Source organism: Megalobrama amblycephala, linkage group LG24, assembly GCF_018812025.1.
Source record: "Megalobrama amblycephala isolate DHTTF-2021 linkage group LG24, ASM1881202v1, whole genome shotgun sequence".
NCBI lineage: Eukaryota > Metazoa > Chordata > Actinopteri > Cypriniformes > Xenocyprididae > Megalobrama > Megalobrama amblycephala.
Genome location: NC_063067.1, coordinates 10,859,788 through 10,911,503, shown reverse-complemented (window position 1 = coordinate 10,911,503; position 51,716 = coordinate 10,859,788). Strand labels below are relative to the sequence as shown.

Sequence of the window (51,716 nt, the reverse complement as noted above, 5' to 3'; positions counted from 1 at the left end):
GTTTAGGAGTTATGAGCCATTACTTTTGACCACTGTAGCGCCCCCATCAGGCTGATTGGGGTGAGCCTTGTAGGTCAGTGTGAGTACTACCAGCCCTCAAAGTTTCAAGTCTCTACAACTTACAGTTTTGTCACTTTTAGGGGAGAATGCCGATCCTTGGAAAATTTAACAATTATAATAGGGTTTCAGCGCTACATGCTTGACCCCTAAAAATGTATCCGTTACCACATAAATATTACGTAGCACAGCTTAACATAGATATATATATATTTCTTGAGCAGCAAATCAGCATATTAGAATGATTTATAAAGTATCTATAATCATTTACTCACCCTCATGTTGCTTCAAACCTGCCTGACTTTATTCTGTAGAGCTCAAAAGATGACGTTTTGAATAATGTTTCAACTGTTTTCATCCATACAATGAAAGTCAATGGGACAACACTTTGTCAAAAACTTTTTACTTTAATACATACAACTTTTCTTACTTTCACTTAAATGTTTTTGGCTTTATATTGTAACTTTTAATTGAATTAAGATTCCTTTATTACATCGCTGCAAGTGTAAAAAGCATTTTAATTTGCAGGTCATCATTGCCTTTGCACAAACACACAAACACCACAGATACTTTTTTTTTTTTTTAAGCTTCCTTCACATTTAATTTACAGCTGTTCAGACCAATTATTCATGTTACGTCTCTGACAGTATATTCATGCTACAACAATTTCAGCTGATTTGATGCGCAAAACAACTCAGTCATTCTGTACAATGGTCATATTGGCCATTACACCTACTGAACTATGTAATTCATTAAAAACATAGGAAAATAATAAATAAAATATTGTTTCTCATCACCATGTTTACACTATTTCCTTAATTTATAACATGATTCTGTTTAGGTGTTGCACTCAGACACAAGGCTCCATTCGTTCTCATATTCTTAGACTGGAAGCAACAGGATCAATGTCGGATCAATGATTTTTCATTTGTGATCATGAACAAATACAACAAATAATTGGAAAGGAAAACTGGGATAATTGACATCAGTAGCTGTGTTACAGTGGAGCTTGTGTTGAGAAATAATATTTTGCAAATAAAAAGTGTTACACATTGTGAACAGTTCAGTTTTAGAAATGTTAAGAAACATGATCACTAATAATCTGCCTATGATTCAGACATAAATTAAATACAAAAAACATAAAACTATGAGATACATCTAAACACCTATGAAATATCCACAATGTGAACCTAAAAACAAATAAAACATACACATTTGGGGTAAATTACACAAAGTTTTCTGCTCATCCTCTTTCAAGTACATGTAAATGAATGTATGCAGACACATTCAAAAACACATGCCCAAACAGTGACAGATATACAGCTTAAAGAAATGACATATTTGAACACAGTACATAGATGGTGGTACAGTGATTAAATTCAGAGCTCGGTTTCCAACAGAACACACACACACACACACACACACACACACACACACACACACATAGACATAGTGTCTAAAACAGAAATGAGGTTTTCCTACTTTAAGGTCTATATGCTATAGAAGCTTGTTTTCAACACTGAATAAAAAATAAAAAAGTTAATTGCCACTTTTTATCTCACAATTCTGACTTTTTTTATGGCAACTGCGAGATTTTAGATATAAACTCACATTTGTGAGAAAATGTCAGAACTGTCAGCTGAGTTAATCTCACAATACTGAGAAAAAAGCAATATATAAACTCACAATTGAGAGAAAAAAAGTCGATAAAAATGTGCGATATGAACTCACAATTCCATGACGCAAAAAAAAAAAAACAAGCTTCCATAGTATGCTTACGTTCACTCCTATCAAAAATAAAATGCATGCATTCAGGGAGATAAAAGAAAAGGGAAGAAAAAAGGAGGTTGCAAGTGTCAGGGTTCCCAAAACATCATGACCATGACTACTGATTTTTCCATGACCTTTCCATTCACCCAAGAATACTAGATAAGGATTTGTAAAATCCTTCTTACGATTGTAGCTCATGAGCAATTTCTAGCCAAAAAAATATTTTAGCCATATAAAATATTTAGAGAATGGACTTTTTGTTAATTTCCAAGTCATAAATTTAAACTTCCCTGATATTTCCAGGTTTTCCATGAACGTGGGAACCCTGAATCGTGTAAGAATGACAATCAAAACCAGCGAGCATGAACTATTATAGCCTGAAGAATACAGATCATATATATATATATATATATATATATATATATATATATATATATATATATATATAGGCATAATAACAGTAATTATACTGTTAATGTGTATCAACTTGTAAATCATTATGTTGACCTGATTACATTAAACCAGGCACTAGGGAACAAGATCAAATTATGGGTACAATTACAGCCAAAATGTATGCAGATGATTTATGCAGATGAATCCCTTTACCCACAATCCTCCTGTGCTTGAATTGAATGTCTGTCTTCTGAAACCACAAACCTGAGAAAAGCAAACACTAATGCTAGTGCAACCCTTTAACCTAAAGCTTTAAAAGGGATAGCTCACCCAAAAATAAACATTTTTCAAATAATAATACAAATATTTATTTATTTATTTTTCATACTATGGAAGTCAGTGGGGACTAGAAACTATTTGCTTGCCCACATTCTTCAAAATATCTTCTTTTATGTTTAACAGAAGAAAGAAACTTGTGCAGGTTCAGAACAACTTGCTTGTGGATGAGTAAATTTTTATTTTTATTTTTGGGTGAACTATCCCTTTAAGAACACACAGAGGGAAATAACCTGTACAATAAATAACCTGGTAGATTCTCAGTATGTATCTGACAATCCCAATCTCTTGTTCCTGTGACCGAGCAAACACACACACACACACACACACAAAGACGTGGCTGAAATCGAGCAGAGCTAAGCACTGCATGATTATACTTGACAGTACATGCCCACCAGATGCCATTAACATGAGAGACGTCTCACATAAACATACACAGCATGACACAGCAATGTTTCCTCAACTGTGTCCTCAGTGACTACACTACACTGCTTTCCTGTTTAAAAAATATAAATGTATGTGTACTACTACTGCTACTACTGTGAAACTACTGGAAAACCATTTCCTGTTGATGTAATGAAACACTTGAACTTTTAATCTGAAGGATTATAATTTATATATAGTGACTTTTGCTTAAAAATTGCACAGGTCTGTTCATTACTAGTCTATAACATGAGCAGAACATTTCTGTCAAAGACATAAACACTGTTCAGAATGTGGAAATATATGAAAACAACCAAGGACAACATTTATGGTGCGATCGTGAGGTTTGTGCTAATCACATGCATGGAAAGGTCAATAACTTTTGAAAAGTTTGGGGTCAGTAAGATTTTTTTTAATGTTTTTAAAAGATGCCTCTTCCGCTCACCAAGGCTGCATTTCTTTGATTAAAAATGCTGAAAAAAGTGAAATATTATTATAAAGTAAAAGAACTGTTTTCTGTTTTAATATATTTTTTAAATGTAATTTATTCCTGTGATGCAAAGCTGAATTTTCAGCATCATTAGTGTCCTTCAGAAATCATTCTAATATGCTGATTTGCTGCTCAAGAAACATTTTTTATTATTATCAATGTTGAAAACAGCTGTGTTGCTTTTTCCAGGATTCTTTGATTAATAAAAAAGTTCAAAAGAACAGCATTTACCTGAAATAGAAATCTTTGTAACATTATAAATGTCACTTTTGATCAATTTAATTCATACTTGCTGAATTATTAATTCCTTAAAAAAAAAAAATCTTACTGATCCTAAGCTTTTGAATGGTAATGCTGAATGGTTTGACAACCTCAACCATTATCAAGATGTTTCCAGTCAGTTAGTGTAACACCAGCTTCACTGGCCATAATGAAAGCTGAAAGCATTAAAGCATACAAACATATTTCCTTGTGTCCTGTTGTTACAAATCAATTCTCAATTAAGACTGATCAAAATGATATTCACTGATCATGTAGACAAACGCAGCGTGTAAGATGAAGCATGGATCATAGCAGGAAGACTGTATGGACACTGTAAGAAAGTCCTTGTGAGTGTGTGTGTGTGTTGAATATAGCACAGCAGTAGGTTTGGGGATGATAGAGGGTAAAGGCAAATAAAAATAATAACTTGCTTCTTGCCCTGTACAGTGGAGCATTTCAGGTTTTTCAACAGAAGATCTGTAACTAACTAACCCCTCATCCTCTTTCCTCTGGATCACTCATTCCACACCGTGACCTCTTCCGGGATGGTGGTCCCATGTGTGAGAGAGAGGGAGGTTTTAATAGCTGGCATCTGTCCGGTAGCTGGTGTGGTAAGAGTCTGCGGTCAGCTGAGTGGTCTCTGTAGCAGAGGACGGCTGCATCACGATGGGACTGCTGCCATCTGTGGAAACAGACACCAGTGTCACGCTGCTTTATAATATGACCAGCTAACAGCCCAAACTGTACCCTGTTGCTAAGCATTTCAGGCATGATTTTAAGTGCCAGGAAGCCACTTCAAATGCTGAACAGACCTAAGTAAACAATCTGAAGGCATTTAACTGCAATTCTAAGTGAAACAGGCAATAATGTTGGGCAGGACTTGATTTTATCCATTAGGATTTGATTGAAACCAATGATACTATTGACCTACCTGCGCGGCCTTGGTTATGCCAGCAGAAAAGAAAAGTTTAATTTCAGAAGCAGATAAAATTGTGCTGAAAGATTATGAAACCAAACTATATTCCTTTACAATAACATGCAATGAATTGTGTACAATAGTGCCAGGGACATTTATTAAAACCCCATGAAATAGTTTGATGAATGCAGTTTTATTTCCAGATGTATTTCCTTTTGAAATGGGAAGTAGGGGAGAGGGCATATTGAAGGTCTTTTTTAAAAAATTCTTAATAGCATTTAGTTTAAGACCACAAAACTTGAGATGAAGCAATATTAAAAATCTGGATGATACCAATAAAGGATAATTATTAATGTTATAGCGAGTAACCAATAAATGGCTTATATTAAAATCAATCCGTTTCAAATGCAATGAATTTAGGCATGACAACATGAAAATAATATTGATTTTGATATTTGCTGAAGATTCCATTTAACAGTGTTATTAAATTATTAGTGTTGATAAATTAACTGCATTGTCGTTATATGTAATGTTAATTATTTTAAATCATCTTATTATAATTTTACATATACTGACATTTTATTAAAATAAAAATTTGAATTTAGGTTACATATTTTGCATATCCTGCAGAACTGCAATCCTTGTTATTATTATTTTTTATTATTTGTATGACTAAATATTGAAATAATAAACAGTAAATAATACATATAATAAACCTAAAGTCACCCTGAAATCAAAATTTAAAGGTCCCGTTTTTCGTGGTTTTTTGAAGCTTTGATTGTGTTTATAGTGTGCAATATAACATGTGTTCATGTTTCGCGTGTAAAAAAAAAAAACAGTATTTTTCACATAATTTACTTATCTGTATACCGCTGTTTCCACTGTCATAAAAACGGGCTGATGACTTCCTTGTTCTATGAAGTCCCTCCTTCAGAAATACGTAACGAGTTCTGATTGTGCCAGCGGTTCCTGTGTTGTGATTCGACAGCAGTTTAGCGCATCTTGCCCGGAAAGGTCACGCCTCTTACCATAACGTGGAGATGCACGCGCTCAGTGTTATTGTAAACATGTCTTTCATTTTACCCTATCAATTTGAGCCGGAATCAGACCCGGTGATTGGACTGCGGGATGAAAATAACAGCGTTTCGACGACATGGCGACAAACACACTCTACAAACGCAACTCTTGTGTATTCCTGTGGGCGGAGGTTAGTCAAAAAACTGTTTTAGTGACGTCATTAAAGAAGGAAGTAGAGGGATGTAGTCCAAACTGGCCGTTCGATGTAGGCGACTTCTGTTAAATAAAATATCTCACTTGGCATTGAACTTTGAGCTTTAAAATTTTTACAGATTTTATTTATACTCTAACAACAACATTACACACTAACTAAAGTTTGAAACATGGGATCACAAAGAACGGGACCTTTAAGTTTTTTAGCTTTTAGTATGAATATGTTAGCCTTAAAGGGTTAGTTCACCCAAAAATGAAAATTCTGTCATCATTACTCACTCTCATGCCGTTCCACACCCGTAAGACCTTCGTTAATCTTCAGAACACAAATTAAGATATTTTAGTTGAAATCCGATGGCTCCGTGAGGCCTCCATAGGGAGCAATGACACTTCCTCTATCAAGATCCATAAAGGTACTAAAAACATATTTAAATCAGTTCATGTGAGTACAGTGGTTCAATATTAATATTATAAAGCGACGAGAATATTTTTGGAGCACCAAAAAAACTAAATAACGACTTATTTAGTGATGGCCGATTTCAAAACAATGCTTCAGGAAGCATCGGAGCACAGATGAATCGGTGTGTCGAATCTGCTGTTCGGGGCACCAAAGTCACGTGATTTCAGCTGTTGACAGTTTGACACGCGATCTGAATCATGATTCGATACACTGATTCATCTGTGCTCCGATGCTTCATGAAGCAGTGTTTTGAAATCGGCCATCACTAAATAAGTCGCTATTTTGTTTTTTAGGGGCACCAAAAATATTCACATCACTTTATAATATTAATATTGAACCACTGTACTCACATCAACCGATTTAAATATGTTTTTAGTACCTTTATGTATCTTGAGAGAGGAAGTGTCAATTGCTCCCTATGGAAGCCTCACGGAGCCATCGGATTTCAACTAAAATATCTTAATTTGTGTTCTGAAGATTAACGAAGGTCTTATGGGTGTGGAACGGCATGAGAGTGAGTAATAAATGACGGAATTTTCATTTTTGGGTGAACTAACCCTTTAAGGTTATGAATAAGCTGGTGTGTTCCAAAACAATGACAAAATTCGCATTTAGGAGATATAAGCATTCAAAACTTAGTCTCTCACTTCTGCTAAAACAGATCACAGATTTTCATGACATCACATCGCACTTCAGCTTCTCATCAAATCTTCTGTCCAATCAATTGCTCTCTATAATCTGAAGTCCCGCCCCCTCCTACACTATCAACAGACACTGAAGCTGCAGCTGAAATCGGTCATTTGTTCACACATTTACTAGTTTCTACATGGTGAAGTGCACTATATAGAGAATAGGGAACGATTTAGACAGTGTAAATATGCTTTCCATTGACGCGAATGAAGTCCTTTTTCACGTTAGTATAACGTGATCCGGCGCAGCTCTGCTCTGGCCCAGGAACATGAGAGCACAGAGCGGATCATATCCGCGATTAGGCTCAGACCACGAAAGGTATCGGACCCATTTGAATTCTGCACAGAATGCTGTATTTTAAAGTGATATACAGGAGATTAGGAGGAGAAATGGTTAGAGATTAGAAGGAAACAGAGGTTTTACTGAGTTTAACGGCTCTGGCCGAGCTGTGATATAAATGAAACGCTACTGGCTATTTTTAAAAAAGGGCGGGGCTGTTCCATATATCACCCTGTCTTCCTGTTTCAGTTGAAATTACGTCAACGCATTTAATAATGCTTCGCGTTCCAAGACACTTCAGTGCGCCTTTAAGTCATCAAACCATGATATGCTTGCTATTGGTTGTCAGTGTCCGGTGGAATGATACATTCTAGAGAACTTTTATTAGACTTTTAGAAATACACCAGCTAATGTATGGTCTCAAAAATACACACATGGACTAACAACCACAAAACTTCCATTTTGATTTCTTGAAACCATGTATATTTTACTATTGTGAATGAATGAGCGAGTCAGTGTGTCTCACCTCTCTCATCAGACTGCATCTGAGCTTCTAAGTCTTCAGGAGACACATAGAAATCCGGCTCGTCTGCGCGCGGAGGATGAGGTTTACACTTCCCACAGCAGCAGTTACAGCAGCAGCACAGACAACAGCAGAAATAACAGCCTGTAGCCACACCGCAGAATATAAACAATGCCTGTCAAGAGGGGAAAAAGGAGAAATTCAACAGCATGTACATAATTTAACTTACTGACCCCAAACCTTTGAATGGCAGTGTATGTATATATCTTATACGTCTGCTTGTGAGTATGACTAACCTTGGCCCACCAGCTGGACAATACAAAGTATGTGTTAACATTCTCCTCTCCAAACTGTTCTGCCACGTAAAGGCCCAGAGATCCATATTTGTCATATATGTTGCGTTTGGTGGGGTCTGATAAAATGGCATGAGCGTTGTTGATCTCTTTGAATTTCTCAACCGCTTCTGGATTGTCAGGATTCTTGTCTGGATGAAACTTCAGAGCCAATTTTCTGCAAAGCAAAAGACCAGAAATGAGAATGAAACTTTTAATGCAACTATGAACTTTTCTGGAATCAATGCCAATCTGCTTTTAGATGTGTTAACATGAAACTATTGCTATGCTCAGAATGGTATACTAACTGGCAACTCTTATTTAAAAACAACAAACAAAAACAGTATGTGAAATGCTAAGCATTATTTTAAAATAAATGTTGGTAAATGTAGTCAGTCATCTGTGTATTCATGCACAAAGAAAGTTTACATGTGTGCACAGTATACATACTATATACAACAACAGTAGTGAGACTAGAATGGTAGAATGTTATCCTGAACATCCAGAGGAAGTGAGGAAAATGTTCTGTCGCCCTCTAGTGGATTCAAATGTGCTTAACACAAGAAAATTTGTTTTTACCTACGCAATCTCTCTTGGGTTGGGTAAAGTAAAATAAGACCAAATAAAATAATGCAAAATAAAATAGAATAAAATGGGTTCAGAGCATTTTCTCCACTATTTTCATTTGTAATCTTTCTATGTCCATCCAGAGTGTCTCACCTGTAGGATTTCTTTATGTCTTCTGGTGCTGTGTTCTTATCGACTCCCAGGACCAGGTATAAGGATTCTCCCGACGTGGAGAGTGAACGCTGTCTCTGCTGCTCCGCCATTACTCACACACACACTCACACAACCTCTCCTTTAACCTCACACAACCACCTCCTCAATCTGAAAGAAACGGAAGAGAGATGTGATTGTTATACGTGTTGTACGCGCCTATATGTCTGTCATTCTCCGTTTATACTTCCACTGCTTTTTGGTTTCTTCCTTTTCACAAAGCAGCAGAAGATGTAAGTGTGCACATGCTGCCATCCCAGAAATGTGGCAATAACTCTTTTCAGTTTCCAAATTTTTTAACATTCTTATATACACATTACCCTTTAACTCAGCAAAACACTGAGTTCCACCATTAGTCATAGACTCATCATTGCCCCAAATGTCTCTGTTCTGAGAGCACTGAGTCACTGCATTAACATTGTGTACACTCACTGCACTATAAAGTCATGTGACTTTGGCATGCAGGGAGGAGTTTGAGAGGAAGGGAGAGATGCTGATTCCCTTTAGGTGTGGCTTTCTTTGCTGTGACTAACCCTTATATTCGCATACTATCTGTCCTAGCAAGTTTAGCAATTAGAATTCGTAGATACGTCCCCAATCATAGCATGTTAAAATAGTATGCCAAAGGTGAGAGGGGTATACTTCAGCACTTTTTTAAAGCTGTGATGAAACACAAGTACAAGACAAAAAAAAAACTGTAGGGCTGATTTGATTCTATGCATCTGTTGTTGATTGAATTTTGCAATGTGGGTGCTGCACTGAAAAGTGCAGGCAGATGAACATGAGCTTGCAGGGGCGGGGTTAAGTGACTAAATTATTGGAGAAGTCCTGCATACGTCACCAGAGAGAAGTGTGATGTTTTCATCGAAAGGTCCAGTTGTGACATTTTGATAAACATTACAAGGTCAAAAGAAGAGAGGAAACATTCATGGATGAATTGTATATAAGATCTATAATATTAATTTAGAGAACTGATAGGGTGAACTGGATAAGCTCTAAAACACACTGAAAGGCACATTTGTAAATAAACACAGTGCCGTGCTTCACTCAGGATATATCCTTAAAGGGTTAGTTCACCCAAAAATGAAAATTCTGTCATTTATTACTCACTCTCATGTCATTACACACCTGTAAGACCTTTGTTCATCTTCAGAACACAAATTAAGATATTTTTGATGAAATCTGAGAGGTCTCTGATCCCCAAGGGAAAGCAACATAATTACCACATTCAAGGTCCACAATAGACATAAAAACATTGTTAAAATAGTCCATGTGACTACAGTAGTTCACTGTCAAGCTACGCAATATCACGTTCATTATCGAAAGCAATTCATCTGCGATAATGAACGTGATATTGCGTAGCTTGTCCGTGAACTACGGCTCTGTCTATTAAATGCCGCTCCATTTGAAAGCAGGTGATGGTGATTTAGCGGTAATCAGGGAACCGGCTTTACTGACAAAATGCGCGTGACAATCTCATGTGATATATCGCCCAGCCCTAGGCACGTTTTCTTCAAAAATGCGATGGAATATGCGGGATATTTTTGCAATTTTATGCGATGAAATTGCGGGAACTTGCAAAAACTGCGGTTTGATGAAAAAGAGAAAAAAAGGTGATTCCCCCAACACCCTGTTCTCACTAGGCTACTACCTTTAATGTAAAGAGTCATTTCTTACTTCCTATGATAAGCAAGCATACTAAATCACAGAATATTTAAGTTCTCATTCTGTTTTATTTCAGACCTTAATTAACACATGGCTCAAACTTCTGTCTGTGGTCCAACACGCAGTTGCACGGAGTGCAAAATAATTTGCCCCCACTGTCATGTAACACACCGGGAAACTTATTCACGCGGTCTTTTGCGCTTATTTTTGTTGTCAAATGAGAATGGTAGGGCTGCAATGATTAATCGCGATTAATCTTTTGCAAAATAAAAGTCTGTGTTTACGTAATATATATGTGTGTGTTCTGTGTATAATATATATATATATATATATATATATATATATATATTATATATATATATATACATATATATAAATACACACACATACAGGTATAAAGTTTAGAAATATATACATGTATTATAAATATATATTTATATATATTTTATATTACATATAAACAAATATTTTATATATAAATATAACATTTTTCTTAAATATATACATGAATGTGTGTGTATTTATATATACATAATTATTATACACAGAACACACACATATATATTGCGTGTAAACAGACTTTTATTTTGCAAACGATTAATCGTGATTAATCATTGCAGCCCTAGAGAATTGTATCACTGGTTTCACCGCGGGGTTTGCAGATGATGTTCACGTCGCGTAATTACGTCACTTCATAAGGTTCCCATGGCAATAGGGGGGAAATAATGGCGCTTTACTTGTGTGAAGTAAATGCAACATTTTTCAACTTTCTGCTAAGATATGTGACTTTTGCATATTTTGCTTGCTGAAATCGGCAATTTATGCGGCGAAAATGCAGCGTATTTGAAAAAAATGTAACCCCCGCATAAATATGCGGACTTTGGCTGATTATGCATTAAATCAGGCGATCGCATAAATCGCGTTTTTCTGGAGGGACTGGTTGCAGTCTATCAGTGGCCAGATAGCTCAAGGATTTCATCAAAAATATCTTAATTTGTGTTCTTTACAGGTGTGGAACAACATAAGGGTGAGTGATAAATGACAGTTTTCATTTTTGGGTGAACTAACCCTTTAATCTGATTTGTCAACTTTAAAAAAAAAAAAAAATCAGAATTTTATTCTGGATAAAGAAAAAGTCTATATGACAATTTGCAAAAAGTTTTTTTTGTTGCAGTGTGCTGTTTTTTTCTGTACAAATAAGCACATTTTACCCCTCATTAAAAGTTCATTAAGCTCACTTTATGCAGACAGACAAAAGTCTGGCTCAGCCAGGAGAAAATGTTTTCCACACAGGGAGAATCATAAGTTATGTCCTCCCCTATGCAGGAAAGTCAATTAACCCATTAACCCAGAGTAATTCAGGTTAAGACACTTCCACACAAAATGGCTGCCAGGTGAAGTAACATTTCACTGTCACAACAGGCCAATAAATTAATCAATCGTTAACCAAAAAAAAAAAAAAAAACACTTATGACTCTTTGTACGAGTACGAATTCCTTTTCCTCATCAGAGGAGCTTTCTTTGTGAGACAGTTTCGTCTCCATTCCAGGCTAATCGTGAAGCTTGTCAGTGAGTATTAGCAGATTAGTATTAGCGGAGCGTCTGAATAAGTGAAGGGTTATTTCTGTCCCTTCTCAAACCCTGTGTGTTTCTTCAAACTGGACCTTTGACCATTTCTTTTGCGTCAAAACGAATACAGCATCAGCTCAGATGATAGTGGTGCTTTCTAAAACTATTTACTATTGCTCATACTTAGGATTTTCTAACTCTTATTAAAATTAAACTTCTCTTTCTATACATGATTGATACCTCAAAACCTCGCAATTACAATTTTTGCTTGGTATTAGATTTTCTTAGATTTTGATAATACTGGCAAAAAATAATAAGTAAAAACAAAAATAAATAAATAAAAAAAAACACCCTGAAGGAGGGACCAGAGTCACAATAAGTGACCACAATACCATAAGTTGTGTCCAAAATTGCGTGCTATCAGTATGTACTGAATTTAATGAACGCATCAACTGTTCTGTAAGTTTGCACATACCATTCAAAAGTTTGGAGTCAGCGAGGTTTTTTTTTTAATGCTATGGAAAGAAGTCTTCATTTATTTGATCAAAAATACAATATTATTATAAAATTATAAAGTCATTTATTCCTGAGATCAAAGTTGAATTTTCAGCATCATTACTCCAGTCTTCAGTGTCACATGATCCTACAGAAATCATTCTAATATGCTGATCTGAAGCTCAAGAAACATTTCTTATTATTACCAATGTTGAAATCAGTTGTGCTGCTTCATATTTTTGTGGTAACTGTGACAACTTGTTCAGGATTCTTAAAAGAATAGACTGTTCAAAAGAACGGCTTTTATTTAAGTATAAATCTTTTGTAACATTATAAATGTATATACTGTAACCTTTGATGAATTTAATTCATCCCTGCTGAATAATAGTTCTTTAAAAAAAATCGTACTGATCCCAAACTTTTGAATGACGGTGTTTGTAGTATAAATACAATCCTAGTAACATCTATTCTGCATACTACAAGTATGTTTGTCCTTGAGAAGCCTCTTTTGACTTCCACCATTAAGCAGTGACCTCAACCCCCAGCAGGCTGCCCCCGATAGCAACCATATCGCAGTGTGCTAAAAACAAACATTATATTAACATCCTGGCAACCTTCCACAACACCTTATAGCATCACACACCACCACCATTTGCTGAGAAAATGTAAAAAAATCTAAGTAAAAGTCTGTGGCTACAATTCGTATTTAATATTGTGTCAGTAAAAAGCATGTATGTGTGGGCTGCTAGCAGATAGACTTCCTGCTTCAATCAGCAGGTCATTAAATGTGATTACTAATAGGGTTTTCATCAGGAGCATGGCTCTGCAATGCAGCCTCACCAAAACACTACATCCATCTCTCTTTCTCTCTCACACACTCCCTTCCCCCTCTGTTTCTCTGCACCACCATATGGTCCAGCTAAATCTTTAGTGGCCATCTCAGTCTGTGGACTAGACGGCTGTCAAAATCTCCTCTCCACAGCTTAATGAATATCACGTATCTCCCATAAATGTTTGTCCATCAATTCTCTGTCGGGTCCCTCTGTTTGTGTTCTAACATCCTCCTACTCCACTCTATGTGTTTCTCCATCTATCCGAGCAGGTGAAGAGATGTGGCTTGTATTATGTGCTGTAGGTTTTAAAAGGTCTGTTTGTAGAGGGATGGAATAGCAGGAAAGAGCGGGACATGTTTGATGAGAGTCTATACACAATAAACAAATACACAGAGGCTGTGACACACATACAGTGATAGTGTTGACGTAACTAAAACCAGGCTTATTATCGTTAACGAGAAATGAAACCATAAAAACATGAACATTAATTGAAATAAAGCTAAATAATACGGTTAGTTTCTGTCCTTGATTCTGATTGCTCAATAGCTGTGTTTTATTCATGATTTATAGAAGAGTATTGTGATAAAGAAATCTGCATTCAGATTTAGCATTTCAGTCCTATGTTCATAATAAAAAATCTGTTTAAATGTTCGATGTATTATCTTGTCCTTTTAACAGTTAAGGGGTTTTCCCGTGACTGACAGTGCTAGTCAAAGCATTTATCAGTTGCGTCTTGTTCTGTGTTCACAACAATTCAGTCTTTTCAATATAAAAGTCTTTGCTACTGACTGACACACTCATAAAGACAGTCTTTGCCGCCATCTAATGGCGTAATAATGTAACTTCTGTTGCTTTTCACAGTCAGAGACTATTTTTTCCGGTAGAAGGAAGGCTTTTATTGAAAGCTTACTTCCTAACTATTGGCCGATACCGATATTTGTCACTTCCTCTCTTATTTGAAATGTTGTCACCAAAGTAGACAGAATTTTTATCATGTTTTAAATCAGCAAAGTTCAAAAACACTTTCATTAAAATATACTAGCAGGTTTATTACTGCATCATCAAATAATTTTTTTAATGAACATGCATTGGATCCATTTAACATTCAGCAGGCCTACATAAAGACAACAGAACAAAGATACATATGAAATAAACAGTGCTTTTTAGGTAGGTTTAATAGTTTTCAGGTACAGAAATAAAGTAAACAAATGTAAAATAACACTGCATATTCCTCACTGTATAAATGATATACATATTAATCATTCTTTATTGTAACAGACTTTATTGTGATTAATCTTCTAATTTGTTTTTGTATACATTTTAATATTTTTTGTAAGTTTAAATATGTATGAGATCTGCACTTTAATAAGACGGGACTATTATTTTGACGGGTTTTCTCGTCTACAGAGCTATAAGAGTAATGGAGAGCATGCAGTTCTTCAGAGATATTTTGCAGATTTAAAGTTTGTCAGTTTATTAAGCACCCACGAAAAGGCATAATATCTGTATGTATTTGTTTATTGTTAGTTGTAATAAGTGTTTAGAGTAATTCGCTGTATGTGGATGATAATGCAATGGAGAGAGAGTTTAATGCGCACTTCTTGTGCTCTGTATTGTTTAGCATTTGTGGTGATTTTTTTGGAGTGAAAAGGGACACAAGAAACTTAAAACATAAGTAAAGTTGTAGTCATCATTCCGATGGGGTCCGCTACATTTATGAAAGTTACAGAAGTTATTTAGTCAAGAATAGTGTGCAATCTTTTATTTGATTAACTTTAAAGCGCAGACAGCAGCGCTAGGATTACGCAACAGTCATTATCACAGTTAATTAATAAACCATCGGTTTGTTATATCGGCCTTTTTCCTTCTACAGCCGACATGCCGATATTTGTAAATTGAGCAAAAAACGGCCGATAAATATCAGTGGCCGATACATCGGTGCATCCCTAATTGATACATATTTTTGGCTTATTCACGATACAGCACAGCCTCTAATACCTTATCGCTTACATATACTTTTTTTTGCAACATTTTCATTTAGTTTAAGTTGAAGTACTAAAATAACTAAAACTAAAACTTAAACTTGATTTAAAAAATTATCTTTTTTAAAAAACCCAAAAACTAATAAAAATGTAAAAAATAGCAAAATTGATAAAACTAAAATTAATATAAAATTTAAAACGGAAAACATACAAATAAAATCTAAACAAACAAACAAACAAACAAACAAACTGTCTAAAAACAATAGTCATAGTATATCAATGATACTAAAATAAAATAACATTGATTATTGTAAGGGATAATTGAAAAGGATCTGAAGCATCTATCAAAACAACATAATGAGCAAACAGGTGGTGTTCAAAGGTTGGGGGGGGGGAGGGCGAGTCTCAGAGAAGAAGAAAACCAGATACCAAACAGATGAGTGGATGTGACGAACAAACAGAATTTATGAAAAGTCACAGGGTCTTGTGTTGATGATGAAAACTACCATTTTTCTAATATAGACATGAAGAAATCAAGAGGCACAACTCTCATGGAAATTAATATTCCATTACAGTCCAGGATCACGTGAGTCTATTGATGTAAACACACTAATTAGTGTTCAAAATTTCATGCACTTTACATCACACAACTCATGTCATTGTTGTCTTCTGTCATTGTTGTGCATCCTAATGTCACTCCAATTAACAACATCGAAATATACACAAGAACTATAAAATACACAGAGAGGTGAGTAAAAAATAGATACCTTACAGTGAAAATGAGTCCATAATAAGTTACAAGTCACCAATTCCAATACGACTTGATACGACTGGACATGCTGGTTTCGGCCTCATCACCGACTGCAGCCACGTTCTCATCTAATATGAATTACCTGCAATTCACAACTACCCGCTAATGCACTTGCATTCACTTAAAGTAGCCTTGTTGACAAGTTTGGGTGTTTAAGGGCATAACGCACAATATATAGCACATTCAGTGCCCTGTAGATGGCGATATTGCTTATTTTGTAGCAGAAATAAACAGCTGCAGAGAAAGTTAATTGCCATGCAAAATGTAACAATACATTACTCATTACAAATGTACTGGAGTAAAGTGTACATATACTTATTCAAAAATGTAGTCAAATAGAGAGTAGAAGTGCTATTATCTTTAATATGCACTCAGTAAAACTACAAAGTAGCCAAAAAAGATATTTAAGAACAGTAGCTAATTACATTTACTCAAATACTTTACACCTCTGAATATATATTGAAACTATTTTGTTGCTTCATTAAATCATTACTTATGTGGCCAATTATTGCAAAATGGTACAATCAATGTATGTGAAATAATGAGGAAAAAAGAAAGAAAGAAGGAAACTCTGTCACAAGATGTGATTTCAGTATCAGAGCCCGAGAAGACAGAGAAAGGTATGCTGGGTAGGGTAACATCAGTCCCAAGTTCTTGTAGACACCTCACTAACCCTGAGAAATGTCTGCAGTCACCACGGAAACAATGGTGCGGTTGTTAAGATCTGCAGACTAATGATGTTATTAATGGTTGCCAGTCAAGTTACTTTGATTCTTACAAGAATTTACTGTGAATATCACTATATCAGATCCCTTCATCGCAGGAACGGCACAGCAAATACATCTGAAGGAAAAGACACTAAAGACAAGAGAAGATGGTACATCATAATCACTAAAATTTTCATGCTTTTGGAGCTTGACAGCTCTGGGGTCTCAAAGCGTATGTACGCACAGATTTGTTCTTAGAGTGTGCATACGCATAAATCCATGCCAACGCTCATATTTATAAAAACGATCTTTGACGTGGAAAAGTGCTTAGTGCCTCGTCAGGGCCTGAGCAGACGTATGCACTTTTCTTTGTCAGAGTACTGCAGGTTTTTGGAAATCTAATCGGCTAAGCGCTCATTGTCACAGTTTTAAAAACAACAGCTTTTTTCTTTTGGTTTGGTGTCATGGTGGATTTGTTTCCAGGTGGACCGTTAAAGAATGCGACACACACACATCTCCTGGAAATCATGTAGGATTCAACCAATCAGATAGCGACTTCAAAACTCACAAAGTTTTTCCCTATTTTGTGTGCCATACGCATCTGGGACGCGTTCAAGCTCAAACCAGCGCGCAACGTTTTGCAAGATTGAAGATATTAGAAGACATGTTTGTAGTAAGAGTTTTATAATAAAAATATAGCATATCAATTCTTCAAAAAGAACACAAAGAATGGCCTTCTCAGCTGCCATAGTTGCAACTCTTGCATCATCAGAACAGGACAGTATTCAATGCACCACCGTTTCCATTTAAAAATCGTTTTGCAACGTTTTGTTGGGTCTGAACGCAGCCCAGATGTTCAGCCAACAGTCCGTGGGCGTGACGTCTGAAGCGGAAACTATGTGACCATTAACTGACATCAGAGAATCACAAATACACAAAAGAGTTGTTAAATTATTGGAACGTTCATTTAAAATCTCAGGGGATACTTCATGAAAATATTTTAGGACAAATTAGTTCGACAGACAAAAATTTTTTCAAGTAAAGCGGATCGACTAAGTTCCTTCCTGTGATTACATATAGTGACCTAAATTAAATATGTGCCATGTAAGGTGTGAATTTTCAGGTCAGGAACACACATACATACACACAATGAGCATCTGTCAGCCTCTGCTAAACTCTCTCCTATGTCGGTCTGCTCATCCTCATATCTCTTTGTGTTGTCCTTTTTCCTTAAAGGTGCCCTAGAACGTTCTTTCACAAGATGTAATATAAGTCTAAGGTGTCCCCTGAATGTGTCTGTGAAGTTTCAGCTTAAAATACCCCATAGATTTTTTTAATTATTTTTTTTAACTGCCTATTTTTGGGGCATCATTAACTATGCGCCAATTCAGGCTGTGCGACCCCTTTAAATCTCGCGCTCCCTGCCCCCCGAGCTCTATAAAACAGTGCATAAACAAAGTTCACAGCTAATATAACCCTCAAATGGATCTTTACAAAGTGTTCGTCATGCATGCTGCATGCATGCTTCGGATCATGTGAGTATAGTATTTATTTGGATGTTTACATTTGATTCTGAATGAGTTTGAGGCTATGCTCCGTGGCTAAAGCTAACATTACACACTGTTGGAGAGATTTATAAAGAATGAAGATGTGTTTATGAATTATACAGACTGCAAGTGTTTAAAAATGAAAATAGCGACGGCTCTTGTCTCCGTGAGAACAGTAATAAACGATGGTAACTTTAACCACATTTAACAGTACATTAGCAACATGCTAACGAAACATTTATAAAGAATTTACAAACATCACTAAAAATATCATGATATGATGGATCATGTCAGTTATTATTGCTCCATCTGCCATTTTTTGCTATTGTTCTTGCTTGTTTACCTAGTCTGATGATTCAGCTGTGCACAGATCCAGACGTTAATACTGGCTGCCCTTGTGTAATGCCTTGAACATGAGCTGGCATATGCAAATATTGGGGGCGTACATATTAATGATCCCGATTTCAACTAAAATATCTTAATTTGTGTTCCGAAGATTAACGAAGGTTTTACGGGTGTGGAACGGCATGAGGGTAAGTAATAAATGACTGAATTTTCATTTTTGGGTGAACTATCAGAGATGTAATCTGACTGTGATAAAAGCTTTAATCTCACTACGTGATCATCACACCTGTAATCATCATCTGGAAGACTGTAATATCACTCCATTGTAATCATGAGTGACAGAGAAACATTATTCAATGCACATTTAAATCAAGACACATCTGAAACTAGTAATGTGTCTTATTATACCAATGTCAGGTAAAAACAACCCATTTGCCAGTATTAAAACAACCTCTCTTTGACCATTCAGTATTTCTTAACATTTCCAAGCCAACAGATTGTTACGTTTATTTGTGAACTTCATTATGATGATTTAAAGAGCAGTTATATAAATGTTCAGGTAGAATTAATCCAGTGTAACAATGCCATCTTTGTTTTCAAGTCATCTTTGATGATCAGATTCAGAAAGATAGCCTCATTCTGGCACACATGACGATCAGTGCACTGTGTGTTAGTGTGAGACACTGCACTGCCTCATATCTCAGGTTGAGTGGGAATTGTATGCGCATGTGTGGTGGTTTCACCATCAAAAAGATTGGGGCAACCCATAAAGAGCCATATCTCTCAAAAAAGTAAAGAGCTGAATTGATAAAGGCAGAGTCTTTAATATCTAAAAACATTGTTTTTTAATATTTAACTAGCACCCATCTCATAAAAAATGTCTTGTGAAAACAAGTATGGTCTTCATCAATCTTTAACTTTTGATTCTTGCTTGCAGTTTCAGTTTTGCTGCATATCAAATATGAGTGGTCCAAACAAAGTCACAAAAATGCCTTGACTAAAATTCTGAACCATCATGGATGTAAGAAGGGTAACAGCAAAATACAGGCGAAATGTTATCCTCGTCACTATGGATCAGCTGGTCATATTAAAAGCTACACTGGGTCATTCCATGTCAAATCAACCAAATTTTGGAAACTTCCCCTTGCTCAATTTTTTGATTTTATTCATATTCTTTCTAAAGAAAGACAAACATAAATAGTGACAATTTTCACCTGAGATTTGGAGCCAACAGGCGAGTAAAAATGACTTCAGAAAGATGGCAGCATCATTATTTTATTTACACAGATTGGTCTATAGTTACGGTTAAATCTGTTGATTTTCGCAATCTTTGTTGCATTATGCCAACAGTGGCAGTTCAAAAATGGGAACAAGCAGTTTAAGTTTTTTTTTCTCTCCAAAGTTTGCATACCTATATCTCGAAAAGTATTAAAGATATCTTAACATCCTTTTAGAATTTAGAATTTTCTTTTGGTATCTTCATTCATGAAGGCCCTAGCTTTAATTCCAGAGATACTGGGTTCTCAATGTGACTTTTAATTAGTAAATTGTACACGTTTTCAATGGTCAAAAACCAAATGTGCTTTGCTGATACTTTTTTCTTAAAGAGGAATGTTTGAAGAACAAATAATTTTTCCCTCTATGAAAACAATTGCATAGAACATTTCTGTCTGAGTGCCATAAATATTCTTTTCCCCAAGTTTGTGTGCCTGTAACTCAAGACGTATTAAGAATATATCTAGCCTATATGATTTTACACTCTAGTTCTTAGTAAACGTTCCTTTTGGTATGTTAATTTTTAAGGCCCTATATGGTTCAATCCCATAGATATGGGGATCTCATTGTGTCCAAATTGTTGAATATTTGGTCTAAAACAAAATGTGGGTCAGAGCTGATACTTAATGTATTTACAGGCCAATGTCTGAAGAATAAATAATGTTGAAACTAGAAATGTATCTTTCCCTCTATCAAAACAGTTGGAACATACCCGTCTTAGTGCCAAAAATATACACTGACATGGAGTGGCACATTAACTTGCTTTTCATCTTTTCATAAGATTCTATATTTAAATCAGTTTCAGAGATATTTGGAAGAAGGGATTCTGTTAATTTTAACAGCTTCTGAAGCTACCAAGAGTTCAAATATGCAGTATTGTAATATGTTTGAAACAAGCTTCATGCCTCCTAGGAAAGTGTGTTTGCTGTAGGAAAGTGCACCACTGTATTCACATCAATAAACCAAGATTTGCCTCACCTGGATTGTATAAGTATTACAATTTCCCACTGTTATAAGATGTGAAGCATAGTTATAGATCGGGCAGTATTCACGGCTAAGGGGCATATTTGGTGGAGTCACTGTTAATGCCTCAAATATTGAAACATTTAAGGGCTCTCACACTTGAAATAGTTCACCCTGGGTAATTCTTAACCCCGGGTAAATGGGACCCTCGGTTATCTTATTTTATGTTTCACACTGCTGGAGTTAACAACTAATCCTGGTTATGTCATACTAAATACCTAAAGCCTGGGTTACTGTTCATATTTGTATATACGTGGTGTCAACAGTCATGACTGGATAAAACAAAATCACATTTGGTTTTGTGTTTATCATTGAAAATGGGTAAAATTCAACAATTTGGACATGGAGCTGCATCGAGATCCCAATATCTCTGGGTAATAATGGTAGTACCCACCCCATCTACAACATCACCGAGGCTCGCCCCAATCAGCCTGATGGTGGCGGTACACTGATCAAAAGCATGTAATGGCTCATAATGCACATCTCGGATTGATGACATTTTCAGGTATTTTGGATTTTTAAAAAAAAACTACATGTGAACTACTAGGTTTTCCACCCGATGGGAACCAAAATGGTGCAGAAAGAGTATGATTGTCAATAATTATTGGGGGGAGAAAAAAAAAAAATCCATTCATGTCCACAACAGGACACCAAAACTTTTGAAGTGGGCGTGGCCACTTTTATTAAAATGGCTATCCCACTTGAGTGGAATGAGATAATTTCACCAAACTCAGTACACCCATGTACGGGATCAGTCTGTGGTCACGTGGCAAAAGGATGCAGTGACTGGCCACTTGGTGGCGCTATAAAAAAAAATGGCTACAGCTCTGCAACAGTCAGTTCTATTGACTTGAAAACTGGCATGCGGTGTCTTTGTCCAAGGTGCCGCGATTGTCTAAAAGGACATTTACGTATCTCAAATAACACGGCCGCTGTCGGAAAGAGATTATTTCAAAAACCTACATTCATGTACTAGTCCTAGGTTTTTGGCTCTACCTCAATAGCTTTTAACATATTTATTAGTAAACTGCCTGTATTTGCTGTAAATGGCCTTTTGCATCTATGATCAAGTTAGTTACAGGCATGCTAAATAAACCATAATACCTTTTTATCATGTGCTTAAAGGCCTTAAAGAGCTTGAACCCCGTTAATTGCTGCTTGTAGCTATTTTAAAATATATTAAAACAGAAAACAGTTATTTTATATTGTAATAATATTTCACAATGGTACTGTTTCTACTGTATTTTTGATCAAATAAATACAGCTTTGGTGAACATAAGACACTTCAGCATTAAAAATTGTACTGACCCCAAACTTTTAAATGTTAGTATACATGATTTTGATTTTTATTGTGGTTGCATTGAGAGCATTGAACATGAGTTAACACTCGACTAAAAAAACAAAGCAGAGAGGGGACTTTTCGTCCTCATTTCATAAGTCCATCTCACACCACAGTTCTAACTGTATGAGAAAAGGACATCCTTACACCCCCGTCACAGACTACACGGAGTTAGTTAGCCTGCGTTGACCGGAATACTGACCAAACAAAAACCTTCAAGAATCCTGGCACAGCTGTGGTGAGAAAACAACTTTCAAGACCATCCAGTTAATTAGCTAATGGAGCGCAAAGGTGCTTTCTTCAGGTCCTCTCAATGAGATGGACCACTCAGAGTTATGCAGCATTTTAGAAATAAGTGTAAAAATAGATGGGCAACCACCAGAGAAGTTCAAACCTGAGATTTGATTAACTAAATATGTGTTAATGACTGAGTACTTCAGAAAAAAATGACTATCTATATCATAAGATGACATAAGAAGGAAAACTTGGTTTAACATCTCTCAACTAAAACAACAAGAACAAGCTTTTGAACAAACTTTGGAAACAAACAACCAAGACAAGTAACTCTCGTTCTCTCATCGTTTCCTCACCCTCATGTTCCAAACCTGTATGATTTTCTTCTGTGCAATTTAAAAGAAGATATTTTGAAGAATGTTGGGAACAAAATCTTTGGTTACCACTGACTTCCACTGTATAGGGGAAAAAACTGAGACATTTCTCAAAATATCTTATTTTATGTTCCAGAGAAAATCAAATAGGATGATAATGATTAGATAAATGATCACTAATAACACAAAAAGACCTGATAGCAATAAATACGACGCATCACTTCTCTTTCTGGCAAGATATAGGAAAACCAAAGCCAATAACAACAGGCAGTGTCTTACCCCTGAGGTTTAGGCAAGCAGACCATTGTTTGAGATTCAGCAGCAACACAAATCTAACAAATAACCTCAAATACTGATGACAGCCTGATGGGAAGAGTTTCAATACTGATGGAGGACAAACGCTACCGTGTTGACTGACCAGTTGGAGATTTAGAGCCTTTAATCTCCCTGTTCTGCGCTCAGCATCCATATTGGTTTAAAGAGATAGTTCACCCACATTTACCATATCATTAAATACTTTATCCAACCCCGTTCGACTTCCGAAATACAAAATAAGATGCGAAATGACAGCCGCAGTCACCATTCACTTTAAATGTATGGGAAATAAAATGCAATGACAGTGAACAGTGATTTAAGCTGTCAATCCTTCACATCTCATTTTCTCTTTCAGGAAGAAAGAAAGTCATGCGACATGAGGGTGAGAAATGATGACACAAATTTCCCTAAGAGAGAAGTATCCCTTTAATGCTGGTTCACCGGGCTGCATTAATCTTTCTCTCTCAAAAACCTACTACAGCAGCACTAATCCATGAGCAAGGGCAGCATGCGTGTGTAACGCACAGATAGCATTCTCCTCCGGCTGCGTTCACTTTTCTTACCGTCTAGGAGAGAAGCGTAGGTAGAAGTGCAGATAGTCAGTTCTTCGTATATTATTTCCGATATCTATAAACGGCCTTCAAATAGGAGTGAATCAACCTGCTGTGCTCAGATACGGTGTCCTGGTCTTATGATCGTGAAGCGTCTCCACTCAATGGGAGTCGTGCGCTTACGTCACGGTCGATCTAGAAAGGAAAATGGGCGGAAACGAAGAAGGAAGCCGTTTGCTGGACTTACATGACCAGATCAAACGTATGTATTTCTGAGCATGAAGACTGCTGTGTTTTTTATTGTCAGAATTATTGAGGACAATTGAATGTATGTAATAGTATAGGAAGAAAAAGGTAAGGTAAGTGCTAAGTGCTGACGGATGAAAAATAATAAATCAAATAAAATAAAGAAATAAAAGTTACAACGAGCGTAATATTTTCGTTATTTTTACAATACTTTAATTTTTAAAAATGTAAGCAGTTCGCTACGTTGATGTTATAAGGGTGACTTAAAATACGTTTGATCGACAGCCAATCCAAACGAGGTATCGTTGAAATCTCGTTTTCTTTAAAATCGCGAGAGCTTAGTACGGCCTTTCTCCCCGAGCTGCTGGTGAGGAAAGTGTACACATTCAGGTAAAATGCATTTTTTTGCATAATCATAATAGTTACTCCATGTGTCGACAACGAGTTGTATTGTATAAATACTTGGAGAATATTTGTGTTTATTAACGTTCATGTGTGGTTGTTGTTACGTACTGTATTAAATCTGTTGTTGTCTTCTGTCCAGCCGTACAGGCTTCAATGTTATGATACAGGCCTTTATAATTATAGCTTCCGGTCATCATAAGCGCAAATGTCATTTTGCTTGATTTACGAAACATTATTGATTTATATTTATTCTCATTGTATATTCGCTGATTCGTTGCCGTTTTCTATAGATTTTTGTGTCGTCTGAATCTGAAATCTTTATAAATTAAACATAACAGTATGTGTTTATATCAAGAGTGTCATTTGCAGACTATACACGAACAAAGATGTATTTCAAATGACTTTAATTAAACTTAAAAGAAGAATGTAACTGTGAGATTATAACAAACCATACATAAAAAGTTTATCTAACTTTTCAAGCCCTGTGTCTTTTCCCATGACTAAAACTGTCATTTTAAATGTTATCATGTTTTTATATTTTTTTGGTCAATGCAGAACACTTCATGATGAGTTATGCTGAAAAGCCAGAGGACATAACACGCGAGGAGTGGATGGAAAAGCTCAATAATGTTCACATTCAACGGGCAGACATGAATCGACTCATTATGAATTATCTGGTGACAGGTAAACACTTATATTTATTCACCATATATTGCAGCTTTAATACATGTGTCTGTAGATCTTTTTTCATAATTTGTTTGTTTTTATTTACAAAGAGGGTTTTAAAGAGGCAGCTGAGAAGTTTAGGATGGAATCAGGCATTGAACCAAGTGTTGATCTGGACTCTCTGGATGAAAGGATAAAAATTAGGGAGATGGTACTGAAGGGACAAATACAAGAGGCCATCGCACTGATCAACAGTCTGCATCCTGAGCTGCTGGACACGAACCGCTACCTGTACTTTCATCTGCAGGTAAAGCAGATTAATGACTAATTGGCCTACGATATATATTACATGTCTAACATGACTAAAAATTTGAAGATTCGAATTGTGTGGACCATTTGGTTCACACTTTTACAGATACAGTTTCAGTTGATGGCATCTGAGAAACAGTCACAATGTAAATGCATCTGACTAGAAATAACTGAAAATACACATAATCTTTCAGTTTCGAACAGTAGATCTGAACAAAACATCAAACCAAGCAAAAGGTTTATCTAATGCAATAACTTTAATACATTAAGTGTGGCTTAAGAGTCCAAAATGCTTTTTGGGGCCACTATAAGTTGTTCACTTTTGGACTTTTATTTTGTAAACTGGCTGTTAACCTTAATATTAACACTTAATATGTACACTTGTATATAACGCAGAAGATGTTATACTGTTCCACAGTGACTAAAAGTTTTGTAGTTTTTAAAACGACTGTCTGATGCTGAATCTCACCTTCCTATAGCAACAACACCTGATTGAGTTGATTCGCCTGCGGGAAACCGAGGCTGCATTGGAGTTTGCACAGACACAGCTGGCTGAACAGGGAGAGGAAAGCCGAGAGTGTCTGACAGAGATGGAGCGCACCCTTGCACTCCTGGCGTTTGATAACCCAGAAGAGTCACCCTTCGGAGACCTGCTTAACATGATGCAGAGACAGAAGGTAATGTATTGCTTCAAATAAATCAACCATAATTTTATTTTTTTTTTAATCATATTTATTTATTGAACCAGTACAATTGATGATATGGTGTCTCTCTCTCTCTATATAAAAAATATAGTATAAAATAAACATCTGCCTCCAGAACCAGTTGTGGGTACCACATTGGCAGATAAAGATTATTTATATATTTGAATTGAAAAATATCAGATTTCTTATCAGAAATTTATTGGCTGGTTAAATAGTGTATTCCTCAGCTATAATACCATTCAAAAGTTTGGGATCTGTAAGATTTTGCTTATGCTCAACAAGGCTGTATTTGTTTAATCAAAAATGTATAATAATCAATAATATTGTAAAATTAATTTAAATACAACTCTCAATTTCAATAAAATTTTAAATATAAATTTATTCCTGCACTGGGTTAATATTTATTTCTTTGAATAAAAAGTTCAAAAGAACAGCATTTATTTGAGAAAAAAAAAAAAAAAAAAAAAAAAAAATATATATATATATATATATATATATATATATATATATATATATATATATATATATATATATATATATATATATATAATTTTTTTTTTTTTTTTTTTTTTTTTAACAATGTAAAAGTCTTCACTATCATCTTTGATTAATTAATTTCTTGCTGGTATTTCTTTAAAAAAAAAAAAAAAACTTCCCCCACACATTAAAAAAATAAGAAAAAAAAAAGGGTGTACATTAAGTCAATATGAAATTTATCCTATGTACTTAATTAACATTCTCAATTTTACTGTAAATTATACATCAGCGCATGTTATTCCAAAAAAATATAGTTTGTCTTTTGTAATTTGTACTCAAAATGTAATAACTCTAAAATGACTTTCCTTTTCTGCAGATGTCACTTTGTTTTCCTCTTGAGTAATATTTGCAAACCACATTTAATTTGGTGTAAATCATGATATTTGTGGATGGTAATGAAGGGCATTGTTTATTTAAAGGGGCTATAACATAGACTGTAAAAAAGGATGGACAACGCACCTTTACTCTCTTCCATTGTAGTAAGTGAAGCCGCCAGTGTGTCAATATGGCGCTGACATCTTGAGTCTCGAGTCTGTGCATAGTGAACTTGGAGCCCGAGTCTACGCAGTAGTGAGCACGAAGTGGAGCCGCGATCTCAAGGTCCCGCCCACACTCCCGCAGAATCAGTTAATACTGCAGAACAACTCATTACGTTGGTGTGAAACAAACCGTTCTCGAAATGTACAAATGAAAGTTAAAGCTCCAGTCTTCTGCCCAAGATTCAGAAAAAAAGTCTGTTGGTGCTTCATTTCACTCGATGGCCATCTTTGAAACACCTCTCGGGCATCCTGGGCATCATGCAGCTCGTATCTCTTTGAATGGGGAAACATCAAATTCTCCAAAACTGTTCGCCAACATTACGATTAAATTTCATATTTGAAATCACCAATGAAATCTAACAACAACCGGCTCATAAATTTAGTTTGTAAACGCTCGAATCTTGACAAAAAAACTGTATTTTTCAGGCTGGATCAAGCTAATGCGCATGCGCAGACCTAAATGCGCGTCTCTTTGGAGGCGCGCGTCTGACTGTTTCTATAGAAACGAGTTATTCTAACGGCCGCTGAAGTGATGCGATGACTTTACCAGTCGGCGATTCTCTTATTTAGAAGGCGGGACTTATTCCGCCATATTGCGCGTTACACTTTCTCCCATTCAAAACAATACGAGTGACACGTCTTGTGTTATTCTATAGTCTTTGACTTTGCTCAGGGATGCTGTAAATCTCAACTGCCAATGACGTCAAAACCCACGTTTTTATAGCATCAAATAACTAAAAACAAACTTAAATAACAAACAATTTAACTAACAAAAAACTGCCTGAAATTACAGAAACCATCTTTGGGAAAAAAATTTGACGTGTTTAGTTTGTCTGACGTCCCATTACATTACATGGAGAGGGTGGGGTTTATGATCTATACTGCAGCATCCAGCCACCTGGGGGCGATCAAGACGCTTTGGCTGAATCACAAATGGCACCCTAAACCCTCACAGTCTTCCTCTGAGTCTGCACTTTCGTGACGTAATGCCGCTTTGAGTGCCGGGCAAAGTCTTCTGCATAGCTCGCAGACTTGCCAGCTCAGCTGAAGTGCACATCAAGGGCGCATAGCAGCCGCAAAGGGGGTGCACCCTTCTGAAACCTAAAATTATGAATGGGACACCCTATGGTCTCGTGAACTTAACAGACATGCGCATGCCATTGTAAGTCCACAAGACCGAAAGTGCATAGAAGTGTGCCATTTGGGATTCAGCCTATAAGTAGAATTTAGAAACCTGTGTTATTAGCGCCACCGGTGGTCATTAGGTGAACTGCAGCCAGCAACTTATTGCTCGTGCACATGTAACGTACAAGAGCCTGAACGTGATTCAATGTCTGATATACTCGCAGCGGAGTTCTTTTTCGTTTGACTTTTAGATATAAATATGTGCTCTCAATAACAAAATAAACACAGAACAGAAATGACAGCGGTGAGCTCTGGATTTCACCGTCATCATGTCAACAGATGAGGTAGATTATAAAGTATATTTGAGACTATAGACTATAGGTCTGACAATGTGAGACTGTAATTTGAGTTAATCCCTTCTCTGGCTCTTTCTGCATAATCCTGAACGCATTAATTTCAAATGTCATTGAACGGAAGAGAGGCTCTCGGGGGTGCGTGTAAACTTCACTTCCTTTAGATTTTCTCGGCAAAAATCACTTTACAGGCTTCCATAGACAAGTTGAGGAAGGTCTAATTTTTTAAAGTTTTGTTACAAGCTGTTCACACATAAAAAGGCGACTAATACATGCAAATACCCCTTACATATACCTGTTTTAATCTGCCAGTGATTGACAGCATGTGGTCTTGTATAACAGGTGTGGAGCGAGGTAAACCAGGCAGTGCTGGACTACGAAAACAGGGAGTCGACACCGAAACTTGCCAAACTCCTCAAACTGCTGTTGTGGGCTCAGAACGAGTTGGACCAGAAGAAAGTCAAGTACCCCAAAATGACAGATCTTAGCAAAGGCACCATCGAGGACCCTAAGTGAAAACGAACCGGCATCTCTATGCTTGCATTCTGCGGGGAACAAAATGGACGCTTTCCCTTTCCTTAACTATTTATACTCAGTGACTGACACTCAAACATCCTTTTATCAATCTTTTGTTTTGTTTACTTGTTGCTTATCAGAGACTTTGCATTACATGGGCTGTGGAAATGAGATTAAGATTTAAGGATGACTTCTAGCCAAAATGGAAACACTTTTTATCGCAGATGGATTTCTGTGATTTTTGTTACCACAATGTTTGACTTGCTGAGCTGAGTTGATTGCATTTTAGCCATTTTGTTTTTGCAGAGGATTATTATCTTTCTATTTTGTCAGTGAATGTTCAGAAAGTCTACAAATACAGTTGAGGACTGAACCACACTATTTAGATTTACCTTCTATTTGATTGTGTCTGCTGATGTGAGGTACCTAAGGCACAATAGTGGTGTCATCAAGGACTGTGAATTGATTGTTCCAATATGATGAACGAGTTCTGTGTGCTTTCACAACTTTTGTTTGCAGTGCACGGGTATACATTTTGTATGCGTGTAAAAGGGCCCCGTCAAAGAAAATCTGCCCTTTTTCGAGTACTAATGTTATTGCATTATAATGTTAAGTCATGTGACATTGTTTTCTACTGTACATTGTCATAGTATTCCTGCTTACATTGACATTCAATTGTGATTTATAGATATTGCAGAGATCAAGTTGTAAGCTTCTGAAGTCAGATGCTTTACTTAGGTATTAAATATTCTTTTTTTTAAATCCCCAAACTCTATTTGAATATCAAAATTGCTGCTGTTGTTGAATGTTATGGCCAAATACTTATGCTGTGATGCCTAATTAAATATTGCAGAAGCGTGTTTTTATAACGAATGAATATGTGGTGAATGAAAGCCACCCACATTGGCTGTCTCATTCACTGATGATGAATTGTTTGCAGTGGGCCGGTAAAGACACAACCTCAGAAATTACACTTTAAATGAGTCAAGAATCTGCTGTGACAACTTGGATTCTGCCTTGTAAAAGATTATTTCTTTAATGTAATTTTGTCCTGGTAATGGACAAGATTATTACACTTGGGCCGAGTATTTAAAAAAAAAAAAAAAATATTAGCGATGTCCGATTAATAAACAAATCGTTTTTTTTTTTTTTTTTTTAGTCGGATCTTTTTAATGAATCAGATGAGCCGGTTCACAAAGTGAGTTCAAAAGAGTCGTTCACTATTAATTGTACTGATTCGGTTCTCTCAACTGTAATTGACTGAACCTACAATCGTCTAGCCTATATATGCATATATATAAAGATTATAGATATATATAAAGATTTTACTGATAAGCAAAAAAAGTAAGTTACTTTATCTTAATCGTAGAAATGTTACAAAATAATGTTTATGACATTTTATCAACATGCATATGAAACCGAGTTAGTTTAATAAACAGAAGTTTATTAAAAAGTAAAAACCTTTTCAGTCAAGAGCAATTGCCAGGTTTTCACAACAAAACCTGCCCAATTGCTTCACAGAATTAGCCCAATTGCATTTCAGTGGGTGTCCCCGGTAAAAATCACGTTTTTGGCGGGGTTCCCCTGGTAAAATTCGCATTTTAGGGGCTAAATGTCATGTTATTTGGCTTCAACCCGCGGCAACAGTGTTGAAGTAGCCCAATTCCGCGAGAAAACCGCGGACTTGGCAACACTGGTTAAGAACAGGGGCGGCGCCAGCCGATTTTGCCGGGGCTTCAGCCCCGAATGTTTTGAGTCAAGCCCCGAATGTAATGACAGTCACTGAGCAAATATGAAACTGGACAATAGCCTATGCAAACCCCCGAAATCATAAGTTGTTTTATTTCATTGCGCTTTGGCTTTGCATATACTGCATACAGCCTGTAAAAATAGACCTTAAAAATAATCTAGCCTATAGAATACATTTCTTTGCTGTCGGTAGCCTATGGGCTACACCGTTTCTTCCTCTCTGTTGAATATGCAGCAGGTAGGGGAGGAGCTAGCACAGTCAACCGCAAGAGTGCGAGACAGTCAGCGAGCAGGAATTTCAGGTTTGAGGTTTCTTAACAGTGCTCTCAAAATATAATTTCTAAACATATCTCTCTATTAAAATACGTTAAGCAGTTCAATACCGTTTTTCTACAGTATCCGACCATACACCGGCAGCGCTTTCTCTCTCTCGCACATTTGCGCACACGCGATCAGCTGGTGATCTGGTGATCAAAATAAAAGCTCAAGGATTTATCTTTTAAAAAGAAATGAGTACACAAGTATTGTAAAAAAGATGTTTGAACCCTTTTTAATGTCCAGGTACAAGTCAACGCTGTTTCTTTGTTCAATTTGCACACTGTACATGGGTTGAAGCTCTTAATTTTGAGTTTCCAGAGTGCACCAGATTGATGCATTTAACCTTAAAATGTACAAAATTTTCTTCCGGGGGGGCATGCCCCCGGACCCCCCTAGAGCTGGTACATCCAACAAAGTTTTACAAATTACAGTGTCAAATAATGTACATTTTCTAAACAAGAATACGACAACAAAAGCTCCTTTCATGTCAGTAAAGCTGTTAATAGAAAATTTAAATGTCTTTGGACAAATATAGATTTGGGCTAAGCCCCGAATGTTTGCAATGTCTGGCTCCGCCCCTGGTTAAGAAATGTAAAATATTGTTTTTTTTAATGTAAAAGAAAATTATGTTATAAATAAATTTTTATGAGCTGAAGCATGACTGCAATAAACCGAACTGGGATGCACGAATTTACAATAAAAACTCGCATTAAACCTTTTTTGAATGGCGTAAAAATAGGCGATTCATTTTTGTGAGTAGTTTTTTAAACGAGTTGTTCAAAAGAACCGATTCGCGCACATGATTCGGACTTGGTGTATCTAATGACTTTGGTATCAATCAGTCGTGTTGCGTCCACTATACTGTCCGCTCCCATTTCGCATGAAAAATATCTTTATACGATTTTCAATTTCACATTCAGCTTTGTTGCCTAAGGCAGAGGCGAAATCATGACTGAATGTGCATTGTTATGTGTGGAAGGGGCTGAGTCACGTTACTTCCTGGTTTGAAGAGCCAGTGGTTGGAGGAACTGCGTGGCTGAAAAAAGAAACTGACACGTGGATCATCATCAACACTTCAGGAATCAGGAAAAAGCTCAAATCCGTCCCGCTGCGTTGTAGCAGCTGTGAAAGCCGTAGGTCCGGTCATTTATGCCAGTCGCTGGAGCGCAATGGATGCGTCAGGGATGTAATAAAGAGATGCTTCCGCGAAGAAACTGGGATAGAAACATATTGTTTTCATTGCTTTGCTCTTTTGCCTGTCACGCTTGTAAAGACTGACCCGAGAGGACATCAGAGCAGATAGTCACAAACGGATATATTTGTCGTTGAATGGCAATTCTACAAAAACATGGAAAGAACTCTTGTCCAGATTTGGCCAGTATTAAGGAGAATCCCTCAGAAAATATCGGACAAGCTGGGTCACAGAAGAAGTGGGCAGAGTCGAGTCAGAACTGGACAAGGTGAGAGACCACCTCACCAAACTTTCCTCTAAATAATGCTTATTAGTCTAATGCAAATAATTAATATAAGCACATTACTGTAATAATTAACTATATGAATACATTATATAACAAAGTATGTTAATGTTATGTATAAAATTGCACTTTATTCTAATTTAATCTCATAAAAATTCAAATTTATCTTTTATCTCAGCAACAAATTATGAGTGGTCAGAATGATTATTATTTTAATGTTAGTTTTTTTCAAACACAGTCCAGTTATTCCTCTTTAATTATTCAGTTTTTAATTTTTCAAACATTTCAAAAGTTTCATTCAGAATGGGAAAATACATTATAAACAAGCATGTATTAGTATTAAATTACATTTAAAGTTAAACGTGTATATACCCATATTGGTAACACTTTAAAATAAGGTTCCATTAGTTAATGCATTAACTAACATTAACAGTGAGCAGTACGTTTGTGCTCAGTCTGAAACACTGAGTCTTTAGTTCAGTTCTAAATCAGAGGATTAAAATAAACTTTGTGAAACTTGGTATTTGGGTCATCTTTTTAGTAAAAAGGTTGATGGACTAAGTGCATCTGATGCAAATTAACCTAGATAGTCACCTGCCAGTTAGAAATTGAATTTGTGTGCTTTGGCCTGTAACGACTTGTCATATGAATCTCATAGGAAACAAACAAAACAAACGTCATACATAAGGTTGTATCTCTCTGTCTCCAGGCCGGTAGCAAGAATATGGACGGTGGTGCTGTTGCTGGGCACATGTTTGCTGTACTGTGCCCGTGTGGCCATGCCTATCTGTGCAGTGAGCATGGCAGAGCGCTTCAACTGGTCCAAGAGAGAAACGGGCATGGTGTTGGGCAGCTTCTTCTGGGGCTACTGCTTCACTCAGGTCCTTGGAGGCTACGTCAGTGACAGGTTAGAGCTCACTGACTCCATTGTTTCTGTTGGTGAAACTTGAAATGAAATGTTTTTGTATACTTTACATAAAGATTTCTTTAAGTATTAAGTAATATTGGATCTTTTTAAGCGGCCCTTACATTTTTAAAGTTAATATTTGATAGAATGTAAATAGTTACAGTATCAACAGACAGTAGGACACACATGTCAGTGTCAGCAGTGTTGAATAAATGGATCACTGTCTTGTTATTAAAAGTAACACCGCATTTATTTTCATTGAATAACTCATCACATAATGCATAAAGGTAGACAGTTTTGGTAGATATTACGTTAATGTGACATCAGTCTCTGGTTTAAGGGTGTGGCTCTACTTTTAAAATGTCATCCTGTGCTCTCTGTCGAAACTGCTTTGCATATTTGTTAAACAGGTTGTGGCTGATATACAAACAGCTATCAGGATGTGTTTTTCTTAATTACACCTGTTTAGTCCAGCAGTAATTTTCATTCTTTTGCATTCAGATAACAGTGTTGGGGGTAACGCTTTTTCCAAGTAACTAGTAAAGTAACGCATTACTTTTAATTCACAACAAAATATCTGAGTTACCTTTTCAAATAAGTAACGCAAGTTACTTTGCGCTGTGTGTGAACATGATGCTCATTCTAGACTAGTTCTAGACTAAATGTGAGAAGAAATTTACTCATTTGCTACTTCTTCTCCTGCGTCCTATTCTTCTGTATTCCACAATTGCAGCACAGCTGAAAGGCTTGTTTGTTAGGGATGAGCGTATCGATACTGACGTATCGATAATTTCGATACTCAAATAAAAATATCGACACTAAGGTTGGTGTGATTTTGTTTATTTAACAAGAAAGCTTATGTGTAAAATGTGCATTGAATTGGACGAATAACCTATGTTAGCGAATAATTGTGTAGGATCTATTTTCCTGCTCATCTGAAAACACGCAAATGCTGCAAGACAGAACCAATCAATCACAGATATTGATCGTGTTCTATTTTGTAACTAATATAAAACATTCTGTCAGAATAAAAAGGCTGCATTTTATTGGTGCAACAGCCCATCACTGGCACTCAAATATGAAAATGAACCATGGTTTTACTACAGTGACCGTAGTTCAACTATCTGTAGATTTCTATGGTTACCACTACAGTAAAGAAATGTTAACCATGCGTAAACAAAAATATAATCTAATAAGTTGCAATTAATGTGTATTGAATGTTAAAATGCTTTTCAAATATAATGTTAAGTGGGTATCATTACCCATTTTACTCAAAGTAATTTAATAAATTTAATAATTTAAAAATTCTGTTTAAGGGTATCGTATCGGTATCGAAATCAACGATACTGGCCTTTAAAGGTGCCCAAGAATGCTTTTTCACAAGATGTAATATAAGTCTAAGGTGTCTCCTGAATGTGTCTGTGAAGTTTCAGCTCAAAATACCCCATAGATTTTTTTTAATTAATTTTTTTAACTGCCTATTTTGGGGCATAATTAACAATGCACTGATTTAGGCAGCGCGCCACCCCCTTAAATCGCGTGCTCCCTGCCACACGAGCTGTCGACTATATTACAGCGCATTTACAAAGTTCACACAGCTAATATAACCCTCAAATGGATCTTTACAAGATGTTCGTCATGCATGCTGTATGCATGCTTCGAATTATGTGAGTAAAGTATTTATTTGGATGTTAACGTTTTATTCTGAGTGAATTTGAGGCTGTCCTCCGTGGCTAACGGCTAATGCTACACTGTTGGAGAGATTTATAAAGAATGAAGTTGTGTTTATGAATTATACAGACTGCAAGTGTTTAAAAATGAAAATAGCGACGGCTCTCTTGTCTCCATGAATACAGTAAGAAACGATGGTAACTTTAACCACATTTAACAGTACATTAGCAACATGCTAACGAAACATTTAGAAAGACAATTTACAAATATCAGTAAAAATATCATGATATCATGGATTATGTCAGTTATTATTGCTCCATCTGCCATTTTTCGCTGTTGTTCTTGCTTACCTAGTCTGATGATTCATCTGTGCACAGATCCAGACGTTAATACTGGCTTGTGTAATCCCTTGAACATGGGCTGGCATTATGCAAATATTGGGGGCGTACACCCCGACTGTTACGTAACAGTCGGTGTTATGTTGAGATTCGCCTGTTCTTCGGAGGTCGTTTAAACAAATGAGATTTATATAAGAAGGAGGAAACAATGGAGTTTGAGACTCACTGTATGTCATTTCCATGTACTGAACTCTTGTTATTTAACTATGCCAAGGTAAATTCAATTTTTGAATCTAGGGCACCTTTAAAAGTATCTGTATCGTATCGAAAACAAATTAAGTGGTATCACCCATCCCTATTGTTTCTTAGAGCTGCGCCCTCTACTGTACAGGCGTGAATTTGTATTTCCTTCAACCTGAGGCTTACTGTGCGTTCTGGCTGCCCTGCCAACAACGCTGTACTGTGCGTTCAAACCGCCGCCGACGGGAGGGTCAAAGTAAATGACAAGTTGTGCCAACCAATCGGAATCCTCTCAAGCCAAGGACCTCTACATTCCAATTGGTTGCTGCTGAACCGCGTCATAGCTCATTACCATAAAGTTGACCTGACTTCAACTCTCCTCGACGCTCTCACCATCCAAGACGCGTCACGCTGCGCTGCTCTTCTCGGAGCTCGCCGCAGGCTCACATTGAAAATGAATGACTTCCGGTCACTTTGACACTCTCGTCGGCGGTGGTGTGAGCGCACGGTTATTCATTTCACTTTTGGTGTGTAAAGGGCTTTAACATTTGCCAAAAATAAGAACTTTTTTGTAGTTATAAAACAAACAAACAAACAGCCCAGATGAGAAAAAAATTACGCAAAGTAACATAATGCATTACTTTCCATAAAAAGTAACTAAGTAACGCAATTAGTTACTTTATAGGGGCTAACGCAGTATTGTAATGCATTACTTTCAAAAGTAACTTTCCCCAACACTGTCAAATAATATTAAAATACTTACTGCAGGAGTTCATAATATGATGCACATTTAAACTGTGAGCTAAAATACAGTCATTTTACAAAATGTCTAGTGGCCACCAGAGAGCCACAAGCTGCTCAGAAATGGGACCGAACATGATGAAGTATGTGATGCAAATGAAGCTTGCAATGAATCACTCGTCTACATTGGTCCCATGCTGCAGATCCTGAAACATCACTACAACATTTTCAAAATAATATGGAATGGAATGTCTGCTATGCTGGAGAAATACTCAAAAATATATATTTAAATACAAAAACTCATGTTTGGATTTGATGTCATGTTCATAAAAGCTTGTGTATGTGTTTTTGTTGATTTGTTTGGTGTTTAGGGTGGGAGGAGAGAAAGTGATGCTGTTGTCAGCGGCAGCATGGGGAGCAATGACAGCCTTCACCCCAATCTTAGCCCATTTCTGCTCCCAGCCCATCGTCTCCATGACGGTCTCCCGCTTCCTCATGGGCCTGCTGCAGGGTGAGTGATCGTCCCAACTGTGCTTATATGCTTTCACGCTGTGCAGATTGTGTACTTTCAAGGATCTAAGGATATTGAAGTACAATAATAGTTTAAGCTTGGAGAAAGTTACAAAACAATATTCAGTGTTTCTCTAAGTGGGGCTGGAGTTCGCTGCAAACCGCAGCAGAGCTGTGCTGTTATTAGGGGAAACTTTGCTTGCTTAGTAAATCATTTTAAATTGCTAAATGTTCTGTCCTGCAAATTTTGACCCTTTTTTACGAGAAGGAACATTTGCTGTGGAGTAGAGCATAATTGTGCTGTGGTTGGCAAAGCGAGGAATCCAATCCTGCTTTGCAAGTTAATTATGCTGTATGTCATTGTACTTCTGTTGTATTCTCTTGAAACTAGTGAAAGGAGTCTGTAAAAAAAAAAAAAGTAACTTTTTGTTACAGAAATGTTAAAGTTTGCTAAAATGTATTAATGCCATCATCTTTTACAAATCAGAATACAAGGTGCATTCACACCATGTTGGAATTACTGTAATTACGAGATACCGAAAAGTGCTCACATCCTCGGAGAACTCACAATTACAACTTGCTCCGAATTATACCATGTGACCACTGCAGATTAATTTTGGTGTTGATACCATAGTGCAGAGAGTGCATAGTGTTGCCATGACATGAACAGCTCCAAGTAGAACCAAAGTCCCTTTAAGACAAGTCATTTCACTCGGCGGCCATCTTTGAAACGCCTCTCGGACATCCTGGGCATCATCATGCAGCTCCTATCTCTTTGAATGGGGAAACATCAGATTCTCCAAAACTGTTCGCCAACCTTACGATTAAATTTCATATTTGAAATCACCAATGAAATCTAACAACAACCGACTCAAAAATTTAGTTTCTAAACGCTCGAATCATGACAAAAAAACCTGTATTTTTTCAGGCTGGATCAAGCTAATGTGCATGCGCAGACCTAAATGCGCGTCTCTTCGGAGGCGCGCGTCTGACTGTTTCTATAGAAACCGGTGATTCTAACGGCCACTGAAGTGACGCGATGACTTTACCAGTCGGCGATTGGCTCTTGGCTTTAGAAGGCGGGACTTATTCCGCCATATTGCGCGTTACACTTTCTCCCATTCAAAACAATACGAGTGACACGTCTTGTGTTATTCTATAGTCTTTGGTAGAACGTCACATGTTGTCATCTCGTAATTACAACATGGATTGAATGCAGCAAAACAGCTTTACATTATTATTCAGTATTATGAGATGGGTACAAACGCAATATTACAATATAATACTACTTACGCATTACAAAACAGAATAAAATACAAAGTGAGTATTTTTAAAGCGTGAGGATGCCCAATATACCATTTATCAGTAAATAATAAATTTGTTGGTTTTTGGTATAGGGTGGGTATAAGGTGGTATATTTGTTGGTTATTAGTCACAACATGAAAACAATAATAATCCACTTATGGCAATCCACAAATGAGTGTGTTTGTTTCCTCTGCGCTCAGGTGTTCACTACCCGTCTCTGGCCAGTCTGTGCTCTCAGAAGGTGGTGGAGAGTGAGAGGGGTTTCCTCATGAGCACAGTAGGAAGCGGCTCATACCTGGGGTTAGTGTCTGATCTCGAACTGTATCTGCTGTTTCTGTTTCATGTGGAAATGTAACAGATGTCTTTGATATTGAATTTGTGGAACTGTGTGTGTGTAGGACTCTGGTGATTGGAGGGGTCGGCTCTCTCATGCTGGACTTGTACGGCTGGGAGAGTGTGTTCTACGTCTCTGGGCTTCTGTCTGTGCTCTGGGCGTACTGCATGTGGAAGTATCTGCTCAAAGGAGAGGGTATGTACAGGATACACAAACACAAATATACGCGAGTCGTGCGAATCTCTAGGCAGTAGGCACCTCACAATTTGATTTTGATTGGTGTCAGTAGGATTGTTTTAATGTTTTTGAAAGAAGTGCTCAACAAGGCTGCATTTATATGATCTAAAGTACTGTAAAAAAAAAAGTTTTCTGTATGAATGTATTTTAAAATGTAATTTATTCCTGAGATGGCATAGCTGAATTTTCAGCATCATTACTAAAGTATTCATCTAATCAAATCATTCTAATATGCTGATTTGCTGCTCAAGAAACGTGTCTATGGACCAGCTTTGTTGTTTTAGCAGTGTTTTAATGACCATCCATATTTATTTTTTGTCTTTAGTATGATAAAAACAGAAAATACAGGAAATATGTACACAAAATGTAAAAAAAAACAACAACAACAACAACAAAAAACAATCTGAACAAAATGGCTTCTTCAGTATTTAGTGTGAGTATTCAGTTTCTCAAAGAAGAAAATCTGAGAAACTTCTTATCATATTTTGAAAGTTTTCTTGGCCGTCCAGAACTTTTCCATTCCATTTAGGTTTAAAAGAGCTGGTTTCTGCTATGTGTAAGGGGAGGTCACCAAATACTTGCCACTTTAGTCTACAGAAGTTTTTTTTTTTTTTTCTGTTTTTTAATTCTGTATATAAATTTCCTGTATTTTCTGGTTATATTCTAATAAACAGATGGAAAAATAATAACATATGGTCATTATATCATTGCCTAAACATCTAATTGTGACCTAAGACTTTTGTACTGTACTGTATATATGTTCAAGATTCAAAAGAACAGCATTTATTTGAAATAGAAATCTTTTGTAACATTATCAAATGTCTTTACTGTCACTCTTGATCAATTTATTGTATCCTTGCTGAATAAAAATAATTTAAAAAAAAATCTTTCTGACCCCAAACCTTTTGATGGTAGTGTACTTTGTAATGATTTCATATTTGCTATTGCTGTACTAAAATATCGGCCAGTCAGAATCAATAATTCTAGAGGACTATGTAGTAAATATAATAAAAATAAAATATTTCAGTGTTAATTAACCAGTTCTTTGCGTCTCTATTCATACACTCTATTCAGATCAGAACCTGTACCTGAGCTTTCATTGTGTTTCTTCAACTGTTTGTTTAAAGGCCGATTGTGCTTGTGTTTGTCAGGTCCCATCATCACACTGGAGTCTCTGGGCAGCGCTGGAACCCAGTCCAAACTGTCCAAGAGAAACTGGCTGCGTCTCTTCAGACAGCCAGCTGTGTGGTGAGATTAGCACCTGAATACTGAGTGCGTGTGTGTGTGTGTGTGTGTGTGTGTGTGTGTGAGAGAGCGTGGATGTTGAACAAAGGGTCTTTACTGAGCTCCCATAAAGGCCTGATTCACATCCGCTCCATGTCTCTCTATATATAGAGCACTCAGAAACACAGTAACACAGTACTCTGTCCCGTCAGCCAACATGGCTGAGCGTTTCTGACTGCACACATGATGTGGATGCTTTTTTTTGTGATATTTTAGTTTAAAATTATATTAATGTATAAGGAAAAGTAGATGGTAATTATTAAAGAACTTTTAAAAATACTGTTGTTACTATCACACTTAAGTACAGTTACTTTACCATGTTGATAATGCTTAAAGTCCCTGTAAAGTCATTTTAAAGTATGTGTTCTGAGTTTGTCACACCGCAGAAAAATGTGTTATTAAAGGATTAGTCCACTTTTAAATACACTTTTCCTGATAAATTTACTCACCCCCATGTCATCCAAGATGTTCATGTCTTTCTTTCGTCAGTCGAAAAGAAATGAAGGTTTTTGAGGAAAACATTCCAGGATTATTCTCCTTTCAGTGGATTTCAATGGCTACCAACAGGTTGAAGGTCAAAATTACAGTTTCAGTGCAGCTTCAAGGGCTTTAAACGATACCAGATGAGTAATAAGGGTCTTATCTATCGAATCGATCGGTCATTTTCGAAAAAAATACAACCGTTTATGCTTTGACCTTCAATCTCAAAAACCTTCATTTCTTTTTGACTGACGAAAGAAAGACATGAACATCTTGGATGACATGGGGGTGAGTAAATTTATCAGGAAAAGTGTATTTAAAAGTGGACTAATCCTTTAACCACCCAGCCAAATTTGAATGATTAAAAAAAATCTGAAAGTAAATGAAATAAGTCATCAAAGTCTCGAAAAAATAGGCAGCACTCTCTGCTCTCAAACGCTGGGGGCGTGTCCGCAGTCGGCGTTGAAACCACACCCACTCGCGAGAGCTGCTGTCTCATCAGCTGACTTGTCTAATGAGTCAAACGTACTGATGATGCATATAAAATGTGAAAAAAAAAAAAAAATCAAAAGTGATTGAGAAGGAGTGCTTTAGTAGTACTTGTTGTTACTGATGTTATCGTTGTAGCAATAGAGGACTGCAGTGACGATGTTGTTGTAGGCCAACCTTGTTGTTGCTTGATGTTGTTGTAGGAAGTTAGCATGACCCTGGTTTCCCTCAACAAAAACCCAAGAGGATTTTTTCATTGGCTTTAGATTATTGCAGAAAATAAGCTTTGTGAACTACAAAAGTTCATGATTCCTGCATGTTTTGTTCATCGTGATTGTCTTCACAAATTAACACAACTTTATGAATTTTGAAGCCTAAATACAATCAGCAGAAGTAAAAAGCTAAGGTTAAACTATAAACAAACAAACTACACCACGGTCTCATGACTTCAGTGTCAACACCACTAATCTTTCAACAAAATTTCCAGTAAAAAAAAAAAAATGATCTGAACATTTGTTCAAATATCTATAAACACAACGAGGCTGTGAAAGTTTTCCTGTTCGGCCTGATGGGGTGTCGAGAACGTCTGTAGTCCCATTTAGACACTTTCTAGAAACCGCCATTTTAAAGACCAATAAATGCTTTAAAAAAATTACAAAAGGGTGTCAGAATAAAATGTGAAAATATTTTGAGCTTGTGTTAATCATAGACCGTATTTCAGGCATTTAACCAAAAACCCAATGACTTCAGGACAGTGGAACCAGAAGTGCTAAAATGCTCATTTCCAGGTTTTGGCCTACAAAATACATCCTCCCTGCAGGACTGAATAAAGTCTTATTGATATACATAAGTTTTCTTGCATTCTTAAATTACCCACATTCATTTTTTAAATTAAAATTCATATTTTTATATTATAATTAAAATAATATAATATATTCATTTTAAGATTAATGGTGCTCAGTCATTTTTTCTCTGTAAAAACTTTTGTTAATATTGTGTTATCTTAGACATGCACTGATGCCTAATGATGTGGATGCAGTATCATGCAAATAATGATCACTAATGCCATTGTAGAGATTTGTGGTTAGCCATGATTAATTTATTCCATAAGCGAACGTCTCCAGATATAAGAGTTTACCAAAGTAAATGTTAGCATTCGGCTGGTCATGTGATCACAACATGGAGGCATGACTGTAGAATCTAGTACATAATTCTAAACATATTTGTCAAAACGTCTTATCTTTTATATATATATAGATAAGGAAAAATGACTGAGTGCACCTTCAGTGTCTTTTGTCTGACAGGCTGCATCTGTTTTTCAGTGCTGTCATTATTACACACTTGTGCACCGCCAGCACCTTCTTCACACTGCTGTCATGGCTGCCAACATTTTTCAAGGACACCTTCCCTGATGCCAAGGTAAACTGAACTGCACTCTTACAGACAGAGTGTGAGAACATGATCCGTGTCAAAGAATATCAGAGATTTCTCTGCTTCTATGTGAGAAAAACAATCTCCACTAATTAATTTCTGAGAGAGTTAATCATGTTAGTATGATGCTGTTCTGATTGAACTCCAGCAGGGGGCTCCACATAACAGCACATCAGAGTATGTGCTTGTTTCCTAATGCGCAAAACTGTAAATCCACATGGGTTGTGCTCGCCTGTTGTTCATTGCCTGTTCCTGTGTGTCTGATTGTATGTCTGCATGTGTGTTTCCTCAGGGTTGGGTGTTTAACGTGATCCCATGGTTTGTGGCCATCCCCTCCTCCCTGTTTAGTGGATGCCTTTCAGACCATCTAATCAGTCAGGGTACGAAACCATACGTACTACACGGATACGTTTAAAGATATGAGCTCACATTTGGTCCTCATATGAATGTCTTTTTGATAGACAATAGAAAGGCAATTAAATAGTCCCTGATCTTTTCTTTAGTGTCAAAGTCTGTGCTCTGTAATCATTGTTGCAACGTTACGCGTCTGTTTGAGTTTTATAGTGTTGTAAATGTCGAGTCTACACGACTGTAATTGTCTTATAAAATCTGTTAAATGTTCCTCAGCTGCCTCACTCATACTCTCGCCCCTTTCTTTTTCTCTTAAAGGTTTTGATACTGCGTCAGTGAGAAAACTTATGCAGGTACATTTGACATATACACTCTCTCATGAGTGTGTCACCATAGCTGCATTGATATGATCAGAAAAAATAGTAAAAACTGCAAAATGTTACAATATCTGCTGTCTATCAGTCTTCAGTGTCACATGATCCTTCTTAAATCATTCTAATATGCTGATCTGCTGTTCAAGAAACATTTATTATCAATGTTGAAAACAGTTGTGCTTCTTAAAATATTAAAATATTTTTGTGGAAACTGATATACATTTGTTAAAGGATTAGTCCACTTTTAAATACACTTTTCCTGATAAATTTACTCACCCCCATGTCATCCAAGATGTTCATGTCTTTCTTTCGTCAGTCAAAAAGAAATGAAGGTTTTTGAGGAAAACATTCCAGGATTTTTCTCCTTACAGTGGATTTCAATGGCTACCAACAGATTGAAGGTCAAAATTACAGTTTCAGTGCAGCTTCAAGGGCTTTAAACCATACCAGATGAGTAATAAGGGTCTTATCTAGTGAATCGATCGGTCATTTTCGAAAAAAATACAACCGTTTATGCTTTATAAACAAAATATCGCCTTGAACGTACTTTCCGCTTCCGCATTCTTCATAACGCTTACGCTGAATGTTCTAAGCCTTCCCTATTCTACTTACGGAACGAACGCGGCGCCAGTTTCGTTTTTTTCCGTAACTTGAACAGGGAAGGCGTAGGACATTCAGCGTAAGCGTTATGAAGAATGCGGAAGCGGAAAGTACGTTCAAGGCCATATTTTGTTTATAAAGCATAAACGGTTGTATTTTTTTTTTGAAAATGACCGATCGATTCGCTAGATAAGACCCTTATTACTCATCTGGTATCGTTTAAAGCCCTTGAAGCTGCACTGAAACTGTAATTTTGACCTTCAATCTGTTGGTAGCCGTTGAAATCCACTGTAAGGAGAATAATCCTGGAATGTTTTCCTCAAAAACCTTCATTTCTTTTCGACTGACGAAAGAAAGACATGAACATCTTGGATGACATGAGGGTGAGTAAATTTATCAGGAAAAGTGTATTTAAAAGTGGACTAATCCTTTAAGGATTCTTTGATGAATAGAAAGTTCAAAAGAGCAGCATTTATTTGAAATGTTTTGTAACATAATAAATGTTTTTACTTTCACTTCTGATCATTTTAATATGTCCTTGGTGTTTAAAGGTTTTAAATGATTATATATATATATATTTATATATTTGAACATTAGTGTGTATAACAATGTATTGATGTGTGTGTTTTTCAGTTCTTCTCTATGGGGGTGTCCAGTGTGTTTACTCTGTTTCTGTGCGGGACTAACACCTTCCCTGCAGCGGTGGCTTTCGTGTCTGCTACTATGGGCCTCACCACATTCAGCCATAGGTAATGCCGTGCACTGCTTACACATGCATTGAAACAAACAAACAGTAGAGCATGGTGCTAGCAACCGCAAGGTCATAGGTTTGATTCCCGAGTAATGCAAGCACTGATAAAATGTATGTAAAAGTATCTGCCAAATGCATGAATGTAAATGTGAACATATAATTCTCTCTGTGTCTTTATAGTGGGGTTTCAGTAAATGTTCAAGATCTCGCTCCATCCTGTGCCGGGGCTCTGTTTGGTAAGTAACACTTTCTCTGCTTTAACCTAAACTATGATTTCACACTTCGGTTATGTTCTGTTTATGTTCTTCAGTCAGGGTTCCTACACAGTTTGGAAAAGTATGGAATTAAGTATGTAATTTCCAGGTCTGGAAATGTATGGAAAAATATTTGCATTTCCAGACTATTGCCCATATTTAGTTTTCTATCATTGAAAATTAGCAATTTAATGAAAATAAATTTATCATACAAGAAGTGTTTTTTCATGGCAGCTATTTAGTGATACTTTAGTGATGACTGAACAAATTTAAGGTGCACTTTTGCATTTTGATATTCTTTGCACTGTATTACAGAGCCTCTAAAAGGACCTTTGCAAAAATAAAAAATATACAGACTTTTATGTGTGCAGGACAACGCACACTGAGTCACTTAATGTGCCATCAGTCCATTTCGTGGTGTGGTTTCTTGGCCGCCACAGAGTATGCATTAAAGCAGACATAAGGCCTTGAAACATGACGTACCACCCTAACGAATGCCAAATTTTAAACACTTTTTTACAGTACCCGTCTTTTTTATATACTCTTGAACTTGGCAAATAAGACAATGCAAATTAATCGTGAATAAGTCACTCCGCTTTGCGTCGTGCCTAACAACGCCCTTCAGCTGTGACTTATTCATGATACAGCACAGCCTCTCATACATTATCGCTTACTTAAAGTACATTGAATATAAGTCAGTCTCATTATTTCATGTCTTTTCTGAATCTCTAATGTTTTTTTTATTTCTTATAGGGGTGATGAATACCTGTGGAGCTTTTACAGGTAAGAACAGCATATATTTTAAATGTAAAAGTTATGTTAATCTCTTCATATCAAATGAAATAACAGAGACAGTTTTTTTACGTGTAGATTGTTAGTATGCTGTATGTGTTAATGCTGTTGTGTGTGTCCTTGTTAGGGGTCATCATGGTGTATTTCTCAGGGTATCTGATCGAGGCCAGTGGTTCCTGGGCGTCAGTTTTCGGCCTCATCACTGTGGTGAATCTGCTGGGGCTAGTCACGTTTTTAAGCTTCGCAGAAGCTCGCAGAGTGGACATAGATCTAGCGAAGGGCCGTTACCACAACATCCACATCTGAGGGCACGGGAAGGGAGCAGAGCAACACCATCAGGATATGGAGCTTATGGATCTGATGCGTGTGTGTATGAGGGGAGGGGAGGGTCATAGAGAAATCACTGACTCTAAGAAGACAGTCGCTGGTTTCTTCATTATGGCTCTTCAGAAATCTCTTTGGATGAAGAGAATATAGGAAAAGCTGTAGGAGATATTTAATCGATCTGTTATAGATCACTAGGAGCTGCAGTGTGAAGAGTGTTACTGAGGATTTTGTTGAGGTCCATGTGTTTATTCATTTCTATTTTATCCTGTAGCACCTGTGCTGGTTTATAATTGCAGTTGCTTTAATATTATCATTACTGTGACCAAATCAGATCAGAAACCTGCAGTACACCATCCATTTAATCAGGTTATGACCAAAAGATAGAATCTGGGAATTGACAGTGTTTATTAAATTATTAATAGCATGTTATTTTAAAATACCTCATCTCAGACATCTGTTTCTTCCACAGGGTATGAGATATTGATAGAGATTACTGTTTTTTGTTACTGCAGAATTGGAGTTTGTCCTAGTTGGAAGGAAGTTACTGTCATTAGTGCTTTGTTAAACATTAGTTGTGCGTCTTGTAGCTGGCTGATTTCTTAAAGCATTTTTTGTCTCAGCTGTGTGATGTTGAGAATAGTTTCTGATCTTTAAAGGGATAGTTCACCCAAAAATTAAAATTTGATGTTTATCTGCTTACCCCCCAGGGCATCCAAGATGTAGGTGACTTTGTTTCTTCAGTAGAACACAAATGATGATTTTTAACTCCAACTGTTGATGTCTGTCAGTCAATAAACACGCACAGACAAATCCAAATTAAACCCTGCGGCTCGTGACGACATATTGATGTCTTAAGACACAAAACGATCGGTTTGTGTGAGAAACCGAACAGTATTTATATAATTTTTTACCTCTAATGCACCACTATGTCCAACAGCGTTCAGCACTCGCTTAGTGAGGTCTGATCGCGCTCTGACAGCGGCAGTGATGTCTCGCGCATATATTTCAATGAGTGCTAGACATCACTGCCGCTGTCAGAGCGCGATCAGACATCACCAAGCGAGTGCTGAACGCTGTTGGACATAGTGGTGTATTAGAGGTAAAAAATTATATAAATACTGTTCGGTTTCTCGCACAAACCGATCGTTTCGTGTCTTAGGACATCAATGTGCTGTCACGAGCCGCAGGGTTTCATTTGGATTTGTCTGTGCGTGTTTATTGACTCTTATAGATTGTGTGACCATTGACTTGCATTATACGGCTGACAGACGGCAACGGTTGGAGTTAAAAATCATCATTTGTGTTCTACTGAAGAAACAAAGTCACCTACATCTTGGATGCTCTAGGGGTAAGCAGATAAACATCAAATTTTCATTTTTGGGTGAACTATCCCTTTAAAGGAAGTTTTTTTGTTTCAGCCTTTGAAACAAACTGCTAGTTTCCATTTGTCTTAAATTGATTTAGGGACCTTCTTTCGGTGGGTCATTTGTATGGACCAAGAAGTTGCACAATGAAATGAATGTATTATGGTGATAAGCTTTATTGTGTAGAGACAAGATCCTGAAAGTTACATCAAACTGGGAATGATTTGACCAAAACTTATTTCAATTCAAGTCATACAACTTGAATATTTAGCCTGTAAGTGTACCATAAATCAAAAACGGATGCATATTTTTAAGTTCAACTATGGGTCACACAATTATCTCATAAATCATGCAGGTGTCACTGCTTTGAGGAGTAAAATAAATGTTGCTGTTTAGTTACTTTAAAGAATTGAAGGTTCCTAGGAAGGCTTAGCCGTGCTTTAATGGGTCTAATTTTAATGTGCATTAAAACATGGAATACATTTCTGCTGTTATTGCAGATGTACTGCTAGGGAAGATCATGGCAGATTAGCAAAGAAACTTGAATTATTATATAACTCTCTTCTCTGCAAGGGACTCAAGGAAATTGTATTTTTTCCAGTACATCAACTCATAAATATGTTCACAAAGATTTTTTTTGTGATTATAATCTTTTTTTATACATAGATTAGATACCACGGTGTATTTTGTATGTATATATATATATATGTATGTATATATATATATATATATATATATATATATATATATATATATATATATATATATATATATATATATATATATATATATATATATATTACAGTACAGTACAGTCCAAAAGTTTGGAAGCACTAAGATTTGTAATGTTTTTAAAAGAAGTTTCGTCTGCTCACCAAGGCTACATTTATTTAATTAAAAATACAGTAAAAAACAGTAATATTGTGAAATATTATTACAATTTAAAATAACTGTGTACTATTTAAATATATTTGACAAAGTAATTTATTCCTGTGATGCAAAGCTGAATTTTCACCATCGTTACTCCAGTCTTCAGTGTCACATGATCCTTCAGAAATCATTCTAATATGCTGATTTGCTGCTCAATAAACATTTATGATTATTTTCAATGTTGAAAACAGTTGTGTACTTTTTTTTCAGGATTCCTTGATGAATAGAAAGTTCAAAAGAACAGCATTGATCTGAAATACAAAGCTTCTGTAGCATTATACACTACCGTTCAAAAGTTTGGGGTCAGTAAGAATTTTTATTTTTATTTTTTTGAAAAGAAATTAAAGAAATGAATACTTTTATTCAGCAAGGATGCATTAAATCAATCAAAAGTGGCAGTAAAGACATTTATAATGTTACAAAAGATTAGATTTCAGATAAACACTGTTCTTTTGAACTTTCTATTCATCAAATAATCCTGAAAAAAAATATTGTACACAAATATTTTGTACAATTGTACACATTAAATGATTCTTGAACAGCAGATCAGCATATTAGAATGATTTCTGAAGGATCATGTGACACTGAAGACTGGAGTAATGATGCTGAAAATTCAGCTTTGCATCACAGGAATAAATTACTTTGTGAAATATATTCAAATAGAAAACAGTTATTTTAAATTGTAATAATATTTCACAATATTACTGTTTTTACTGTATTTTTAATTAAATAAATGTAGCCTTGGTAAGCAGGCGAAACTTCTTTTAAAAACATTAAAAATCTTAGTGGTTCCAAACTTTTGGACTGTACTGTGTATATATATATATATATATATATATATATATATATATATATATATATATATATAAATAAATATAGTAGACAATATTTCAGAATACTTTTATATTTATTGATTTATATTTGATTTAGAGGTTAGATTGAAAATGCTTAAATGATCAATTCTTTCCTTATACATATTGTATGTTTTCTCTGGATTCTTTCCCTTCATGTTTTCTTGTTCTGGGTGATGCAACTTTATAAAAATGCCATCTCACATATATATTATGTTCCGTTCCATTTAATGCTGTCTAGTTTGATATTTAATGTTCTACAATAGACTGTTCTGCATAACTGGATTACGATCATGGGGCTTGTTTTATCATCACAGCTGACAATAACTTGCATTAGACTAGCGATGAAGCATATTTATTACGCTTGCATCATTCCTTATGAAACTTATCTCACTCAAGACTAGGAAATACAATAGATGAGCTGTGAATAATTGCAATGTCATACCATGCAAAGTTGTGGATGAAAACTGAATTAATCCATATTGCATTGTTATTTTAGAGACAAATGTCACATGAAAAAGAAATGTAAAACAATGTAAATGCAGTATTCTGTATTTGTAAGCATATTTTACTGAAATATAAAACTATATTTTATCAAGGGAAATCTGTTTTGTGTATTCATTTACATCTCCAAATGTGATCCAAGATCGCAAGGCATTCAGTACCTTTAAAGGATTAGTTCACTTTCAGATGAAAATTACCCCAAGCTTTACTCACCCTCAAGCCATCCTAGGTGTATATGACTTTCTTCTGTCTGATGAACACAATTGGAGATATATTAATAAATATCATGATGCATCCGAGCTTTATAATGGCAGTAAACATTACCAAACAAGTATGAGCTGAAGAAAGTGTCTCCATCCACATCCATCCATCATAAACATGTTCTCCACACGACTCTGGGTGGTTATTAAAGGCCTTGTGAAGCGAAGCGATGCGTTTGTGTAAAAGAAATATCCATATTTAACAAGTTATGAAGTAAAATATCTAGCTATCTAAAGTATCTAGCCAGACCGCCTTCTGTATTCTACCTACAAAGAAAGTGTAAAACTCTAGCAGTTCAAAAAGCTTATGCTACGTCCTACGCCTTCCCTATTCAACTTACGGAAAAAGCTTAACTGACACGACGCCAGTTTACACTTCGTAATTAGAATATGTTTATGATGGATGGATGTGGATGGAGACACTTTCTTCAGCTCATAATCATTCGGTAACGCTCACTGCTATTATAAACCTTGGATATGTCAGGATATTTATTAATATTTCTCAGATTTTGTTCATCAGAAAGAAGAAAGTCATATACACCTACGGTGGCTTGAGAGAGAGTAAAGCTTGGGGTAATTTTCATTTTAAAGTGAACTAATCCTTTAAAGGTGCTATAGAGGATCTTTTCGACGACTGAGAAACCAAAGACTGAGTTTTTGAAATGAGCGCATGCGTAAGAACAACCCCCCTCCTTCACAGCTCATTTCGAGGGAATGCCTCCAAAAACTTGTGCACGAGTATTGGAACATGAGTGTTTACCACCGGCATTCGTTGTGTCGTGTTAGTGGATACATTATGTCGGACTGTGGAAAGTTACTGGAGCGCGCAACCGCACACGTCTCGCTTAAGGAACATCATGGCAGTGATTGACAAGCCAGAGGGCCAATCGTTTATGCGATGATCACACAAACGATTGGCTGATGTTTTTAAGGCCCTACCTCGTGCACAGATGATGTATATTGATATTATTCCTTTCAGTGCACCTAATAAATAGTCTTTTATCAGTAATATTGCAAAAATGTATAAAACAAAACATCCTCTATAGCACCTTTAAAGGGAAAAATGAAAATTCTGTCATTAATTACTCACCCTCATGTCATTCCACACCCATAAGACCGTCATTCATCTTTGAAACACAAATTAAGATATTTTTGATGAAATCCGCTGGCTTAGTGAGGCCTGCATTGCCAGCAAGATAATTAACACTTTCAATGCCCAGAAAGCTACTAAAACATATTTAAAACAGTTCATGTGTGTACACATTGGTTCAACAATATTAGAATCTTTTGTTTCGAATCAGTTTACGAGTCTTTTGTTGTAAATCAGTGATTCGAACCACTGATTCGAAACAAAAGATTCTGAAAGCTTCAAAGCGTCATGATTTGAAATCGCCCATCACTAGTTTTAGTTGAAAAGTCGTTATTTTGGGGGGGTTTTGGCACAAAA

The 51,716-nt window shown here is 36.3% G+C and overlaps 3 protein-coding genes across 4 annotated transcripts; 2 read left to right on the top strand and 1 right to left on the bottom strand.

Annotated features, from left to right (window-relative positions):
- Positions 1-3,697: 3,697 nt before the first annotated feature.
- On the bottom strand, positions 3,698-24,156 carry dnajc5ab (DnaJ (Hsp40) homolog, subfamily C, member 5ab). The gene is made up of 5 exons (XM_048177924.1): positions 24,015-24,156; positions 8,881-9,048; positions 8,125-8,338; positions 7,832-8,003; positions 3,698-4,412 (listed from the first exon to the last, which is right to left on the bottom strand). Exons 2-5 carry the CDS (start codon positions 8,988-8,990, stop codon positions 4,309-4,311), a joined length of 600 nt encoding a protein of 199 aa, XP_048033881.1. The 5' UTR covers positions 8,991-9,048; positions 24,015-24,156; the 3' UTR covers positions 3,698-4,308.
- Positions 24,134-30,177, top strand: gid8b (GID complex subunit 8 homolog b (S. cerevisiae)). Of its 2 annotated transcripts, none has more exons than XM_048177922.1 (5): positions 24,134-24,264; positions 25,209-25,337; positions 25,430-25,626; positions 26,108-26,305; positions 29,229-30,177. In XM_048177922.1, the coding sequence occupies exons 1-5, from the start codon at positions 24,210-24,212 to the stop codon at positions 29,400-29,402; spliced, it is 753 nt and encodes a 250-aa protein (XP_048033879.1). In that variant the 5' UTR covers positions 24,134-24,209; the 3' UTR covers positions 29,403-30,177. The 2 variants fall into 2 exon arrangements, with proteins under 2 accessions (XP_048033879.1, XP_048033880.1); XM_048177923.1 differs by lacking the exon at positions 24,134-24,264 and adding an exon at positions 24,534-24,638.
- Positions 30,178-32,328: 2,151 nt separating this feature from the next.
- Positions 32,329-47,091, top strand: slc17a9b (solute carrier family 17 member 9b). The gene is made up of 13 exons (XM_048178500.1): positions 32,329-32,929; positions 33,654-33,851; positions 37,213-37,352; positions 38,857-38,956; positions 39,055-39,185; positions 40,379-40,475; positions 42,803-42,899; positions 43,204-43,291; positions 43,581-43,615; positions 44,870-44,985; positions 45,168-45,223; positions 45,995-46,024; positions 46,161-47,091. Exons 1-13 carry the CDS (start codon positions 32,799-32,801, stop codon positions 46,337-46,339), a joined length of 1,398 nt encoding a protein of 465 aa, XP_048034457.1. The 5' UTR covers positions 32,329-32,798; the 3' UTR covers positions 46,340-47,091.
- The last annotated feature ends 4,625 nt before the right edge of the window (positions 47,092-51,716 follow it).

Bases quoted from the DNA above. Each gene is read 5' to 3' on its own strand.
- dnajc5ab (XM_048177924.1), bottom strand. From the start codon at position 8,990: ATGGCGGAGCAGCAGAGACAGCGTTCACTCTCCACGTCGGGAGAATCC. The intron at 8,004-8,124 runs GTTAGTCATACT...CCCTCTTGACAG, and splicing joins TGTCCAGCTGGTGGGCCAAG to GCATTGTTTATATTCTGCGG. The intron at 4,413-7,831 runs GTGAGACACACT...CTGTTTCCACAG, and splicing joins GATGCAGTCTGATGAGAGAG to ATGGCAGCAGTCCCATCGTG.
- gid8b (XM_048177922.1), top strand. From the start codon at position 24,210: ATGGGCGGAAACGAAGAAGGAAGCCGTTTGCTGGACTTACATGACCAG. The intron at 25,627-26,107 runs GTAAAGCAGATT...ACCTTCCTATAG, and splicing joins ACCTGTACTTTCATCTGCAG to CAACAACACCTGATTGAGTT. The intron at 26,306-29,228 runs GTAATGTATTGC...CTTGTATAACAG, and splicing joins ACATGATGCAGAGACAGAAG to GTGTGGAGCGAGGTAAACCA.
- slc17a9b (XM_048178500.1), top strand. From the start codon at position 32,799: ATGGCAATTCTACAAAAACATGGAAAGAACTCTTGTCCAGATTTGGCC. The intron at 38,957-39,054 runs GTTAGTGTCTGA...GTGTGTGTGTAG, and splicing joins GGAAGCGGCTCATACCTGGG to GACTCTGGTGATTGGAGGGG. The intron at 42,900-43,203 runs GTAAACTGAACT...GTGTTTCCTCAG, and splicing joins ACACCTTCCCTGATGCCAAG to GGTTGGGTGTTTAACGTGAT.